At 50.3% G+C, this 62,262-nt stretch overlaps 2 protein-coding genes across 10 annotated transcripts; one reads left to right on the forward strand and one right to left on the reverse strand.

The window, feature by feature from the left end:
• Window positions 1-30,450: 30,450 nt before the first annotated feature.
• Window positions 30,451-42,230, forward strand: NTMT1 (N-terminal Xaa-Pro-Lys N-methyltransferase 1). Of its 7 annotated transcripts, none has more exons than XM_048822581.2 (5): window positions 30,451-30,590; window positions 38,492-38,556; window positions 40,191-40,397; window positions 41,084-41,336; window positions 41,715-42,230. In XM_048822581.2, exons 3-5 carry the CDS (start codon window positions 40,236-40,238, stop codon window positions 41,969-41,971), a joined length of 672 nt encoding a protein of 223 aa, XP_048678538.1. In that variant the 5' UTR covers window positions 30,451-30,590; window positions 38,492-38,556; window positions 40,191-40,235; the 3' UTR covers window positions 41,972-42,230. The 7 variants fall into 7 exon arrangements, with proteins under 7 accessions (XP_048678538.1, XP_048678534.1, XP_048678537.1 ...); XM_048822577.2 differs by having other exon boundaries at window positions 40,197-40,397; XM_048822580.2 differs by lacking the exon at window positions 30,451-30,590 and adding an exon at window positions 33,079-33,191.
• A 2,348-nt stretch (window positions 42,231-44,578) lies between these two features.
• Window positions 44,579-57,336, reverse strand: ASB6 (ankyrin repeat and SOCS box containing 6). 3 transcript variants are annotated; one of them, XM_048822571.2, is made up of 8 exons: window positions 57,249-57,329; window positions 55,310-55,412; window positions 53,327-53,513; window positions 51,812-52,041; window positions 49,862-49,968; window positions 49,341-49,449; window positions 47,900-47,986; window positions 44,579-47,443 (listed from the first exon to the last, which is right to left on the reverse strand). In XM_048822571.2, exons 3-8 carry the CDS (start codon window positions 53,437-53,439, stop codon window positions 46,767-46,769), a joined length of 1,323 nt encoding a protein of 440 aa, XP_048678528.2. In that variant the 5' UTR covers window positions 53,440-53,513; window positions 55,310-55,412; window positions 57,249-57,329; the 3' UTR covers window positions 44,579-46,766. The 3 variants fall into 3 exon arrangements, with proteins under 3 accessions (XP_048678528.2, XP_048678530.1, XP_048678529.2); XM_048822573.2 differs by having other exon boundaries at window positions 51,812-51,993; window positions 57,249-57,326; XM_048822572.2 differs by lacking the exon at window positions 55,310-55,412 and having other exon boundaries at window positions 57,249-57,336.
• Window positions 57,337-62,262: the final 4,926 nt, after the last annotated feature.

Here is a 62,262-nt window from a genome sequence, read left to right on the forward strand (position 1 = left end):
TAAGCACTCAGCTCTGGCAGAGGACGAATGGCAGCTCATTTCCTCCCATTTAAGCTTGGATAGAGACAGATCTTTTAATCTCACCGCTGACCTAATGGGGCTGCCGGGCTTTTTAAAAGCAATCGCCAGTGGGAAGGGTGCCAGCAGAAAACGAGACTCCCCCTCAACCCTTGACAGCTTCTCCGTAGTGTGTTGACAAAGAGAGATGCTGGACATTTGTCTCCACTCTGGGTACTGGAGAGTTCAGAGGTTCAGGCTATAATGTTGGGGGCTCAGCTGTGAGATCTCTCAGGAAAAGGCTTAGATATTTATAGGGGACTGGATTGCATGCAGAGTGCAGCCCGGCATCACATGGCAGGGCCTGAGCTGTAAACAAGCAGGCTGAAGAGCAAACGAATGGGTTAACCCTTTCCTGGATGGTATGCATGTCTTTTTAATCAGGGAGGTGTAGGCAGTGCAGGAGTGTGTGTGTGTGTGTGTGTGTGTGTGTTCTGTCCCTCAATTGCAAATGCCTTATATGCGCAAATGCAAACACCGTATTATAGAGATTGATGGTTGACACCACATGACAAAACCTACAACAAAGGTCAAAGGTAAACTGCCCCTCTCCCTGGGCAGTTGCAGCCCTTCACAGTTGGGGATGAAAGCTGCAAAGTCCAGGGTCAGTGGGTGCTGCCCTAGTTGTGCCAAGGTCTTGCACGTTTAACCCTCAGTGGTGAGTTCCCTGGCTCAGACTCTGATGGCTGTGGGGGTCGAATGTTTGCAAGGCAATTGGAGGAATTTGGAAGGAATATTTGGAAGGGACTGGAGGTGGGAGATTACGGAGCTGAGCCAGAGGGTCTCTTGTTCACTCCAGTGGGCATTGGATCGGTCCCTAATTGGTCCTTTGCAAACGTATGAAATGGGCGAAGAAATCAAAGGAATTGGCACCTGCGCACCTCAGGGCAGAGCTTGGCCAAGGATCTCTGCCCCAAGGAGCTTCCAGGCTAGCTCACTGGGACCCAGTGAAAATGGCAAGGGTAGGAGAAGTGCCTGGAGAGACAAATGAGAAGATGGGGACTGGAAGAGGGATTGGCACGTACTTTGCCAAGAGCATGCCAGTATTGGGATCTGTATTTTTTGTGATATTCTTTGATTCATTGTTCCTGCACGTTTTCCTTGGATTGTCATTTCTTGACATAACTTGCTGTAATTGACCAAACTGTTTGGTGACCCTTGAGAGAAGAATCTGGGAGAAGAACGAAAAGGAGACGATAGTGTCAGAGCACAGCTTTAACATAGCCTTGCAGCCAGATTTACACCTGCTGCAGATCAGTTGGCTCAGACGGCCCCTTAATGAGGCAGAAATCAATGCAAAATTTGGTCTCTATGTTTCAGGAGTTCTCTGCCCTTTTTACTTCTCTGGGGCCTGATCCTGAGTGGCCTCCTCTCCTGCATTTGCTGAGAGTCGAGCGTGCTGAGCTGCAAAGAGTTTTGTCAGATTTTTCAGGAAAGGGAGAAATCCAGCACTCTGGATCGGAGAGCACGAGAGTCAGCTCCTAAAGCACAGAGCATAAGGCAGTGAGAGCGGAGAGTGGGAGAAAGAAGAGTGCATTAGTGTGGGGCGGTTAATCTAGGCTGCAATACAGTTCCATAAACCTGTGGTTTCAAGTAAACTCTGGACAGCTTTGTACAGCACGGCGAGCCTGGACCCTGGGTAGCTGCGGAGTTCTGTCATCTCAAGGATCCAGCATGTCTTCATGTTAATCACCCCCTTTTCCGCTTCTCACCTGCAAATACTAATTTAGACAGCCCTCTCTTTCGAGCCCTGATAAAGAGAGCGGGTGCTAGGACCAAGGGAAGCTTTCAGGACTCATGTTTAAACTTCTCAGCTGAGGCTTTCAGCTGTGTTCCTTCTTGGGAGCCAGGAGACAGCCAGCCTCGATTCCAGTCCAGGTTTTCCTCCTCCTTTCTCCTCTAAAATGCAATCCTGAAAGAGTCCTCTACCTGTCTGACTTGAGTGCACTGCAGACTCCTTCTGCAAACCCTGCTCACCTGGGACAGTGGCAGAGAAATCCCAGGCTGGATTCCGTGCCCAATCTGGAGTGGATTGTGCGTACACCCCTTGCTGGAAACCATGGAAACTGCTTAGCAAACACACTGTAGCCTTGTAAGCCATGTATGAGGGAATAGATGGGGAACTGTCAGAACCGTTAAGCAGCGGACAGGAAAGCAGTTCTCAATTCTCTGTACCAGACAGATTTCCCTTTTAGGAGAGGGCAGGGAGGATTTGGGAGTTGGTGATTTATAGGATATAAAAGGAAGGGATGAGAACACCGCAGAATATAAGAACAAATGAGTGTGTGTTTCTTTCTCTTGCCTGTTACCTGAGATAGGGTGCTCCACTGGGTGAGCACAGGACCAGGAGCCAGGACTCCTGAGTACTAGCCCCCAGTTTTGCCACTGACTTGCTGTGAAGCCAGCAGAGCTACGTTTTCAAACGTGGCTACTCATTTTGAGCGCTCAGGTTTTTGGGGCACTCTGCTTGAGACACCCGGGGCCTAATTTTTAGAAGCTGCCCAGCTGCCCTACCACCAGTTAAAGTCAAGGGGAGCTGAGGTTGCTTTGAAAATCAGTCCCAATGTGCCTCAAGTTGGGCACCTGAAAACAGGGGCATCCAAAATGTAAACGTGTTTGAAAAAGTAAGCCTACCCTTTCTGGGCCTCGGTTTCCCTATCTGAGCTGGCCCCGGAATCCAGAGGATGCAAAAGTAGCTTCAAGTCACCTTCCCTCTCCCTCTTGCCTTCTAACCTAAGTTGCACTTCCTGAAGCACAGCTCAGCATGGGCAGTGAGTGACAGACAAACACGCTGAACAGCCATGATAACCACACACACGCACGCATGCACACAGAGCCAACCATGAAACATCCCCCTCAATGGGTCATGCACCAGACAATGAGAAAACAGACACACATAGACCAAACAATGAGGCATACCAAACAATCCGTTAACACAGACAGACACCAAACAATGAGAGACGCAAAACAATGGGAGAACACACACACTAGACAATGGCAGAACACAGACATACCAAACAATGAGACTCACATAATGCACCGAGCAATCTCAGAACACACCAACACTCCAGACATAAGACAGAGAGAGAGAGAGAGAAAGACACGCACAAACACACAAACCCCTAACGCTGGGAGAACATGCAGGCTAAGCGATGAGAGAGACACACACTGAGGCCATTGTTGTATTTTTATGTGTTCTGTGCGATAGTCTCATGAGTTGCACATCTCATTAATGGGGGACCTGCACATAAGCTGCAATACACTGGCATCCCCCTTGTCTCCTAGTGCACGCGCACACACAAACACACACACACAGGGAAAGACAATGTCATGCTCACTGCTCCCTCTCTCCACGCCCTGGTATTTGCCCCTGGAGGCGGAGAACAGGTTGAACGAGTCTGACTGAACCTGGGAGCCGAAATGCCAGGTGCAGCTACTCCTCCACCCTCCCTCCCCTGGCCTCTGCCTAGCGGAGAACAAGACTGCTGAGGCCGTAGGGGAGGAGGAATAGCCAGCTCTTAGTTATCACCAGGTTACTCCTTGCTCTGGTATGTTACTGCTCCTGCGGGGAGAAGATTCTTCAGGGAAAAGAAGGAATGAAATCACCCAGGGCCCAATACTGTGAGGTGCTGAACCTTCCTCAACCTCCGCTGAACTCGGACACAAGGTGCTCAGTAGCTCCTAGAGTTAGGCCTGTGTCATTGTAATCTCTGAGAGCTGGAGCGCTCTGAGCAATGGATTGTCTCACAGATATGGTGTGTTTAGAAATAGATATGTCCCTAATAACAGGGCATGGTACTTATGGTAGCGTCTTCCAACCAAGGATCTGTAACTGCTCTGCTAACGTTAATTAATGAAGACTTACAACCCCACTGTGTGGCAGAGAAATATTTATGGTGGGGAAACTGAGGCACGTAGCGGCTAAGACTTATGTTTTCTGAGGGGCCCAGCACTCTCAGTTGGGCCCAAATTTTCAGACGAGTTCAACTCCTATTTAGGCACCTGAATAAATTGCCAGATTTTCAGAAGAGCTCAGTACTTTGTGTCCTGGGCTCTGTTGCCAATCTGGCCCAAGGTCACATAGCAAACCATTGACAGAGCTTTCAATAACATCCTAAAGTTCTTGCTCCAACTTCCCTGCTGTAACCACTAGACAACATGGCCTAACTCTAAGATCGCCTCCCCGTAACCCTCTCCGTCGCCACTGTGACCAAACCTGCTCTCTTTGCCGTTAAATTTTTGCGATAATCATTTGGAGGGAAAACATGGCCTGGGTTGTTTTAACTGTGTAAAATTGCCCGTGTAACAATCATTGGCTTGGGTTGGTTCCCCAAATGTTGCATTAAGGAGAAGTTGATCTTTAGCGGTTTGGTTAATATCATGGAATTTTAATGTAGTTAGTTGAGTTCTTTTAATAATGTGAACTTGTTAAGTGCTTTGCATAGTTATACTCCTGAGTAACATTTATCAAACAGAAAGCCCAATTAATCAAATATGGAAGCTTTTATAATTCAGAGTATTTTGTATTCTTTCTCCTCTCTCTCTCTCTCCTATGAACCCTCCTCTGCATTTCTTTCTCCTCCCTCTCTTTCTCTTTCAGTCTCTCCACATTCCTCCACCATTCTGATCTCCCTCACTGTATATCGGCTTTGCGGCATTTAAGTCAATGGAGCAATTCAAGTCAATGGAGCTATGCTAATTTACATCAGCTGAGGGTCTGGTCCATAGTTGTTGGCCTTCCAGAGACCAAATGTGGGACATGCAGGTTGTCAGGTAAAGAGCTAGTGTATTTTCTAAGAGTGATTGGGGAGGAAATGGGTTTATCTCTGTTGGTACTGTGGTCACACCCACAGACCCTAATTTGGGATTCGAGCCCCTTTGCGCTCGGGGCTGGCCATCCACTTCTGGTGGGAAAGTGCCTGGGGCAAAAGCAGAATCCTCACTCCACGTTGACTGTACTGCCCTCCAACAGACATGAGTCAACCATAATAAATGATGGACAGGCTTCAATTTGTGTTTATAGATACTCGGCAGCTGGCGGGGGGCAACTGCATGGACCCACAAGATGGGTTTGCCCGAGGTTTGCGAAGGGGTAGAATGGGAGCTTGCTAAACTTTAGTCTGAAATGGATCCAAGTGGGTCTGTATCCAACATCACTGTGAATTTACTGTGTGACAAGAGGAAATACTTTAATGCTGCACCATCGTGACTGTTAATATGATGCCTTCCCCTTTAAATATCCGTTTCTTTTAAAGAGATGCGATCAAATGTAAGAATTATGGGACCAACCCTGTGAGGAGGTGCATCTCGTTTAAACCACCGAGGGTACTCAACACCACACAGGGAGGGCACACTGTCTTAAAGGTTTGGGCCACTAGAAGTTAATGGTTTTTTTGTAATTGACTGGTGATAGCAGGAGGAGGCCCTATATCTCTGTAGATATATAGATCTATACATACGCACTCACACATATGACTCCTCAGATTATTAAAAGTCAGGGAGAAATACAAAAACTAAAATTTCTTTTTACCATGTCACTCAGCATTTTACCACGAGTCTCATGGTGTATAGTAGGTTTGTTAAAGCCCCAGCTCCTGGAGTCATGTGAATACAGCAGAATCTCAGCTTTCAATTAAAAAAACAACCCCAAACAGTAGGTTTCTAGTCCTTGCGATCATGGAAGAAAGCAAAAACACAAACTGTAAAGCCCTCAAAACCAGAAGGCAAATAAAAAGAACCCAACATTTTACTTTTTCAAATCTCATGATTTTTAAGCCTCCCCTAGCAAAACTATCCAAGGCTAACAACAAATGTCAGCAGACTCTGTGCTGAATACAGAGCACGGCTTCTACACCATCACTGAGCAGGGATTGTCCTTGGCTGGACTTGCCATTAAATCTCACTAAGATGCAAAGGGTTTTACTGTTCTCTCCACAGACAAACAGTGTAACTCTGTGTCAGTCATTGCTGTCAATGGAGCTGTGCCAAATTGCATTAGCTGAGGATCAGTTGCACCCATTGCCACAAAAGTAATGTTCATGGAGACCAGGGAATGAGGAATGATCCCACCGGCTGATTTTGAGGAGCCCCTGATGAGCCTGGTCATGACTGATTAGCAATACAATACAATATTTTGTAAATCAGATGCCCAGTGCATCCCTAGCAGCCATCTAGGAAGAGGAGCAACACTTACACACCTGTCTGGATATTAACCATTACTCTGATAATCCCTGCTCCAGCTATGTTCCCAGGTTGGAGTATGTATGATTGCTGGTTGCCTTTTCCAGAATTTCTAACAAAGCATTGGGACAGATGCTCAGTCAATGGCGCTATGCCAGTTTAAACTAGCTGAGTTACTGACCTGTTTGTTAATATAACAAAATCTTTGAATCTTTAAGTATATTAGGAGCAAGAAGCCTGTGAAAGAATCAGGGGGTCCACTGGATCACCAAAGGAATAAAGAGCAGCAGTTAAGGATGATAAGGACATTGCTGAGATGCTAAATGATTTCTCTGTGTAAACCCTCACTGCTAAGGATGCTGAAGAAGTACTTACCCCGGCCCTGCTCTTTCCTGGTAATAACGGTGAGGTACAATAAAAAAGACAGAGGTGTCAGAAGAAGAATCTGCTGCAGCAAATTGATCATTTAAACTGCAGTAAGTTGCCAGGCTGAGATGGTCCATCCAAGAATTCCCAAGGATCTTAATGATGAAGGAGCTGAGCTGCTAACAGAATACACAGTCTCTCATTTAAAAAGTCACTGTTCCAGAGGGTTGGAGGGTAGCAAATGCTGAACCTGTATTTAAAAAAGGCTCAAGGGTGATCTGGACCAGTAAGCCATATATCTGTCCCTGGCAAATTGGTAATGAAGCAGCAATTAAAAAACGGAACACCTAAAACTGAGCACCTATGTATGATAGTGTCGAACCAGCACCGTTTCTGCAAAGGAAAATTGTGTCTTTCTTATGTCTTAGAATTCTTTGGAAATGTCCATAAAGTAGTGGATAAAGGAGAACTAGCTGAACTAATGTATTTAGACTTCCAAAAGGCCTTCGACAACGTCCTACATAAGAGGCTCCTCAAGAAGTTAACTAGGTCTGGAGTGAGAGTCAAAGTATTCTCATGGAGCAAAACTTTCCTAGGATATAGCAATCAAAAAGTAGGATTAAATGATCAATATTCATAATGGAAAAGGGGTACTGATGGCGTGCCTCGAGGTTCCATATTAGGTTCCATGTTGTTAATATATTGAATTGCAAAGTAGGGTGAGCAGAGAGAGCAAAATTTGCAGATGCGAGGAAGTTATTTAGGTAGGTCAGGACCAGAGAGGAGTGTGAGGAACTTCAGAGAGACCTAAAGAACCTAAGTAAGTGGGCAACACAGTGGCAAAGGAAATTAAAAGTTGATAAATGCAAAGTAATGCACATTGGAGGGAAAATTTTAAACGATTCCTACACCTTAGAGAGTTCTAAATTAACTGAATCAACCCAGGAAAGGGACCTGGGTATTGCTGTAGACAGCTCCATGGAGACCCCTGCTCAACGAGCAGCTGCGGTCAGAAAAGCTAGCATAAGGAAAGGAATGGTGAATAACACATAGACTATTGTAATGCCTCTCTATAAATCAGTGGTGCAGCCTCCTCTGGGAGACTGCATGCTGCACTGGGCACCCCACCACAGAAAGGATGTTGCAGAATTAATGTGGGTTCAGGGAAGGGCTATGAGAATGACTAGAGGCCTGGAAAAGCTCTCCTCTGAAGAGAAATTGAAAAGATTGGGATCAGTACCTTAGAAAGGAGACAAATAAGAGGGGAGATAATCAAAAAATGAATGGTCTAAAGAAGGTAAGTCAGGAGCTTCTGTTCAGCCTGTCTCATAACACCAGAATAAAGGGACATTCAATAAGCACGTAAGAACAGTCATACTGGGTCAGACCAATGTCCATCTAGCCCAGTATCCTGTCTTCTGACAGTGCCAGGTGCTTCAGAAGGAAAGAACAGAACAGCGCAATTATCAAGTGAACCATCATCCCCTGTCATCCAGTCCCAGCTTCTGGCAGTCAGAGGTTTAGGGACACCCAGAGCATGGCATTGCATCTCTGACCATCTTGGCTAATAGCCATTGATGGACCTATCCTCCATGAATTTATCTAATTCTTTTTTGAACTCAGTTATACTTTTTGGCCTTCACCACATTCCTTGGCAACTGTGAGTTGTATGACAAAAAATTTCCTTCTGCTTGTTTTCAGCCTGCTGCCTATTGATTTAATTGGATGGTCCCTGCTTCTTTTGTTATGTGAAGAGGTAAATAACACTTCCATATTCATCTTCTCCACACCAGTCATGATTGTATAGATCTCTATCATATACCCCCTTAGTCATCTCTTTTCTAAGCTGAACAGTGCCAGACTTTTTAATTTCTCCTCATATGGAAGCTGTTCCATACCCCTAATCGTTTTTGTTGCCCTTTTGTATACAGTTTCCAGTTCTAATATATCTTTGTAGAGATGTGGCACCAGAACTGCCCGCAGAATTTGAGGTGTGGGAGTACCATGGATTTATATAGCAGCGTGATATTTTCTGTGTTACTCTCTATCCTTTTCCGAATGGTTCTGAACATTCTGGCAGCTTTTTTGGCTGCTGCTGCACATTCAACAGTTGTTTTTAGAGAACTAGCTGCGATGACCCCAAGATTGCTTTCTTGAGTGGTAACAGCTAATTTAAACCCCATAATTTTGTATGTAGAGTTGGGATTATGTTTCCAATGTGCATTACTTTGCACTTATCAACATATAATTTCAACTGCCATTTTGTTGCTCAGTCACCCAGTTTAGTGAGATCCCTTTGTAGCTCTTCACAGTCAGCTTTGAAATTAAAAGATGGCAAATTCAAAAGCAATACAAGGAAATACTTTTTCACACAACACATAATTAGAGTGTGGAACTCCCTGCTGCAAGAGGTTGCTGAGACCAAGGACTTAAGATTTAAAAAATGTTTGGACATAATTAATGATAACTAATTTTGTGGAAGGAATATTAAACCTTATGTGTCAGAGCTGAAGCCAGTCTCTGACTGTTAGATACCAGGATGAGACCTAACATGAGGAAAGATTATCCCATGCCTGCTACTGCAGGGTTCTCCCACCATCCTTCGAAACATTATCTGGTGCTGGCCACTGTCAGAGACAGGTTACTGAGCTAGATGGACTTTGGATATGATCCTGTCTGGCAATCTGTATGTTCCTCTGTCAGTGGGGCTTTGGGGTTTTTTTGGCAGATTTTGTTCCTGCATGAAGATGATATGGCTCAGAAAGAAAATACCAGATTTATTATTTTGCAAATTTGCTGCAGGCTTTTATTAAATCACAAGTGGCAGAACCATGAGTCAGGTCATGGCTAGGGAGTAGAAATATAACAAAAAGCCAGTGGGTTTTTTCACTTGATGAAGGCCCTTTTTCAGCCAAAATGTCAACACTTTTTGCTGTGCTGCCTATGGTTATGTAAGAGAAAGTTAAGTAATGTCTGCATGAGTCTGAACAAGTTGATCTTTCAAGAGGAGGGGTCTGTGTGCTCAGGAATTCAAATAAAACATACATTTTCAGTTACCTTTTGTTGATGGCAAGGATGGCCTTGCGGTTAAGGGACTGGCTGGGGACTCAAACGCTGGGTTTGGCTCTCCTAAAAGCTTCTTAGGTGAGGTGGGGCAAGCAACTTAGGCTGGGATTTTCCGGAAAGCGTGAGAGAGTTTTAGTGTGAATTGGGCATATTACTACCTTAGTCTCCGAAAATCCAAGCATTCCTCTCTTTGTGCCTAAGTTTCCCATATGCATAATAAGTCTGAGTTGTCTGTTTGGATTGTAAGCTCTGTGGGGCAGGGACTCTTTCTTGCTTTGTTTGTATAGCACCTACCACAATGGAGCCTCTAGGTGCTACTGTGAAAAAAATAACAACAGAGACCAAATTATAAAATCAGTCAATTGTTGTTTATTTAGGTTAACTTGTGTTGGCCTTTCTCTGATTCTTCTAACATTTTTAATAACTGTTGGGATGCAACTGTGATGTTTCCAGCCTTAAAAGTAATTCATTTATTTAGAGGGCTGGATAAGCCTTAAGTGACGGAGCCAGATACCGTTGCTGGCTTTAAACAAGGGCGGAGTGACGTTATGACCATTTGGATATATTCTAGCTAAACAAGCTAAGGTAACGGGCAATCAGCTCTCCCGGTTCAGGGCACAAGCTGATGGCTTACAGCGGTCAGGTGGTAATGCTGTGTCGTGTCGTTCCCCCCTCTCCCCCCAGCATGTGCAGCATTAGAGAATTAGTAGTAGTCCAAGGGAAGAGTGAGTGGCTTCGTTTGAGACATCATGAGATGGGCCATGATGATACTTGACAATCTGATCCATTATGGCAAATCCTGTGTTCCTAGTAAGATGACTGGCAAATATCAAAACATGCAGATAGTTCAGAGGCCTAAGCCTGAGATCGTCATTCGGTGTTTCCCCAGGTCAAACTCCCATTGACTTTGGAGTTTGGCCTGAGTACGTTCTGAGAGACAAATTCCATTCCCATTTCCCAGTGTAACATCTGGAGTAACTCCGATCAGGATGATCATTCTGTATTTGTATTACTGTAGGACCACTGGGCCAGGCACTGTACAAACCAGAAATATACTGGAGCCTCTGAGAGCAGAGTGTATGAGGAAGCCAAACAAGAGAAACCATTCTTTTCCTTTTCATTCCTGGGAACTATTTTTCCTGGCGTAGTGATATGTAGACCATTTCTATTTCAGAGCAGGGACTGTCTTCCTATCTGTCTGTCCAGAACCCAGCACTTTGGGGCCACTGGATGTTACTGCAGTTTAGATATGAAATAATCATCTGCAGACCACCAACATTTTGGATCAAATTATTTTTATTTCTGTTAATATTAATCTACAATATATTGATGGAATTCCAGGTTTGAAAGCACTGCTGAAGACCATCCATCTCCCCACCATCCCATGCTGAAGGCTAACACACTCCCTGTGTCAGGACCTCACAGGTCAATATTTCTACTCATGGGGCCAGATTTTCAAAAGCTCTCAGCTCCCATTTACGCAAAGAAGGGCCAGACTTTCAAAACTGTTCAGCACCCAACGCTCACAAGGCGTGCCATGCTCTTTGGAGAATCTGGCCCCCAGATGTGTGTGCTAGGACCTTGTCAAAATTCCAGCCATATTGAACCATTCCTTTAGGGCCTAACATCATGTTACATTTTAATTAAATGGAATCTTGGCCTCTCGGACTTGGAATGTCTCATTGTCAGATTCCCAGAATCTCTCCTTCCCCTGAAACTGGGAGCGTAACCCCCTGGGGTCGTGCTTTGCTCCTGTCTGCATCTCTTTCAGTGCCTCGTGTCCTCCAGGGCTGGGTCTGCCTCTTCTACCTCTCTGTAACATGCATGTGACTGAGTGTGGGGTGTGGCTCTCTAGGGCCTGACCTGCAGCGGGGATAGGAAATCTACTGCTAACGCTAGATAAAGGCCAGCTTGGGAGCTGAAGGAGCAGGATTCTCGTGCTGTCTCCTCTTTTGGCTGTGATTTATATAACAACGATGTCTATTGCCTGCAGCACATCTGGACATACGGCTGCTGATGCCTTGGGGGTGACCTCCAGTCTCCCACATGGGGGGGTTACAGGGAAAAGAGAGGGATGGGTCAGTGGCTCTCCATATTGCCACAACATTAGGTGAGGCAGCAGCTTCTCCTTTGACTCCCCATCACACTTTGATTTCAAGCAGATTGGTGGAGATCTCCTCCACTTAGATCCCCAAAACATCTCTCCCCCATCCCTTTCACCGCTTGCGTTGTTCTTTTCCCTGTTAAGGTTCATTTCTTTCCAGCGCCCTATCAACACCCTCTCCTTCTTCTTCTGCCTGCAACCTTATCCCCTTCCCACACCGCTCTGCGTCAGACACTGGAAGGAGGTGGGTGTGCTTGGGGTTGAGGAAAGCACAGCTGGGAACCAGAGACCAGAGAGGTGGCTGCAAAGCTCATCCCCAGTTGATGTGCCCAGCACAATAAGCCATTTGGCCTTGTTCCAGTTCTCTGGGTTCAGCTGGTGAGTGGGGGGCGTGGGTGCTTATCCTTTGATGTTTGCCTCATTGTCTCCTTAGCTCCTTTGGAGTGGGGATGAGCAGCCTTTCTCTCCTTTAACATCAAAGGGGTGGTTGCCTTGAGTGAGATCCGGTTGCTGGAAGAGGGAGGTGATGTGATCTGTGAGGGGAGACAAGTTTCAGCAGATTCCCTTTCATCCCGCGATGCTTTGACGTGTCAAATACCTCTGGAGGCCCTGGCAAGTTCAAGCACATTGGCCACTAAGCTTAGCAGTAATAGCCCTATGGTACGTGCTCCGACATTGCCTGCTAGTGACTCTAAGGGTGTCCAGAAAAGCAGAGATGGGGCTATCGTTGTGCAAGTATTTCGGTATGGCACAGTGCTGGCTCTCATGACTGGCCCCTTGCACCATCCCAGAGACAGCGATGGGCCTGCTCAGAATCCTGCATCCAAACATTCCTTGACTCTGCAGGTGGTCAGATCCGTACTTGGCCCTGGACTCTACCTCTACACAGATTGGATCAAAGGCTGGTATCCAGGTAGCCTTGGGCTTTGGGGAGGTTCAGCTCCACCTCCTTACTACATGACTCAGGCGCATCTGGACTCACACCAATCAGCAGCACCTTACGTAACCAGTGACTAAGGCTGAATTCACATTGCCTCCCCTTAGGAGTGCTGTAATGGTCCCCCAATGAAACCTGTTGCAGAGGGATGTCATAGCGGTTCCATTAAAGCAAGAGCACTGAGCCTCATTCCTCACATTCAAAGATGCTCCAGAGACAGAGGCGAGAACGCTGATTCCTACTACTAAGTACAGTCATCACCCCTGGTATTGCACGAAGAAAGCAGAGATCTCATCATCACCCAGTCGGTACTGCCACAGGAACCCCATTGGGAAAGATCAGGCTTGGGAAGGGGTAACAGAACGGTATGGAAGAACCCATGCACCAAATCTGTCTCCAGCCAGGGTGGCACTCCCTCAATTTTCTATGTATCAAATTCACCCCAATTTATCAAAATTAAGGTTTATGGATTTCCTGGCCCAACGGGAGGTGGCTGCTTAGTTGGGGGATTGGATTGATTGGGGGGATGGAGGAGATAGAGAGCCTTCCAGCAGTTAAAATCTAATCCAGGTTTGCTGTGACCAAAATGTCCTGTATCTCTTGATATCTCTTCAGGTGTCCATGAGAACAAGCTGGGGACCTCAGTCCAGTTCTTAGCAGACAGGTCTCTACATAATAAAAGCCACCATAGCAGTTGAGACTGGTAGGCTCATTGCTGGCAGTCACAGCAGAGGCTCTGGGTAGGCTGGATCATAAGGAGTCACCTGCTCACTCTTGCCTAGAAGAAGACCCTTGAGAACACATGCCCTGTGCATTTACAGTAAGCTCAACCTAAGCTGTCTTGGTTTCTGTAGCTGGATGGGAATATTGCCACAGCTTCCAGCTGTTTGTCGTCTGTGTGTGTGTGTGTGTGTGTGTGTTTGGAAGGGGGATTGCTGGATTAAATACAGAAGTGAATAGGGCACATTCTTTTTGGGTAATTTATATGGAGATTAAAATCACTTTATTTTACTCTGCTCCTACATTGTTACTTTGCCACATGCTACAAAGTACTGACCAAGCAAAACTGCATCACAGAAGCTGTTGGGGGTGAGCTCAGGTTTGGGCTGTTGGGGATTGAGGGTGACTGGACATTTCTGCTACAAGTACCATCAGTGAAACAGTTAATAGGGCTGACATTTAATCTGTCATCATTAGGTTTCAGAAGCCACAGCCCAGTTTGACAATGGAGCAGGTCATACCTGTCTCAGAACTATTGCTTCAAGCTGTCTTCAAATTCAGGCAGACGTATTGGTCCATGCTCAGGTCACATTGGAAAGGTTTTCTTTGCAACTAGGAAGGCTGGAAGCTTTTTCTTTTTTCTTTTTTTTTTTTTAATGAAAGATTTGATTCTGGAGTCATAGGGGTGGATTCTGCAGTTAATTTTGTAGTCAGCATATACAGCCCTCTGTAGGTAAGGTAAGGCGTGCAGGTGTCTTCGCTTGCATAGCACTGGTTATGGCACCTGTTTCTGGCAATTCACCTAGAGATATGATGGCTGCCAACTTCCCCACGGTTGTGTGTATGCCGGAAGATTTAGCTGGATGGCAAACGGTGGGATATGTGCGCTGATGGGAATCTGTGTGTAATTCAAGGGGACAGATGAAGAGAAAGAGGTCCCTTGGTTCCAGTTAAGGAATGGAGACCAAGGGAAATATGGAAACATGACTTTATTTTTAATTTTAAAGCATGTTCTGATGAGCTAATAATAATCAAAAGGAAGATCAAGGGGGGAATCTGCAAGATAGATTTACTGTCAGTTCAATTAACACCCCCCCCCAAATCCACAGTAAAGCAGCATTAAGGGTCTAACTTAAAACCATAGAGCCCAAGGAAATTGAGAATTAAGGAGGGCACTCCATCTGTAAGCTCCCCACCCTTCCTGGGGATCCAAGGACTCTCCAGGCCGTGGGGTTCCTACTGACCCAACCAGGACAGTAGGGGTGGAGCAGCAGCTCTCTTAAAGCTCTTTGCATAAAATTTCCTGGTGTTTGATTTTTAAAAATCTTCCACCAAGAATGGAAAAATGCTTTTAAGCATGGATGGGGTGGATCTCACTTCAGTCCGCGGAAAAATCATGGAGCAGGTTCTCAAAGAATCAATCCTGAAGCACTTACATGAGAGGAAAGTGATCAGGAACAGTCAGCATGGATTCACCAAGGGAAGGTCATGCCTGACTAATCTAATCGCCTTCTATGATGAGATTACTGGTTCTGTGGATGAAGGGAAAGCAGTGGATGTATTGTATCTTGACTTTAGCAAAGCTTTTGACACGGTCTCCCACAGTATTCTTGTCAGCAAGTTAAAGAAGTATGGGCTGGATGAATGCACTATAAGGTGGGTAGAAAGTTGGCTAGATTGTCGGGCTCAATGGGTAGTGATCAATGGCTCCATGTCTAGTTGGCAGCCGGTGTCAAGTGGAGTGCCCCAGGGGTCGGTCCTGGGGCCGGTTTTGTTCAATATCTTCATAAATGATCTGGAGGATGGTGTGGATTGCACTTTCAGCAAATTTGCGGATGGTACTAAACTGGGAGGAGTGGTAGATACGCTGGAGGGCAGGGATAGGATACAGAGGGACCTAGACAAATTGGAGGATTGGGCCAAAAGAAATCTGATGAGGTTCAATAAGGATAAGTGCAGGGTCCTGCACTTAGGACGGAAGAACCCAATGCACAGCTACAGACTAGGGACCGAATGGCTAGGCAGCAGTTCTGCGGAAAAGGACCTAGGGGTGACAGTGGATGAGAAGCTGGATATGAGTCAGCAGTGTGCCCTTGTTGCCAAGAAGGCCAATGGCATTTTGGGATGTATAAGTAGGGGCATAGCCAGCAGATCGAGGGTCGTGATCGTCCCCCTCTATTGGACATTGGTGAGGCCTCATCTGGAGTACTGTGTCCAGTTTTGGGCCCCACACTACAAGAAGGATGTGGATAAATTGGAGAGAGTCCAGTGAAGGGCAACAAAAATGATTAGGGGACTGGAACACATGACTTATGAGGAGAGGCTGAGGGAACTGGGATTGTTTAGTCTGCGGAAGAGAAGAATGAGGGGGGATTTGATAGCTGCTTTCAACTACCTGAGAGGTGGTTCCAGAGAGGATGGTTCTAGACTATTCTCAGTGGTAGCGGATGACAGGACAAGGAGTAATGGTCTCAAGTTGCAGTGGGGGAGGTTTAGGCTGGATATTAGGAAAAACTTTTTCACTAGGAGGGTGGTGAAACACTGGAATGCGTTACCTAGGGAGGTGGTGGAATCTCCTTCCTTAGAAGTTTTTAAGGTCAGGCTTGACAAAGCCCTGGCTGGGATGATTTAATTGGGGATGGGTCCTGCTTTTGAGCAGGGGGTTGGACTAGATGACCTCCTGAGGTCCCTTCCAACCCTGATATTCTATGATTCTATGATCTGTCCAACTGCTGGGCAGGCAGAATGAGGCAGAAGCTCTCAGGGTCCGTCTACGCTGCAATAAAAATCCCACCACACCGAGTCACAGAGCATGGACTTGGACTCATGGGGCTCAGGCTGTGGGTCTAAAAACAGCAATGTTGACATTTGGGCACAGACTGCAACCTGGGCTCTTAGATCCCTCCCTGCTCCCAGAGTCTCAGAGCCCAGGCTCCTGACTGACCCCAAATGTCTACACTGCAATTTTATACCCCCTGCAGCCTGAGCCCCACATGCTTGAGTCAGCTGACCCGAGGCAGCCATGGCCATGCCATGGGTCTTTGATTGCAGTGTAGACATGCCCTAATTCAGGGGTAGTCAATAGGCGGACTGTGGGCCCAATCCAGACTGCCAGATGCTTTTGAACAGACTGCGAAATCTTTTTATTTACTTATTATTCTCATTTTTAAATTATTTTCTCTGGAATCTGGACCTTGACTATACCTTGGCCAAGAAATTTGGACTTTGACAGAAAATAATTAACTACCCCCTGCCTAAGTGTTGGTCTGACTCTGTTCCCATTGAAGTCAACGGGAATTTACCCTTAGGGCCAGTCGAAATATTTTTGTCAAAATAATGTTTCTAAGCAAAACGATGTGGGTTTTGGTTTTCTAGCACTGGGAGAGATTTCCTGCACACCGTTTTCACAACGTTTTCCTCCTTTGGCTTTTCGTTGAAAAAATCCAAACAGTGACTTGGGGAAATTTGCGAGGGGGAGAGGGGAGGGAGTGAGTTTTGAAATCTCCTGCAAACTAACTGGCCTTTTTCAGCCAGCTCTTTTTAACATTGACACCAGTGAGACAACAGGTAGGCCAGGGCAGAGCACTTTGGAAAACCCCACCTTTACTCCACAGGATCCGAGCAGCAGAGCATGAAGTGTCCAGCGTATTAAGATAACTGAGTGTTGCCAAGATGCACCATGCCGATTCTGCTCCTGTGACCCACGACACACTCCGTGGCCCTCATGCGTGGCCAATCAGCAACATGAACCATTTCCATGTAATGTGCAACATCTGGTGAGGAGGAGCATGGTGGGAAGCAGGTACTAGGAGTGCCCTCCTCTGGGACTGTGTCTTTCATGTCTAAGGGTGCAGCTGCAAACTGAGTCTAAGTGGTTCGGGGTGGGGTGAGGGGGGGTTCCTCACAACAAAAGAGAGATTGTCTGGGAGGATCAGTGAAGAAATTGCGGCACTCCCACCCAGTGGGGGTGTGGTGTATGGGCTAGATGGTAGCATAGTCCACCAGGCAGACCACGGGACTAGGAGTTAACAGACCTGGATTCTGTTCTTGGCTCTGCCTCTGCCCTTGGGCAAGTCTCTTTTCTACCGATATTTACCCTCCATTGTAAAGTGAGTTGAGAACTATGGAGCCAAATACTATTATTGGACAGTTTTATTCTCTGCTCTGTCACTGACCCACAATATGTACTTGGGCAGACGACCTGCCTGATTACATCCCTGAACTCCAGCTTCCCCGTCAGGTGAAATGCCGTTATTAATATTGACCTACATCATAGGGATGTTGTGACAATTAATTCATGGCTGGCAAATGCTGGGTGCCTGTTAGACCAAAGGCACTGTACAAATGCAAAGCGTTCTCATTATAATAGTGGGAGTCCTGCCTCTGCGTGGGGTTTGGGATCAAGCCCCATAAATAATTTTCTTTGAATGCAGGCCTAACGTGGTCGGTGATGTTAATAATTAATAGCGCTGGGCCGGGGCCTTGAGTGGGATCTAGAGCTGAGGGGCCAGGTCGCGTGTGCTTCATTTCAAGGTATTCCGGGGTTGGTCCCTTTGCATCCGTGTGATCAGTTTGTGATCTTTTTCAATTGGCTTTGAAACCAGGGATCACAGGGGGGAGGTTTTCAAAAGCACAGTTGGGAGCAGTGCCCAGGTCCCACTGCTCTTTGCATCAGTACAAGTCCCCCCCTGTCATTATGAACCATGCTGGCCTGCACTGCCAAAGATGAACAAGGCCCCATCCTCAGCAACTCTGGAAAAGGGAGCTCTAGTAACTTGATGGGAGCTGCACACTTCTCCTCCCCTGAGGAGATACGTGGACCACCCCTGACAACCTTAATCCTGCCTCAATGCAGGAGGCTGGACTACATGACCTCTTAGGTCCCTTCTAGCCCTACCTTTCTATGGGTGCGCTCAGTGAGCCAAAGACCCTGCAGTGCGCCAGGCCCCTGAGCAGGGGTTGGAAGGAACGGGAGATCCTTGGGCTTTCTCATCCCCTTCTCTTGTGCCCCTGGCTTGTAGGCGTCTTTTTCCGTCTCATTTGTTATATCAAGTCCATAATAATGATTCTGCCTTACAGTGCCTCTCATCCCAATATACTTCCCAATTAGCACTTTAAAATTTCCCAGTAGAAAGGGAGCGTCAGTGGAATTCGACCCACAGGGTAGGAAATACCCTGCACAAGTGGAATTTTAAAGGGCCAGGAAGTTATCCACATGCAGCTCCGCTAAAATGCAGCCACCTCTGGGGAGGAGGTCAGCAGCCAGCCGGCGTGGTGGTGAGGTGGTGGAAGGAGCTATTGTTGCTTATGGCAAAGCCTTTCTCTTGCAGACAAAGCACAGGTCCTCAGCATCTAAGGGTCACCCCAAACACGTCCCCCACACAAAATGAAGTCCATGGATTGCATGCCTGAGGATGATGAAGGGACCTTGCTGTGATTGGAACTTGGGTTTACAGTGAATCTGGGTATTTAGTGCACTAAGCCACCCCCTCTAGTTAACATGGTTCTTTGCAATAGTTCACAACATTGCTGGGAGCGGCAGGAGCAGAGAGCAAACCAACTGAGCCAGGCAATAAAGAGAGCTTTGGACTGGGAATTCTGCTGAATGGGGGCTGGGAATCCACCTCCCCCCCCAAAATTCTCACTGAGATCAGGCTGGCATTAGAACATAAATGGGAGACCAGAGTTTCCACCCCATCCCCTTTCTGTCCTCCCCCAGAGGTAGGACAGGAGATCAGACAGGTGAGGGATAGCAGTGCTCAGAGGCCTGGCCTGAACTCCCTGCTCTTCCCGCTCTGTCCAACAAGGTACTGAGTGGGGCAGGCAGGGGGTGCCCAGTGGGTCTTCAGCTGCCCTGGAGCTCTGGCTCTCTGCAGCGTTGCCTGCGAGCTGCCTGTAGCCCAGCCGGCGTTCACATCACATTTTCCCATGAAGCCCTCTGAAAGGAGCTTGGCTCCCGTCCAGCCATTAGAAATGGAAATGCACCGTCTCCCGGAAAGAGCCGGCCAGCCGGGCTTTTATGTCTGTCTCTCCCCACACCATCAGGGGACTCGCTCCAGTGTTCGACAGCAGGTCTTCCAGTGATGCAGAAACCCAGCCCAGTGGGCTCCTCCACCCCATCCTTCTAGCCCATCTGTTCCAGTGGCCACTCCCAGGTCCATCCCATTCAGGAGACCTGGAGTCTGCATTCGTTTCCCCAGTGACTGATTGGCTCGGAGGTAGCCACAACCCCAAGGCTGCCGCTCAGCCTGCAGTCTCCTGAGTCACCCGGCCTAGCAATGGGGCAGCCTCTCCGCCGCCTGGCCAGTGACCAAGCCCTGCCTTGCTTCATGTGCAGATGGTTTCGCTGTCCAGGGGAACGAGGAGGAAGGCTAGAACCAGTCCATGGGTGAGAAGACTGGGGTGGTAGGGTGGGAAAATGTGGGTGTGGAGTGATTTTATACCACTGAGGATTCCTGTCCTTCACCTGTCTCCTCCCACTGTGACAAAGAAAGGTGGAAAGTGACCTGGGATGAGGGAACCTTGTGGTATTCAAGGCTTGGTGAACCTCAAGCTGGTTAGAGTGTCTACTTCTCAGGAGAGGGAGTATTTGTTCTGTGTTTGTGTAATGCCTAGCACAGTGGAGCCCTGAGCCGCGTCTGGGGCTCGTAGGTGCTCCCACAATGCAAATAATTAATCATCTTGCACCTTCCCCACCCTTGTAATTTAAGCTCGAGATGGAGCCGAGCAGCAGGGGGAGACTTGGACTGGGATCCCGACTCCCCTGAGGCTAGGAGTACTCAGTTTACATTCCCATTGAGGCCACTCTAGCGAGAGGCCCGGCATTCGGATCAGGATCCCAACTTCCCCAGGTCTCAGCGGTGGCTGGATCTAGTGCTCTGGGTTTGGTCCTACTGGAAACTCGTTGCTTTTCAAGGGTGGGGGTTCCGTTTTTAGAAAACCTACATTTGTTGTAGGTCAAGGGCAGCGGTGATCCCAGGCAGGAATGACTGGACAAGTTCCCCTGAGTTGGAGTGGGGCAAAGGGGCTGTCTTGTATGAACTATGTAGGGGGAAAGTCTGTTTCCAGTGGACTTAATCTCTGCTCTTCTCCTTGCTCCCCAAATCTCTGTGTCTGTTTTTCCACGTGGCTCACAATCTGCCATTTCTCACCCTGTTATTGACATTGGCACCTTCTCTCTGTCCCCTTCTCCACTCCCTCATTTCTCTCTGTAGCGGAAGGGGAACTCAATGGCGCTGGAGTTTGAGACAGAGCTACCATGTGGGAGTGGATTCGAAATTGGGCAGAACAAATCCTCCTCTCCCTGAAAGTAGTCTAGGGATTGCAGCGGCACCAGGGCATTCTTAGCTCAAGGGAGCCAGGTGGCTTTTGGAGCGGGTAGGCAGCATTCATCCAAACTTGGGTATTCTGCTTACCTCTGTGCACCCCACAGCAGAGCTCAGCAGAAGGCAGCCAGGCAAGGGCAGGCTCCTGGGGGGACAGACCCTGCTGTCCTGTTTGGGTCTTGGGCACAGTCCTTGCACATGCAGCTCAACAAGGAGAGGTTGCCAGTGAGACACCAGCTCCCCCAGCTTCCTCTGCTGGCAGAGGAGCAAGGCAGAGAGGAGGCTGGAGTGTTTGCACAGTGCACCCCCTTGCTGAATGCACCAGAGAGGGGTGCAAAGCACAGTCCCTGGCTAACACATTGGGGAGGGGAGGGAGAATCCTCCCCCCCCCATCCCACCCCCACCAGGGGTCCAAAGCTCAGCAGCTCTCCAGGAGTCAGGCTGCCTTAAGCTTAGGAGCAGGATTCCTGCTTTCCTCTGTGGATTTTGGGCCGGGCTGGCCAGTCCCTTTGACCTCCAGTGCTGCTCTGCAAATGCAGCCTGCAGAGCTGATTGCTATGAGCGTGCTAGTCCTCAGCCCCTCAGCCGCATAAGCCTAACATGGCTCCCTGCCAGAGCCAGCAGCCTCCGGCTGGAGGGAGACAGGCTGGGAGATGTTGCCTCTGGGATCTGGTGGGACTGGCTGCACCCTGACTGACCCGGGCGGGAGATATAAATGGGGGGGGGGGTTAAATCCCCAGCCCTGTCCCTTCATCACCCCGGGCAGGGTGAGCGAAGAGTGCATGGGATAAAGCTACGAAGGAGGGGTGGAGCTGCTGAGATGCAGTGGTGGTGGTGGTGGTGATGGGGGAGACCCAGCTCTCCAGAGTAGCTCCTGTTTGCAGAGTGCTTTGAGATCCTCTGGCCCTGGGGATTTGCTTAGTGCTGTCCTGTAAACGAAGGGATGGGGTGGGGGGGAGCAGACAGGAGAGAGAGAGAGGCTGGGAACTGGACCCATTCTCCCCGCTGCCCTGTGTCCCAAGGTTCATTCGTGACTCAGTTTCCAGCACTGTTGCAACCCTGGCAGGATTCCTCCACACACACACGTTTATTTAACTTTTAAAGCCCCTCCTCTTCCCTTGCAGGGGACGTGGAGGTAGAGGGGACAAGAGAGGGGCTAGCCTGGTATTATCACCGGCAGCACTGGGGATGGGGGAGGCACTTCCCAACCCATTAGCAAGAAGGTGCGAAGTTTAGCCCAGCTTCAGTGTAGGGGGGAAAAACCCAAGGCTCATCAAAGGAAAGCCAACACTGCCCCCATGTGCCAGTGCAGGGGTACTGCAGGAGCCAGCGGCGGCTACCTGCGCTCTGGTGGTTCCGTGGCGGGGGTCGGGGTTCTGCTGGAAGTGTCAGGGGGTCCGTCTGAGGGCCCAGCTGTGCAGCTGCTGTCCGGTGGGAAGAGGCAGACCGGCTAACGGGGCTATGCAGTGGTGCTGGGTAGGGCATTAGCCTGTCACCTCTTGGGAGCTCTGCATTCAAATTCTGCTGCTGGTCGCCCTCCTGTTAGTTGGATGGCCTGGTCTCAGGCCCCGTTTGCCCATGTCACTAAAGCACCAGACAGTTCTCCGGATGCTGGAGGGAGTCCAGGGCCGGCAGCAGCAGCAGGGAATGCTGCAGGTCGTGACTGAGGGGCCTTGGCAAAGCTAATAATCCTCGGTGAAAGGAACGTTGCCGCTGTGACTGGCCTGCAGAGATCCCGCAGAGGAACGGTGTGTCTGGGAGCCCAGGACAGGGGCGGCATGGGGCTGCGGCAGAGCCAGAGCGGGGGGAATTGGCAGAGCTGCAGGGTGGGGGAGTCTAGCTGCTGCTGCGGCTGTGTTAGTCCTTCACTTTGTTATTCCTCTTACCCAGCCCCACCTCGCTGTGTGTCCCTGCGATGTCTGGCCAGGAAGGGCCCTTTGGCTCCATGCACTGCAGGGGTAAATGGGTGCAACTGCACCCACATCAGGGAAAGTCCCCTTTCCATGTCAGTGGGGAACCAGGCTCATTATAGACACTTACTGCTCTGCTGGGGAGAGCTCTGGACTTGGGCACTTTACTGCCCCCCCCCACCCCAACCCACACACACATTTGCAGGCCTAGTTGGAAGACTCACAAGCCCACCCTCTTTGACTCCCCAGTGCCCAGCAGGGGCCGTTCTGGACTCCCCCTGCGGAGAATGTCAGGCCCCGTGCCCCTGAATTCGGGACAGAGCTGGTGGGGGTGGCGTTACCGCATGGGTATTAGTGGTAGGAGTCTAGAGATGCCTGTGACTGATAACACCGGGTGCCAGGCCCATGTGTGCTCGGTGCAGTGCAGTCCAGGCCAGTCCCCTCATCAGCATGCCAAAGGCAGTGGCCACGTCCCTGCTCCCGGTATTCCAAGTGCCGTGCCACCTCCCCTCCTCCCTGTTTGCCTGGTGCGGCAGGGCAGGCCGAGCCCCATGCCCCCGCAGGCTGGGTGCAGCGCTTTCATGTCAGCACCCCTATGACACCATGCACAACAGCCAAATGTCAGCTCCTTGAATACCAGTTGCAGCAGCCATATGCCACCCTCCCTTTCATGAGCAGTAGCCCATGCCAGGCCTCCATATACCAGCCCTAGAATCAAATGACAGCAGCTCTTTTATGATAGATGTGGCAGCTCCATGCCCTCCTCTCGTATGCCAGTTGCAGCAGCTACATGCCAGGCTCCTGAATGCTAGACACAGGGATTGCACAGCAGCACCTCCTTCCTGACAGGTGTGGCAGCAATCCGGCAGTCCTGTTGGTGTGCCAACGTGCAGTTGGCCCCCATGCTGCTTGGACGTACTGATGAGCCCCGGAGAAAGGGCACTAGCCATGGGCAGTCAGTCCAGAAACATGGTAGCCTCAAATCCCCGTAGAGTTTAGATGACACAGTGAATGTTAATGAAACAGCAGCTGACTATATGGTTTATTTGTAAGGCTCAGCCTTTGTAAATGCAGAGGGTGCGCACAGTCCACTCAGATGCACATGTATACACACCCACTCTCTCTCCATGCAAGCGTGTGTGTGTGTGTGCCCACTCACACTTCATCCAGATGCATATATGCATGGACACACACACACACGCCTTCCCGATGCATGGACACACACACACACTCACACACACACTTGATTTATACATTCACCCAGATGTATACCAGGATGTAGAGAGAGTGAGATCCAGGCATGTGCACACACTCTCTCTCTCTCTCTCCTATGCAGACCGAGGTAAAGAGACACATACACACACACACTCTCTCTCTCTCTCTCCTAAGCAGACAGAGGTAAAGACACACACACGCACACTCTCCTAAGCAGACAGAAGTAAAGAGCAGTAGTGGAATCTCTCTGGGTTGTGTTACTCCCCTTGGGTGTGTTTTATCGGTCCCTTGCTAAGCGTCTCACAGCGTCCGTGCCATCCCTCTGGCAAGGGCTGCTCTGCCTGGTGAGCGATTGTTCCTTCCAGTGGGCTGTCTCCAGCCCGGCCCTTTGGTTCCAGGACTGGGTGTTGTGATGTTTCTGTTGCTAGGAAGGTGGTTGTTAGCGGACGGCTGCGGAGTCCTGTCCTGTGCCTGCCAGGCCTCTGAAGAACTTTCCTAGGCTCTGCCCTTCACCCCGCCCCATGCCCCTTGCCCGCACAGCCGCCTGCCACTCAGGTTGCCTGGTAACTGGAGTCAGCAGTGGAGTTGGAGGCTTAGGCATGGTTGTGTTGGGCGGCTGTGCGGAGCCAGTGCTCTGGAACCCTGTGGGGTTTGGTTCCCTCCTGTGTCTGCAGAGAAGGGAAGTTGAAAGATACCAGGGCCCATGTCCCTCGGGGCTCAGCCCCATCCTGTCACAGCAACCGACTTCCGGCTCTGGCAGATGCAAGGCTGTGCTTCCCCACTGGACCTCGGCAGTGCAGGGCCTGCTCCTGCTCCCTCCAAAGTCTGGGGGTATCTTGCCGTTGAGTTTGGTGGTTTTAGCCCAGGGTGTCCTCCCTCTGCCTCATCCCCACAAGAAGAGCTGAAAGGGCTGTTGCTAGGGTTGGAGGGCCTGGTGTCCTGTTTTCAACCAGGAAGTCCGGTTGAAAAGGGGACCTGACGATGTCCAGTCAGGTCTACTGACTGGACACCCAAAGTCCGGTTACTGCGGGTGGGGGAGGAAGGGAGGCACCAGGTCATCACCAGCGCCAGCCCCTACCTGTTTCTGATCACACTCGCATCAGTGTAAACCAAGAATAACTCCACCCTTAAACCCAGGGTAAGATCAGAATCAGGCAGAGCTGCTGTCCCAGGTCTCCATCAGTATCACCCTGCTGCGCTCCCCGTGCTCTGCCAAATCTGGTCTGAAAGACGCACATCCAGGAAGCTTTTCATGCTCCCTAGTGTCACAGTTTCATCCTCTTGTTCTTACACCCCCGAATGGCATCCTAAGCAACCCTCCTCCCCCCACCCCACATGTATGTTTTCACTCTACAGACATTTGTAGGCACTTACCAGACCCCAGGGCAGCCGAGGTTTAGCCAAGCTCTGCATGTTTAATTCTTTGGATCTTTTCTGCACCAGTTTGCCCTGCTCGTCTCTGAAGTTCCTCCAGTTCAGCTGGATCTTAGGTGGCCAGATCTGAGCAGAGCATGCTAAGGGCAACCTTACTCCAGCTCGGTAAAGAGACTAACTCCTCCATGGACCATCAGGAGATACCTTGGTGTTAGCAGCCCAGAATGATGTTGGCTTTGATTGCGTTGCTGCAATACACTGCAAGTTGTTATCTGTATTGTACTGGTGCCTAAGTGCACCAGTCCTGGACCCATTGCACGAGGTGCTGTACCAACATAGAACAAAAAGACAATCCCTGCCCCAGTGAGCTTATAATTAGGCTTGGCAGGGTCAGATTTTGATTGGTAAACGTCTGTAAACGTCGATTTTACCGCATACACACAAACCAACGAAAAAATATATCCATAATGAAACCGAAATTTACAAATAGGAAAAGTAAGAAAAATGCAGCTTGAGAACTTATAGAAGTTTGATTTAAGGATATTTACTTTGTCTATTTTGACATGTGCCGTTGACAATTTGTGTTTTAACAGTTATAGAGCTTCAACTTTGTACAGCTCCGTGTCTACCGTCATGACATAATTATTGTCTGACCCTCCCCTTGTCCGACCCCCATAATTTCCCGCAACTGTGAAAATGTAAAGCGATAAAATCAGAAAAAATGCTTAATTTTGCACAACTGTGAAAATTTAAAACAATTAAAAATGCTTAAAAATAAATGTTGATATCATCTGCCAAAATTATAAAAAAGTAACTATCAAATTCTGCCAAGCCCACTTAAAATCTTACAGTCTTGCAAGAGGTAATAGATGGAGACAGACACCCCGAACGGGGAGCACAGGGAAACACTCGTTGGACATGATGGGCAGTGATTCCAGCATGCCAGCTGCCTTTCTGTTGTCAAGTTTTTTGTAGGTATCCTGGCAAAGGAAAGTTGTAAGGGGGGATTTGCAGGATAAAGAGGTGGCTTTGCTGAAGTTTATAGGGAGCTCCTCCCAAGCGTGAGGGGCAGCTTGGGAGAAATCATGCCGGTGCTTGTTTGACAAGGTAATAAGTGGGTGACAGAGGCTGGTCAGTGGCCGATCAGCAGGAGTCGACATCTTGACAGCGTATGACATTCATACCTAGTTCATTGTCCAGTATGACCCTAATGTTGCTGTCACTGTTACTGCTCTGCAAGGGTCTCCTTTCTATTAAATAGCAGTGACTTTAGCTTCTATTGTCCAGTCTAGCTCTGCCCATATTTCTAACCCCTCTAGCTCCCTTTTTTTTTGTGTGTGTGTTGTGGGAAAGGATAAATAACACTTTTTCCCCACACCAGTTATGATTTTATAGCCCTTGATCATATCACCCCTTAATTGTCTCTTTTCTAAGGTAAACAGCCATAATCTTTTTAGTCTTTCCTTGTATAGAAGCCATTCCATATCCTTGGTCACCTTTGTTACCCTTCTCTGAACCTTTTCCTGTTCCACTATATCCTTTCTGATATGGGACAACCAGGTCTGGACACTGTATTCAAGATGTGGGTGCACCATTGATTTATATAGTGGCATTATGATGTTTTCTGTCTTATTTTCTATCCTAATAGTTTCTAACATACCGTTAACCTTTTTGACTGCTGCTGTGCATTCAGTGGGAAGTTTTCAGAGAACTATACACGGTGACTCCAAGATCTCTTTCTTGGGTGGTAATAGCTAATTTAGAGCCCATCATTATATATGTATAGTTGGGATGATTTTTCCAATGTGCGTTACTTTGCACTTATCTATGTTGAATTTTGTCTGCCATTTTGTTGCCCAGTCCTCACTTTTGAGAGATCCCACTGTAACTCCTCGCAGTCTGCTTTGGACTACCTTGAATAATTTTGTACAGATTGCAAACTTTGCCACTACACTGTTCACCCCCTCTTCCAGATCATTCATGAATATATTAAACAGTGCAGATCGTTGAGGGAGACCCTGCTGTTCTTCTCTCTCCATTGTGAAAACTGATCATTTATTCCTACCTTTGCTTCCTTTCTTTCAACTAGTTACTGATCCATGAGAGGATCTTCCCTCTTATCCCATGGCCACTTAGTTTCCTTAAGAGCCTTTGATGAGGGATCCTGTCAAAGCCTTTCTGAAAGTCCAAGTACACTCTATCAACTGGATCACCCTTATCTACATGCTTGTTGACTCCCTCAAAGAATTCTTATAAACTGGTGAGGCATGATTTCCCTTTACGAAAGCTGTGTGACTCTTCCCCAACAAATTTTGTTTATCTATGGGTGTAATAATTCCTTTCTTTACTATAGTTTCTACCAGTTTGCCCAGTACTGAAGTTAGGCTTATCAACCTGTAGTTGCCAGGATCTTCTCTGGAGCCCTTTTTAAAAACCAGCATTACATTAGTTACCTTGCAGTCATTTGGTACAGAGGCTGATTTCAGTGATAGGTTACATACCACAGTTAAAAGAAAAGGAGTACTTGTAGCACTTGTAGAGACTAACCAATTTATTTGAGCATGAGCTTTCGTGAGCTACAGCTCACTTCATCAGATGTATACCGTGGAAACTGCAGCAGACTTTATATACACACAGAGATCATGAAACAATACCTCCTCCCACCCCACTGTCCTGCTGGTAATAGCTTATCTAAAGTGATCATCAGGTGGGCCATTTCCAGCACAAATCCAGGTTTTCTCACCCTCCACCCCCCCACACAAATTCACTCTCCTGCTGGTGCTAGCCCATCCAAAGTGACAACTCTTTACATAATCTCTTGACAGAGATCTTGTAGGTGTGACAACTCTTTACATAATCTCTTGACAGAGATCTTGTAGGTGTTTGTCTCTGTCTGAGGGGTTGGAGCAAATGCGGTTGTATCGCAGAGCTTGGCTGTAGACGATGGATCGTGTGGTGTGGTCAGGGTGAAAGCTGGAGGCATGCAGGTAGGAATAGCGGTCAGTAGGTTGTCAAGCTGTCAAGCTTTCTTACAACTACAATACCCACCTGCAGAAGTAAAGAAACAGATTGATAGAGCCAGAAGAGTTCCCAGAAGTTACCTACTACAGGACAGGCCTAACAAAGAAAATAACAGAACGCCACTAGCGGTCACCTTCAGCCCCCAACTAAAACCCCTCCAACGCATTATTAAGGATCTACAACCTATCCTAAAGGATGACCCAACACTCTCACAAGTCTTGGGAGACAGGTCAGTCCTTGCCTACAGACAGCCCCGCAACCTGAAGCAAATACTCACCAACAACCACATACCACACAACAGAACCACTAACCCAGGAACCTATCCTTGCAACAAAGCCCGTTGCCAACTGTGCCCACATATCTATTCAGGGGACACCATCACAGGGCCTAATAACATCAGCCACACTATCAGAGGCTCGTTCACCTGCACATCCACCAATGTGATATATGCCATCATGTGCCAGCAATGCCCCTCTGCCATGTACATTGGTCAAACTGGACAGTCTCTACGTAAAAGAATAAATGGACACAAATCAGATGTCAAGAATTATAACATTCATAAACCAGTCGGAGAACACTTCAATCTCTCTGGTCACGCAATCACAGACATGAAGGTCGCTATCTTAAAACAAAAAAACTTCAAATCCAGACTCCAGCGAGAAACTGCTGAATTGGAATTCATTTGCAAATTGGATACTATTAATTTAGGCTTAAATAGAGACTGGGAGTGGCTAAGTCATTATGCAAGGTAGCCTGTTTCCTCTTGTTTTTTCCTACCCCCCCCCCCAGATGTTCTGGTTTAACTTGGATTTAAACTTGGAGAGTGGTCAGTTTAGATGAGCTATTACCAGCAGGAGAGTGAGTTTGTGTGTGTATGGGGGTGGGGGGGGATGTGAGAAAACCTGGATTTATGCAGGAAATAGCCCGACTTGATTATGTAAAGAGTTGTCACTTTGGATGGGCTAGCACCAGCAGGAGAGTGAATTTGTGTGGGGGGGTGGAGGGTGAGAAAACCTGGATTTGTGCTGGAAATGGCCCACCTGATGATCACTTTAGATAAGCTATTACCAGCAGGACAGTGGGGTGGGAGGAGGTATTGTTTCATGATCTCTGTGTGTATATAAAGTCTGCTGCAGTTTCCACGGTATACATCTGATGAAGTGAGCTGTAGCTCACGAAAGCTCATGCTCAAATAAATTGGTTAGTCTCTAAGGTGCTACAAGTACTCCTTTTCTTTTTGCGAATACAGACTAACACGGCTGTTACTCTGATACCACAGTTAGTAGTTCTGCAATTTCATATTTGAGTTCTTTGAGAACACCGAATATACCTGGCATGATTTGTTTGTTGGAAACCCATTTCGTTATCCACTAGATGTGCTTACAGATTTCTTTTCTCTTAATATTTGGTCCCTGAAAGTTTGAAATTAGACTTTAAAAGATGATAATTGCCAGAATCATTCTGTTTTCCTATTTTGAAGGTTGGTACCACATTTGTTTTTCTCCAACACCCTGTTATCTCCTCAGTTCCCTGCTTCAGAGAAAAGTGCAAGAATCCAGAGGTGGGAAGTTATGGATTAACCTGTCCATGAAGGAATTTTCTTCCTAATCCTCTCAGTTAGAGGTGTGAAAATGTGCTTACGTGTTTGTGCAACAATGTGGGGAGTGCAACTGTGTGTGCTTGCGGTAGGGCATGTGAATATGTTTATATGTATTGAACATATGAACAATTTAAAGCATATTTTCTCATTCCTTAGAGATGGGATCTGAGGTTTCGGCCTAACATTTCCCCCACAAGTCTGGCTCTGAATCCAGATTTTATGGCTCGGGTCCGAACTCAGGATCCCAATACCCCTGAACTTTGGAATCCTGGACCATAACTTAGTGGACGTAGCTTTTCCTGAGTTTACTGAGCCCGTGTCTGAGGTGACTGACTCCACCTTGGTATGTTGTGGGTTGTTGCCCTTATTTTGGGGATCGCAAGCTGTGCTTCTTTTATCAGCAGTGGACCCTGCAGGGAATGGCCCTGAGCCTGCTGGTGTTTCCCCACACCACACTCTGGTTTGCACATGGCCACAAGGGCCTTTCTGTTTTGGTGCAAAACAAGCATTTTTTGGAGTGTAGCCTTGCTGATGAAAAAAGAAAATGATGTACTTTTTTTTTTTTTTGGTAAAGACACACCCTATGGAACACTGAGGCTGAAGTGCTACTTTCCTATTGGTTACTGAACCTGCCAGTGATTCCCAGGGAGCAATGAATTCTGGTAACAGAACCCTGTATCCATGGTAACATGTGACTGAAACTTTCCAGCAGAAGGTAATTTCTTTGATTTTTTTTTTTTTTAAATCCTTTGATGTATTTCCCTGGAATGACCCATGGCACAGCCACTCAATGACTGGCAGGGAGGGAGGCTGGTCAGGGCTCAAGCCTGGAACCTGGAAGACGTGAGTTCAATTCCCTGCCCATGTGGGACCTGGGGTGTTGTCTCTTAGGTGCCTAAATCCCAGGCTTAGGCTGCACCGTGATCCACAAAACTGCTGCAGGCACCTGCATTCCTGCCTCTAGACAGGTGCACTGCTGCTTCCTTCTGAGCCTCTGGACACCTGGCTTCAGCCCAAGCTAGGGGACGATAGGGCCCAGGCTGATAGGCGTGCTCAGAGGCTGCCTGCCAGATCGGGTCCCCTTCAAAATCTGAAACCCTTCTCAGTTTCAGCCCAGTGGTTACTGTGCTCGTTTCGGATGTGGGAGGTTCAATTCCTCCCCTCTGCCTGAGGGGGAGAAAGGCTTTGAACAGGGATCTCCCCCCTTTCAGGAAAGCGCTCTAACCACTGAGCTAGGGAATATTCTGATGTGGGGCTCTCTGTCTTTCCCGTTGAAGCTGCTTCACTGGGGATAACGAGTGATTGGAGTAGGCGGACTGGACCCTGCGTCTCCTGCCTCCCGGGGGGCTGCCCTCACCACCAGGCTCGAGTCATTCTCTCTGTCGCTCTCTGGCCCAATGACTGTTCTACCGTGGATAAATACGTACATGGTCATGGAGGAGGGGAGAGCTTTAACCACTGGACACCTCCTGTGTAGAACAAGGCAGGTGCCTAACTCATTCCCATAAGAAACTACTTAGGCTCCTAAACTGCCTGACTCCCGGCAATGGGTTCCCATTCCTGGATCGCTAAGCAGAGATAGGCACCTCCCTGCCACCTCCTCTTGGGAGCCTTCCTCCAGGAGATGGGCAGGGCTTAGTGCACACCCCTCTCGTCAGCATCTCCCCAGAGCTAGTGTAGGCGGCCCCCCACCTAGCGAGGGTGACCAGACATCCCAGTAAAATTGGGACTGTCTCGATTTTTACATCTTTGTCTGATGCACGGTTGGGACGCCATTTGTCCCGATATTGCAGCTTTGGCTGCTCCGGTGTGTTTGTTTTTATTTATTTTTATTTTGCTTCGGCAACTCTGGCCGCTTTTTTTTTTCCTTCCCCCATGTGCCCCGATATTTTCTCCATTAAATCTGGTCATCCTACCATTTAGCAGGCTGGCTTTTGTGGATCGTGTTCTAAGGCCTCCCTCCCCATACATTATACAGGGCACCGAGGTGCTGAACTCGGGCTTTGTGAATCACAGTTCCTGGGATTTTCTGGGCTCCTCAGCATGGCAACACCTCAATCCCTTTGTGAATCCGGGCCTTGGTCTCTCTGCCTCAGTTCCCCAACCGTGCAATGACCCTCCTCTACCTCACAGGGACCGTGTGAGCTGCTCAGATATATGGCCCCTATGACCACAGCAAGTACCTGTGATAGAGTGACGGCTCACCCTGGGTCATCGCTCACCTACCTGGTAGAGAAGCATTAAAACCCCCTCCCTACTAGTCAATATTGAAAAAAACAAACACCCCAAGCAGCTTCACAGAATGGCAACATGTGAAAATGACCAGGTGTGGCATTGTGGGGCTCCATTGGAAATATCAGCCTGGACAGGGAATCCTCCGCCTGTTGACGCCATTACTGAAATGCAGCCACCTCTGGGAATGAAGCTGTCTTTGGTGCTGTCTCCTCTACTTGTCAGTGACCTGGCTCCAGCCCTCCAGCAGGGGCAGGCGCATGCCAGGTGTTAAGCATGTTCTAAGTATACCTGTGGGATCGAGCCCAGCTTGTGAGACAGGTGTTCCCCTGCCTGGTTTGAGAATCCTGCTTCAGGGCTCTGGGGTTTGGCCTGAGTCCGAGCAGCTCAATTACTGTCAATACTCAGTTCTGCAAGTGGAGAAACTTGGCACAGAGCTGTGACATGAGGTGATGTGACTTGCCAGAGGTCACACAGTCAGTGGCAGAGCTAAGGGCAGAAGCCAGCCTGGCCAGGACCATACCCCCTGCTCCAAGATACCTCCCCTCCTAAGAACAGGAAGTTTGCCCTGATGCCCTTCACCCAAATTTTCCCTTCCTCGCCCTCTTTGTTCAGCGATGTGCACGAATTGGCCGCCACTCTCCACCCCATAGGCAGCTGCATTTCAGCAGTGCTGTACAGAGAGAGACCCAGGGGCCAGATGAGCTTTACTAGCTTGGGCAGCGCTAGTAAAGCTCACCGCGCCAATCGAACGGTGGCTTGCCCGGGCCTGGGCTGCAAACCCCCTTAAGGCGGGGGAGTGAGACAGACCCTGCCAGGCAAAGGGACCCACGTTTCCAGGGGCGCTGAGCCCCCGCACCGGCCTCAGTCTGAGCTGGGCGTGCTCTGACAACAGGCCCTAACTCTCCAGCCATCCTCAAGCTGCCTGGGTCCAAGGGTGCTGTTTCCTAAAAGCCCTCCTGCCCTGGTGGCTCTGCCTTGCTCTCCCGAGGGAGGAGGAGGAGGCCGAGGCCAGCAGGGGAGCTCGAACAGCAGCGAAAGGCCAGAGACTCTCTGACTCCCCTGCCTTTCTCCGCTCCCCCTGGTAGGTGGCTCCCTGCTGTAACCTGGAGTAAGTCTCTCGCCCTGGCCCTGGTGGGAGGGATTTTCACTCTGAACTATTTAAGGAAATTACGCTCGAGCGGAGGAGGCGCAGGCAGGCCAGCGTGCAGCCGCTGCTGCAGCGGGGGGGATCCAGGGGGTACATCGCTGCCGCCGGGACGGGAGGAGACCCCCCCGCTCCTCCCCCACGCAGCGCAGCGCTAGGCGCTGCAGACCCGGGGTGAGTCCGCACCGCGGGGCCCGCCCCAGGCCAGTTCCCCCGAGGCCCCGGGCTCGCTGCGTTCCCCCGGCCCGGCTCGGCTCGGCTCGGCCGCGGCCCACGTGGCACGGGAGCTGGGGGAGCGGAGGGGCAGGCCCGCCGGCTCGGATCCCGGGGCTGCTCCAGGGCGGGGTGACCCGGGGGCAGCTCCTCCGCGCCGGGCCTGGAGAGACGAGCCCCGTCCGCTGCAGCAGCCTCCCACCCCCACCCCGGTGCTCCCTGCCTCTCCGCATCAACCAGAACCCCCCCCCCCCCCCCAACCAAGCTCCCGGGCCCGGTTCCCCCGGCTCCCCCATGCACCAGCAGCCCCAGTGCCTCCCAGGCAGCCGGACCTCTGCACGGGCGCCAGCTCCTCCAAGCAGGAGACCCTGGCACGTGGGGAAGGCTTTGGTCCTCGGCTGCTGATGGCAGGGTGATCTTCTCAGGGCCCTGGCCACAGACACCGGCTCGCCTTACACGCAGCAGGTTAAAATCTAGGGAGAGCGAGTTCAGTTCCCCTGGTCAATCTTCCGGATTTGGGGGGAGTCTCCAGGGGTGTGTGTGTGTGTGTGTCAGGAGGCCTGGCTGAGCTTATTTGTAAGGGGAGGTGGGAATCTGGGAACTGCCCACCCCAAAGCTCAAACCGTGGCTTTCCTCCTGGCTCTGTGCATGGTCACTCAGGTCACGCCAGGTGTGTGTGTGCACCCCCATAGTCACGGGGCGTGTGCACACGCAGGCTCGCACATGCGCACACACCCCCCCCTCTTCGTGTGGCTTGCATTATGTGAAATCTCAATGCTTGGAGCTCCTCGGATGAAAGGTGATCTGTAGGTGCAAAGTATTATTTCTTAACCATACTGCCACGCCCTGTTTACCTGGGTTTGTGGCTCGTTCCCCTGTCTTTAGAAATCTCTCTACTGCGTTGCTGAATTGAGCATTTAGGCCACGGCTGTTCCGATACCGAGCTGCGTTATGCCAACGTCGACATGAAACCAGCTCAATGAGTGGCGGTTGCTATATTGGCTGGAGAGCATCTCCTGCGGACGTAGCGCTGTCCTCACGAGCACTTATGCTGGCAAAAATTATATCGCTCAGGATGGTGGGGGTTTTTCCCACCCCCCTAAGCGACAAAGTTTTGCTGACATAAGTGCAGGTGTAGACGTGGCCTTAGAGTCCGTGTTGTGCCCTTCTGCTGAGAAACAGGTGGAGTAGACCAATTCCACTGAGGATTTGCTTTCCCTGAGCCATCTTGCCAGGAGGGTGGGGTGGGGGTAGGCCTGGTCTGTCCTTCCACAGAGCAGGCAGGAGGTTCAGCCTTCTTAGTCCACTGATACCCCAAGATCTGCAGAGAAATTGCCACCCACCTGGGGCCTCCACACTGCTCCCCATTTCTCCCTCTCCCCTGTGGCAGCATGGCTCCCCTGTGCTTGCTGCTGATGCCTGCCTGTGAATGTTTTTGTGAGAAGGGGGCATCACTGCATGGAGGGGGTTGCCGATGGGTTCAGCATTATCTTGCATGGGGCAATCCCTGTGCGCTTGCAGGGGATGGGGTTGGAGGGTAAGCGGGGAAGGATGTTGGAAAGCTGCTGTGAATGGGGACTTACTCCTGGGAGGTTTGGATCCCCACTGTGCCTGGAAATAGAGCAGCATTCCCTCCCATCTCTGGAGGAGTTGTCTTGGCCTCTGGCATTTGCTTCGTGAGCTGAGTTGTGCATCTTCTGGTTGTTACTCTCGTGCCCCAGGGGTCTTTAATGGGCAAGGAGAGGGGGTGTTAAATAAACCTCCTAACCATCTACATAGCCACGTCTTTCTGCTCTGTGTGCTGGAGGGGGGATGAGGGTTGGGCATTGCAGTCATCTTCTGCTCCCTGCATGAGGGTGCCTGAAGGTGCATGTGGGATTTCTGCCTCTGAGGCATGTTCACTTCTGGCTTCCCCAGCTGGGCAGTGCCAGGCTCTCCTGATGAGCAGCCACACCACATGCTGGGGAATGCTGTGTGCGGCTATTCACCGGGGCCAGTTTTCAGACTTGGTGTGTGAATTTAGGCACCTAAATAAAAGCAGCTGGATTCACACTGCTTTAGTAGGGGCTGTGGGTGCCCAGCACCACTGATAGTTAGGCCGTGTATTTAGGGGTCTAAGCATGGACCCAAGTTTGAAAATGTGGGGCCGGATTGAGGAGATAGGGAGGGGGAACCGTCACTGAAAAGGCCCAGTTGTCTGCATCGCTGCAGTGCCCTGAACCTGTTCGTTGTTGTCGCAAGGGACAAAAAGCTTGACTAGCCGTAGCTTTGTCCACAGCTTTGGGGCTGGTGTCTCCAGTGCCGTGTAGTGTTCTGGGGTTGCCTTTCACATGAGGAGGATGTGGTTGGAGCCGGAGTTTATTTCCACCTGCTGGGTCTATCGAAATATGGATCTGTACTTCTCCACCCACGTGGCTCCAGTAATGGGGAGCCCTGTGATGGGCCCTGGGCGTGGGTGGCTGTCGTTACCACTGCACGGGGCGGTACAACATCCTGTGTGCTGTTTACTCTGCAGCTCCCTCTGCTAGTCCAGCTGCCCTCAGGGAGAGTCACTTTTCCCCATGTACTTGTAGTGTAGCCAAGGCCTCTGACTGCAAGTGAAAGAGTGCCTGAGGCCAACCAAGTTACCCTCCAGAAGAGACTGGTTCAAGGGGGTTCAGTGTAATTGCTCCTGTTTGTCTGGCTCCAGCCTGACTCTTACTGTGGTAAGAAGGTAGAACAAATTAGACCTGTCCTGAGAAAGTGCAGTGACTCTTCTGACCGGTGATGGGCGTGGGCACGTAACAAAACAGCATCATGCAAATGCCTCTGGCATGCCAAGTCAGGTGCTTCTTCGGGTGAAGCCCGACTTGGCTGGCCTTTCTGAGAGCTACGTACTGAAACCTTGAACTCTTGGGCCTTGCCTAGGCTGGGATTTTAGCCAGCAGGGTAGCTGCAAGAGTGCAAGCCCCTAGGGCAGACATGGGTCCACTTGGCCAGACCCTGCCCGGACTTACACCCTGTTGTAGGCAGGATTTTGACCAGTAGCAGGGAAGATGTGGTTCCATGTTCTCTGCCCTGGGACTGCTGGCACCGTCTGGGTATACAGGATACTCACTGCTCTCCTGTGCTTGTCTGGTTGGAAACATGGAACTACCCTAGCATGCGAAGAGGCAGCAGATGTATATTTAGCTGACTCTGTCATGCTCCTGCATGCTCATGTGACTAGAGTGCTGGCTGCTGGGGTGGATGCAGAGTGCATTCTTCGGCCTGACAGCTGGAGATGGGGGCCCTGGAGATAGGAGCCAGGCTGCAGGACCCAACCTTTGGCTTTGGGCAGCCAGTTTCATATGACACCAGAGCAGCGTCCCAGGAGGAAGCTGTTGGTTGCTACAGTTGTTCAGTGTCACCTGTGCCCGTGGCACTCTCAGGTGTCCCACATGCTTGTGAAATGTCTGCGTGGATGCCAAGAGGCGGGGACGTCCTTAGGAGGAGGGTTTGTTGTGGGAGCTCACTGGAGACTGGGGCGTCTTTCTTCTTTTGGCAGTCAGACACAGGCCTCCAAACACTGACACTCCCTCTTCCTATCAGCCTGAGCAAGGAGGCACGCAGAGAGGGGCCCCAATCCCTGCAGTGAGTCGGGGGCAGATCTGAGCAGTGGATTCTAAAACCACCCCCCACACACACACACATTCTCCTCTTTTTACAGTTTAACACCAGTATCTCGGAGTTGTGCTTAAGTGTCTTTGTTTCCCTACATACCTGATGTATTTAATTTCACCTGGAGCAGGGTAAGGCCCGAACATACCAAGGGCAAAATGAACTCCCAGTGCTTCCTCTGTGGACCTGGTACCTTCTCCTAGGCCTGGTCCACGGTACAAAGTTTTGCCAGTGTAGTTATGTTGGGAAAAACGATCATGCCCCCTGCCTGACATAGCTGTGCTGGCAAAAGCCGTAGTGTATGTGCGAAGAGTCCCTATGCCAGCAAAAGAACTTTTGTCAGTAAAAGCTGCATCTCCATTAGAGGGCTTTGCTGGCATTAGCTTTTGGTCACTAGCAACCCAAGCTAGATTTGCAGGCGTTACCAGCACAGCCTTTGTAGTATAGACAAGCCCTTAAAGTGCCGATGTCCCACTGGAATATTGCCGCCCCCTCTGGGAAGGGTTGACACAACCGATTCTTTTCCTGTCCGTAAGAACGCAAGAATGGCTGTAAGGGGGCAGGTCATGGGTCCATCTAGCCCAGTGTCCTGTCTTCGTACAGTGGCTAATGCCAGATGCTTCAGAGGGAATGAACAGAACAGGGCAATTATCAAGTGATCCATCCCCTGTCATCCAGTCCCAGCATCTGGCAGTCAGAGGCTTAGGGACACCTGGAGCGTGGGATTGTGTCCCTGTCCGGGGCAGTGAAATCTGCCACAACTCAAGTCCCCAAAGGAGGGTTTAAATTGTGGCATAGAACCCAGTACTCGTTTTTCCCTCCCTGTGATCAGGGAACAAGTGTGAGTATTTTGTTGCATTGCATCGTAAGTGTCTGTGAAGGGAATTTACTGCTGATGAAAGGTGCGGGGCTGACGGCTCTATTCTATAGGTTCTTACGTTGTCCTCAGCCCCATAGTACGTGAGCCCCTTCCAGTTGTGCCGTGAGGGACATAGCTAACATCTGTCATGTGTGACTGCCCTGATGACTGACACCCTCTGAAATCCCCACAACAGGAACAGTGCAGGCAACAAGATCCCAAACCTGAAGGTGCCTCAGCATTGCCATGCAGGAGCCCCCTGCAGGTTAGAGAGATTCCAATTCAGCTGTCTTGCGCTGGAGTCTGTTGCATCCGATGAAGTGAGCTGTAGCCCACGAAAGCTTATGCTCCAATAAATTGGTTAGTCTCTAAGGTGCCACAGGTCCTCCTTTTCTTTCAGTCTCTCTGGTCCATTGAGGCCATGGTTCCTTGCTGAGATGGTAGCTAATCAGTTACACTTGCGGTATTGAATTTGCGTGTGCGCTATAGCCATTGGACTGACACCTAGCCATTTATTTCCACACAGGCCATAGAACGGGGATCTGCTTTTCGTCATTGGCAACCCAAGCTGGATTCAAGCTGGTGATCAAGGTGAGACTGCCCATAACCTGTTACCATCTCCCTGAGCTATTAGTCTCTGGGTACTTTTTATTTTGTTCACTCTCTATTGCTCTTTAAAATCATGCCAGGGTATTGGAAGCTCTTAAGGCTTCCCTTGAAAAGATTTTTATGTTTCGCAGGAAATTTAGTCCATGAAACCATCTGTTTCTTTCGCTGTAAAGGTGTTTGAAGTCCTTGAATTTACTCTTTGGCCACATTAAATCTAGATTTTAATCCTCAGCGCCCTGAATCAAGTCCTCAGTGGTTTGAATTATGAGCTGTCTTTAGGAATTTACAGCTTGTATTCCTGATTATACGTTGACTTTATTATATTGCCAAGCATCCAACTTATGGTCATGACTGAAATTTACAGTCTTTAGGTAGGTGCTTAGAATAACTTTTAGCGACCCTGGATGTAATTGGGGGTGATTGATGGGGTGTCAACCTAAATAAACATGTAATCTATAAAATGGTAACTCTCATAAGGCTTTCAAGCAGGGGTAGGAAGGGAAGGGTGAGTGAAAATGAGTTCAGCCTCCGAAAATGCACATCATGGAGCAAGGTTATGACCGTCTGGTTATGGTGTGACTGCACCTCGGATACTACGTCCAGTTCTGGGCACATCACTGCCAGATGGGTAAAGTGGGTGAAGTCGTCCTCCCTGCTCCTGCCTCTTTATGCTGCATAAAAGGGCCAGATTGGCATTGAAAGGTCCTAAAAGTCTGTATCTGGCTGGGGGGAGACTTGCATCAGTGCAGGCCCAGCAGAAATCAGCTTTAAAGGCCTCCTTGCTCGGACTCCCTCACAAGCCCTGCAGCTGGGCATGGGAGGGGGTGTGTTGGGGGCTGCAGAGGTTCTGTGCCGTGCTGTGGCTCATCGGGCGGCCCTGTGAAGAGCCCAGGATTGGAAGGGTGCAAAAGTGGCTTAAAGCCCCAAGATGTTGCCCAGAATCTCACCCTGTCAATGACAGGGAGTTGAGAAGGGCAGGAAGGGTTGACTTGGAGGAAAGGTTAGCAGAGCTCAGTATGTATAGTCTGGCTGCGAGCTCTTAAAAGGAGGCTGTAATGGATTTGCAAACACTTGTCAAAGCTCCAAGAACAGAGGGCAAATCCATGTATAAATCTGAAGAGAGCAGATGCCAGGAAGGGAGAGAAGTTGTCAGGGCTTGTGGGATGGGAGAAGCTGTTTGCGGGTGGTTGGTCGGAAACCTTCCTTAATGGGGGCGGTGTCCCAGGCATCAACTTCCATTGGGGGGGGGGGTAAATCTTGGCCTGATAGCTGCAAAGGGGAAGACTTCAGCTTGCAAGCCAGTGCAGCACTTGTATACTGAGCTTGCAGGTTGCGCCACTGCCCAAAACTTTGTCAAGTATCCTTAAAGTGAAATTAACCAGGCCCTCCTGCGGCTCCTGCAAGTGAGAACACTATGGACAAGATGGTGGTTAAACTGCTATTTAACCCTGTTCAGAATGGGCCCAGGTGGTCTGAACGCTGGTGGCTTGCAGACAGGGCCTGACAATATGTTGCCCTGCTTGGTCTCCATGATTTGTGCTGCTCTTGGTGCAAAGTGACTTTTTTTTGGTTCTGGCAGGTTGACGTACCTTTGTTTTCTTTTCCTCTCTTTGGAGGAGCAGGGTAAGTCCCTAACCCAGGGGGCAATTCCACTCAGCAGCATGACAAGCGAGGTGGTGGAGGATGAGATGGAATTTTATTCCAAGGCTGAGAAATACTGGAAGGACGTGCCGCCCACGGTGGATGGGATGCTGGGTGGGTACGGCCACATCTCCAGCATTGACATCAACAGCTCCAAAAAATTCCTGCTTAAGTTCCTTCGGGTAGGTGGTCTGGATCTGTCTGGGGAGGGGCGGAGGTGTCCTACAGCTTGTCCTTTAACTGTGAGTGGATGTCTAAACACCTGCTGAGTGGCTCTCTCCCTCCCCACAGCTTTCAAAAGCGCTCTAGAGACCTGACCGCTTCTCTTTCCTTTGGCCCCTTGTGTGTGTTGGCTGTCCAGTGTCACGAGGCTGGTTGTCTATGAACAATCTCCTTCAAAGCCTAGCTGGTCATCCACACCCACTGTTAAAGGGGGATTTGTGAGCAGTCCTGATGTCTGGCTAATCACGCCACATGAAGCCAACCCGACTGGGAAATGATCTCCGTTCAAATCCTATAGCAACCAGGTGTTCATGCAGCCCAAACAAGTCTCACTGTGAATGTAGGGGGCAGGGAACTCCCTTGTTGGTGTCTCAGCTGAGAGGCCACTGATAGACTAACCCATGGAGACTGAGCCCCCCACTCCCTATTGGAGTGGATCTCCTCTCTGCCAGGCAACAGGAGGGCAGCTTGTAGTGCCCCTGACAGTGCTGTTCTTTGGAGAAAGAGGCCCTCAGGCCCCAGCTGGCATTGCCAAGGACCAGTTCCCAGCACCAATTGCCACGTCCCTCTGTTATAGCTTGTGAGCTTTAGGTTCCTCTTGGCAGAGTTATGTCTCTCCAGTCCCTCATTTTCACTTTCACTTCAGGATGGTCCTAACAGGACGGGAACCACCTGTGCCCTGGACTGTGGGGCTGGGATCGGCAGGATCACCAAGAGGCTGCTGTTGCCTCTCTTCAAAGCAGTGGACATGGTGGATGTGACTGAGGACTTCCTGACCAAGGCGAGGACCTACCTGGGAGAAGAGGGCAGGCGAGTGAGGAACTACTTCTGCTGCGGCCTGCAGGACTTCAGCCCCGAGCCCAACTCTTATGACGTCATCTGGATCCAGTGGGTAATAGGTGAGAGAACCCCTCCCTCTGCCATATGGAAAAGGCCCCTTCAGTTCTGCTGTCCCCAGCCTACTTCTGTTCCCTTGTACGGAAGATATGCCCTGGCTGGTGTGGGATTTACCCAAGGAGGGCGGGTAGAACAGCTTGCCTTACTCCATTAGGTGATGCCATGATCTGCAGAACTGACCCACGTACCTGTCTAGGGGTGGATCAACAGAGCACCAGCTGTTCCCCGCACAGATACAGCAGTACTCTCCCCGTCTGTGCTGCTCCATTCCACCCCCGCAGTTGGAGTAGGTCAGGGAATCTTGCTGGTCCAGTGCTCACGGCTGGTCTGTGTTTCTACATGCTCCCTGCTAACGCTCGTGCGCTTCTCCCCCTTGTCAGGACACCTGACTGACGACCACCTGTCTGACTTCCTGAAGAGATGCAAGGTTGGCCTGCGCCCCAATGGCATCGTTGTCATCAAGGACAACATGGCCCAGGAGGGAGTCATCATGGACGATGTGGACAGCAGCGTGTGCCGGGACCTGGACGTGGTGCGGATGATCGTCCGGCGTGCAGGCCTCAACCTCCTGGCTGAAGAAAGGCAAGAGAACTTCCCTGACGAAATCTACCACGTCTATACATTTGCCATGAGATGAACCCGGGCTGGGAGAGGCTGTTTACCAAAAGGTACCACTGTGCCAGCTCAGAGCAAAGGACCAGCCCAGCAGGCCCTTTCTGGGGGGACCAGGAGGACACCTATCGTGCAGTCCAGACACTTCACGGTTAAAATTCGGGGTGGGGTGGGGTGTCCTGAATAACCCTGCTGGGGTTGGCTGGAAAGATCGGGGCGGGTCTTCTGCGTTGCTGCTATTTGTGAGAAAAGACAGCTGCCAAATACACTCTCCTGCTGTTGCACCTCTGTACACGGACTCTGCCTAAACACCCCCACGCCACCCACCCAGGCTGGCTCTATAGAGAGGAAAAGCCTTGATGCTGTGCCAGGTAGGGGTACGAGAGGCAGAGTAAGAACTCCTGCAACTGCCCTGCCTTGGTGTGTGTGCCTGCCGCCAGACAACGCTGCGTGCGCGATGCCTGAATGCCGCTCAGTTCAGGGCGTGCGGAGGAGGCTGACGCACTAGCTCTCCCTGCTGCAGGGGGTAGAACTCACTAGCTCCTGCTCCAGCTCCCTACTTCGCTGTTCCTAACCCTCCTCTCCTCTGGGTGCCTGAACTGGGGTCGGTTCAGCTAGGCGTTTCTTGCTGCCTTCCCGACACCAGTCTGAGGCAGGAGGTTGTAGGTTCCTGGGACGTGAAATCTGTCACAAAGGCAGAGGGGTAGATGTTCGGGCTCTCTCACAGTGATGGAAAAGGGGTGATTTTGTTTGTTTGTCTGTCTGAAGATCTCTGCCATTTCCTTGGGATGGAGCAGATCTTTCCAAGGGGAGGAAGAAAAGAGGCCCTGGGGCTGTCGTGGGGTTTTATATGGCTGCCCATCACCACTGTATCTTCCACGCAAAATCAGTAGCAATAGCAAAATCGTTAGTGTCTTCATGGAATCTCGGGGACTTTTTCAGAGCAAAAACTTTTTCAAGATTTGATCAAATCCATATTTATCTGTGTGGGGGCGGGTGGTGTAGAGGTTGAGAACTTGTGGGGCCAGTGCTCCCTCCCCAGGGGCACAGCAGAGTTGGGTAATACCCAACCTCAGCCGGGGACAGCTTGCCTGCTGTACCTGTTCGACAGTTGTGAGTCAGAAGGGGGGAGTCAGGCTGCCCACGGCTTGCTGGGGATGTGCTCTCCTGTTCCCTCCCTCCCAGTCCAGGAGAAGGGAAATCTCTCACCCTAAAGGATTTTTAAAATAATGTTGCTGTGGCCAACTACGCATTAAGAGAGACTCCAAATAGAGCCCTGGCACCTCGCCCAGAGTGGGAGTTGTGAGCGTAGGCCAGCCCCTCGCCGTGGTGCCGTTGTATCATTTCGGGCAAGGAAGTATCTGCCACTTCCTGAATGAGCATGTTCCGAGCAAGCACCGACACCTGCCACCCGCTGCAGAATAAAGAGCCTGGCCCTGAACTGCTGTGTCCCTCTCGCTCCAGGCAGGCACGCCATGGTACAGGGCGGTTCCAGCATTTCAGAGTGGGAGCCTGCGCCCGGCCTGTCAAACCACCCCCCGCTGTAGCAACTTCCCATCCGTTGCCACTCGTCTCGTGATCGCTGAGCAGCAACCCGAAAGGAAACGCTGACTGGTGGGGTGGGTTTAAGGGCTTGTTTGCACAGTGACTTAGTGCAAATCAGGCTGTGATTCTGGCGCTCGCTAGCTTTCGATCCGCGCCCTGGGCAGCTCACACTTGGCTTCCACCATTTAACAAGGGGCAAGCCTGCAGCGATAGCCCCTTGGACCTGATGCTAAGTCGGCCTGTGTTGTAAAGAGCAACCATGTTACTTAGGCAGGAATTAAGATCCAAAGGGGCACCCTCCCTTATTTCAGAGCCCCTCGTCGGCTAATAAAGAGGGCAGCTAATTTCTAAAGAGGGAGAGAGCAGGCCCGGTGGCTGCCCTGTTTGGGGTAGGGCCGTGTACCAGCAGAGTAACAGTCTTTGGCAGCTGACTTCGCTGCTTGACAGTGTCTTACCACGTGTCATCTAGTACCTTTTTATCCACAACCTTTACTGAGCTGCAAGCAGCAAGTCCCCCGCTGGCTGGGAGGAGGGAAATATCCCTCTCGTGCAAACAGCATGCAGTTAAGTGATTTGATCAAGTGCCCAATGCAGAACTGGGAATAAAATCTTGGCGTCCTGCCTGCAGGGCCAGGCTTTGACAATGCGAAGGCTCTTCTCCTCCCCCCCAGCTCTGGATAACTTAGATGTTTTCATTCTCTCTGCCCTGTAAACAAATAGCTGAGCCTGACTTCTTTCTTTCAGATTCTGGTTGCAGTCTAGTGTGAATCTGGCATCTCTGTACTGCTGTTAGCATCATTTTGGGTTATGCCAGTTTTATACTCGTTTCATCAAGATCAAAACTGAGTCCTACACTTAGGCCCACTGTCAGAGATGCGTGCAGGCAATCGCTGCCTCGTTTGTGTAATCTCACTGAAAATAAGGAATGAGTCCACGGTGCCTGGCCCATCCGTGTTACCCACTTACTGACAGCGGGGTGACTAGTCTCCCACACACTAAAGAGTGCTGCAGTTAAGTCTTCATCTCCCTACGGGACAGGTAGATCCCACCTGCTGAGCCCCTCTGCCCCAAAGGAAACAAACATCCATTTTCTATTACAACAGGTCATGTTTAATGGCTTGATCTCAGCAAGACACTGACACAGTGTTCCATTTTACACCCATTTGTCAATATGATCGTCAGCTGCTTCTGTGAAGTGTTGGGGGTACGGGTGGAGGGGCGAAGACATCGGGTGGATGGATTCTGGCAGGAAAGTGAATTGCATATTCTTGCCCTGCCATGAGTGTTAACAAATGGGTGGAAGTGATGGCCCGGGAGGAACAGCCTCATGTTGTATCCAGCTGAAACGTTAGCCACAATTACTTGAAGGCTTTTCATGCCTAGCTGGTAATTATAGGCAAATCACAGTGGATTTCCTCACTGGAGACTTTGCTTTTTCTCCCAGGGGGTGAGAATGGCTTAGCAGCTGTTTGGCTTTGGCACTTAGAGAAATTAACACACTGGAAGGAAACCTGCCCTGAGTGGATGGTGCTGTGACTCAGCCTTTCATCTCTGCAGCCCCAGGGCTGAGATCACACCTAGGGTTTAGCAGGGCACAAACCAAAGAAAACGAGAGCCCCACCCTTTGTTGCCAGGGCTTCGAGTGCTGCAAAGGTTTCAGAGTAACAGCCGTGTTAGTCTGTATTCACGAAAAGGAGTACTTGTGGCACTTTAGAGACTAACCAATTTATTTGAGCATGAGCTTTCGTGAGCTACAGTATGCATCCGATGAAGTGAGCTGTAGCTCACGGAAGCTTATGCTCAAATAAATTGGTTAGTCTCTAAGGTGCCACAAGTACTCCTTTTCTTTTTGCGAGTGCTGCAAAGTGCTCCTTTGGCCAAGGTGCGTGGCCTCCAGGAGGAGGCACCTCCAGCCCAAGACACACGGGGAGGGTCAGTGGAGCCTCAGCTGGAAACAAGCTTAGAGGCTCCTCTGCTCCTGTAGACTTGGTCACCACACCCAAGGCGCAGAGTGGAGAGCTGCACTAAAACCCCCCGAACTGTAGGAGCCGGGCTGAATGTGCCACTAGACTAAGCCAAAAGGACTGCCTGGCCTGGGAATCCACAACCAGGCCCCCTGTTAGCACTGTTCCTACAGTCTCCTCCTTGCCCCTGAGCACATCCTTTCACAAACCCATCATTTCCGGGTGCCACCCTCCACTTGCAATATCAGCAGCTTGCAAAGCCCTGAGCTAGAGTCAGATGCTGCCCCCAGCCCTGCCGCTTCCCTCTCCTTTGTAAAGGTTTCGCTGAGCCCAAGGCCCCCCCCAGATCACCGGGGCACCAGCCTTCGCCCCCACCGCTTGGCAGATGCCTGGGGAAAAGAGAGGGAACGCCAACCTCTCCCTGCTCTTCGTTTAGTCCCGGCAGGTGGTACAACAAGCGGACAAGCTGTTGCGAGAGGAGCGTGACTATGGCCCTTGAAATCCTGGGTGAAGTTAGTTGCTCCTCTGGCATGTGGCCCAGGCTGCCTAGTGCCACGTCTCCTGCTTTCCAAGCATTGGGAGAGCCGAGCCTGCTCCAGGCTCTGCACAGAGGGGTGTGGCAAAAGGCCATCAATCCCTCAGACAGCACCGCCCGCGCTTGGGCCTGGCCCGAGGGGAAACCGCCCGCATAGCTTATCGAGGAGGCACTCGCTGAACAATTTCTCCAGCAGGTCGTGGTTTCTTCCTGTCCCGGGCTGCACTCCCAGGAGACGGCAGCGTTGGAAGCCGCCATTCGCCTGAGGCACCACTTCAGCCCTTCCTGCACGGTGGGCGGAGAAGGGAGAGGAGGAATGTTTGTTCCTCGGCCTTATTCAAACAAGACGGCACAGTCGCGCAACCTGTGGGGTGCATCGCCTGAATCTCTGCTCCTCAGACTGGGCCCATGATCCCAAATCCAGGCAGGCATTTCTTGTACATCCCTGCAAAGCAGCCTTCTTACCAATGCTCATCGCTCGTAAAGGCACAAAGTCCAGATGACCAGCCCAATCCACTTACCCCTCTGCCCTCCCACCCCAAATCACACTTCATGGGGATTCAGGTAACATGCTATTGAGGGTATCCCTTCCCAGAGAAGCCAGGCCCCGGTATTTGTGGACAGCGTGGTGTGATCAAACAAAGCACTGGCTGGCAGTGGAGGAAGCTGATCTGGACCATAAGGAACCTCTTGCTCTTCCAGGTGGGGAAACCAAGTCACTGGAGTGTTTGGGGGAGGGACTGGAGTGAGGATTCCAGGTCTGCCCCCTGCCTGGCTCAGATGTCCTCCTCACCAGCACTGCCGTGGTCTATGAGGAGATACCACTTTAGCCTGTCGGGAAGCGGAAGGGCCTTGATCTTCACATCCACTGGCCACGGTTTGAGGCGCTGCCGGATATACACCCTGCAGAGATGTTTCAGGGCCTGTGGCGCGTGCTGTAGCTGCTTCAGGGAGTAGAAAAGGGCCTTGATCTTCTCCCCATGGAACCTGCAGCTGGTGGAGCTGATGTCAAAGTTGCTGGGCAGTTTGGGGATCTGCGAGCTGGCCACCATGAGCTCTAGGACCGTTTCTGCTTTTTGCAGGAGGTCAGCGGAGAAGCTGTCGTCTTCCGAGCTGCTGAGGTGGGAGCACAGTCTCTCAAAGACCACGTGAAAGCCCGACCAGCATGAGGGGCCATGGAGGGAGCAGTTGTAGGAGGCCCCCGACTCCAGCAGGAAGCGTAGGAGCAGGAAGTGGAGCTTGAAGCTCTTGAGGCAGATGTGGGTGAGGGACTCACGGGCTGGGCACTCACTGGGGTCAGCGCCGTGGGCCATCAGCAGCTGGGTGACCCGGAAACAGAAGCGGTTGATCATTCGCGCCTCCTCTTTGTCCCCGCCCACCGTCTCGGCAAGCAGGAAGATGACGCAGGTGAAGACAGTGTCGCCATCTTTCGTGGTGGCCTTCACGTCTGCTCCTGAAGCCAGAGACAAAAGGGGGAGCCACAGTCAGACGCCGCAATGGACACCGACTGCCTGGAACGGGGGGCTGACACCGAATGGCAGGTGCAGGTATGTGTCGCACCCCAGCACGTGGTACCTCTCCTCTGAACTGCAGCCCCAAGCCCCTGATCATTGTCACCCACCTCCAGCCCTCTTCTGCCTGCCATTTAGGGAGTAGATGGGGCTTTGATGGAGCGCACAGTAGCGACTGTTTCACCTGGAGAGACAGAATCTCTCTGTACCAACCTGTGTTGCCAGTTAAAACAATCTTCACAGAGGCCGTTATTTGTTTGTATTGTGGTAGCACCTAGGAACCCCTGGCATAGACCATGGTGCTAGGTGCTGTACAAACACAGAACAGACGGGCCCTGCCCAAAAGAACGCTTGGTCTTTACCGGGAAATGAGCCGACAGCTGCTCGGCTGCCCTCACCTCCTTCCAACAGGAGCCGGATGTTTTCAGTGTTGTGGATCTGAACTCCATCGCTGCTGGCCAAGGCATGCAGTAAGGCTGTCTTTCCTGTGGATAAGAGTATAAACCGGGGAGTGGGAGCATTACGTCAGAGTGACTTCTAGGAAGGGTCGCTTTTGGGCCTGTCCCGTCCACGAACCATGACAGTATGGAGGGGACACTCTGCATATAGCTCTGAAAAATAATGAACCCCCTTAATGAGGTATTCAAATCGCACAAGGATGCAGCAGAGGAAGCATACACAGCCTTGGGGATAGGGCTGCCAACTATCTAATCACACAAACTCAAACATCCTGGCCCCGCCCTGCTCACTCCATCCGCTCTCCCCTATCCTCACTCACTTTCATCAGGCAGGGGCCAAGAGGTTCGGAGTATGGGAGGGGGCTCTGGGCTGAGCCTGGGGTAGGGATCCAGGTGCAAGCTCTGGGAGGGGGCTCATGGCTGGGGCAGGGGGTTGGAAGGGGGTGAGGGATGCGGGCTCTGGCCAGGAGGTGCTTACCTCGGGCCACCCCCAGTCAGTGGTGGAGCAGTGCGAAGGCAGGCTTTCTGCCCGTCCTGGCCCCGTGCCGCTTCCGGAAGTGACTGGCACGTCCCTGGGGAGAATGGGAGGGGGTCACTACGTGCTGCCCCCGCCCTCCCCCGGGAGCCACAGAGACATGCCAGCCGCTTCCAGGAGCAGCACGGGGCCAGTGCAGGCAGAGAGCCTGCCTTCGCACTGCTGGACTTCTAGCAGCGTAAAATCTCCCAGTTTGGCTTCAGTGGCCTCCAGGAGATAAAGGCCGATTCCAGGAGATGCCCGGTGAAACTGGGAGGCTTGGCAACCCCACTTGGGGCTACTGCGTGTTTGCACAATACTGCTTTAGAGTCACCAGAGGGAGCACCAGACATTGTGACTCTTCCATTAGCCCCTGAGCATACCAGGGCAACTGCAAGCATGTCACAGCACAGACTGAGTGTGATCTCCCCGACTGGTGTAGGCAGGAATTAAGCGTCCTAGCCAGAAGTGCCAGGTAGTCAGAGCACGGCTACACTGCTAAAGCATGTTCGACTGTGGTTAAATCCCTGCTTGTCCTAGAAATACCAATAGCCCATTTGCCCCTGAACCCTGGTCAGGTTTGAAGGTCTTAACCTGGATCTGAATTTCCATAGGTGGTTCCTGCTTCTAAAATGGGCTAAACACTGGGCAACTCAGAAATCCAGAACCAAATTAACAGCCTAGATAAAAGAACCCAGGTGTCCTGCCTCCCAGTCCCCTGCTCTAACTAGGCCGTGCTGTCTGCCCATTCTCTTTGCTACGCATACCAATGGTTGCTTTCTGTGAGAACCAAGTGCCCCAGGAGTTAGGGTGGGGCAGGGGGCCAGAGGGAAATTCACTCCCTGTATGATGGAAAGGGGCACAGACCATTTTTGTCAGCCGCATTGACATCGGCACCGAGTTCCAGGAGACGCTGCAAACATGGCAGCCGCTCGGGCTCCTCACTGGCAAGATCCAGGGGGCTGCTCTCGTGAATCTGAGGGGAGGAAAGGCAACAGCAACTGGAAAAAGCCCATGATCTTCCGCTTTAGCACTTCGCGGTGGAGGCTGATCATACAGAACAATCCACAGTCAGACAATGGGGTGAAAAGCAGGGCTCGTACGGCCGGAAGGGAAGAGCGTAAGTTAGTCCCTTCAGCATTAGCGCTATGGGGCAAGGCAAGCAAAGGACTGTCTGCAGCCTGTGCAAACTACAAGTCCCAGCATGCAATGCTCCACCGGGACCTGAGCAGCCCAACACATTAAAGATAAAGGGAGATGAGTTAAGCAGGCATCACTCTGGCAGAGCAATTCACAGGCCTAGATCTCCCAGGAGGCGTTATCAGTACCATAAACCTAGGAGAGGTCAGATCCTTTAGCCCTGTGTCTAAGGTGGGTGCTTTCCATACCCGATCTCTCCGGTTAATGTCCGCCCCACGGTGCACAAGCAGCTCCACCATGTCCGGCTGGTTTCGGAGAACAGCGATGTGCAGAGCTGTGTAATAGGTGACAGGATCTAGGGCCAGAACCGAATGACAAATCAGGGAGTTTCAGAACTAAAGACGCCCTCCAAAAATATGAAACGGTCCAAGATAAAGTAGAATAACCCAAAGCAGCTGGGTTCAGAGAGTCCAGCTCCCCAGACGGGGCTAAGAGCGTGGGAAGGGGATGGGATCCTGCTTGGCTTGGAGGAATTACAAGGAGGGCTGGCCTGAAGCAAAGCAATTGACTGCCCAGGCTCTGCTGTTGTGGGGGCCTCGTCTCTAGGACAATGAACAAGCTGGCCCTAAGCCCCCAGCAGCCGGATCAGAAGAGCCAACTCCATCCCAGCCCCTTTCTGGCAGGCTGCAGCCCTGCTTTTGTGACAGTGGGGCAGCCCGCAGTCCCTACATGCTCTGCGACCCACAGGCGGGCCCCAACCGCCTCCCTGACAGCAATGGACGGACAAGAGACTCACCGCTTGTCACTGCTACCCTGCTGCATCTGGGCCTGCAAGGGAAGCAATTCATGGCCCAATACCCCCATCCCCACCCCCTTCCCAACAGCTGGATGCTCCACAGATCACGGAGCCGGCTCCGTTTAAACCCAGACACCCTGCAGGAGCCCGGCCAGGATTCCAGGTGTGATGTCACAAACGCCCAGTCACTGCCAGGGCGGGAGGGTTTCTCTGACACGGGCTGAACAGAAGAGTCAGTGTTGGTTTCTGCAGCTTTTTAAACCCTTCACCCTATTAAACAGGCCCATGCGCTGATGCACAAGGCTAATTCAAGGAGCGTTGCTGAGAGAGGCCGGATGTACAGCCCTGAAGTTCTCTAGCCATCCACAGCCCAGGGATAGCGTTGCCATGGTTAGGGCAAGCTAGTCGGCACAGACCAGCCAGCATGTCTCAATCCTGAGCTGAAGGGGTGGTTTAATCCCGGGGGCTCGCATCCTTGTGCTCGCTGCTGGGACTGGCAACACGGGGGTCTGTTGTGGCCACTAAACTGGCTTGAACCCCACCTTGCTCTATTCAACAAGCAGCCAGCAGTCGGTAACAGCTTTTCGTTGCTGTTGGTGGATTTGAACCGTGAACCTAAAGGCGAGGGGCACAGGGATTGCCAGACAAACCACTGCACTAGCCCGTCGCCTGCCCCACGAGTTGACACCACTTGGATTTTACCATCAGACTCTGGCCTAATATGTTCCTGTTTCCCTGGAACCAAGCTGGTGCTTGCGCCCTGGGAAGCCAGCACATTCCGACTTATGATTTAAACCTAAAGGCACTCACCAGCTTCCTGCGATGCCCAGAACATAAGCATAATGCATTTCCAAGTTGGCTCAGAGAAAAGCACCAAGGAACGGTGGAAGAGACCAGGCCCAGTGCCAGCAATTGCATTTTCATTAACGTTAATTAAAAAAAAGGCAACACAGCATCCTCTCCCTGGCTTGAGTTCAGAGAAAAGAAAAAAAATCAATCCATTGTGAGGGATAGGGGCATGGAAGGTCTTAGGAGACAGATTGCAAAGGACCAATTTTATTACCCACTGAAGGGGGTTTGGAGGGGAAAGTGGAATATCCTGTGATCCTACCCAGCTCACTGATCTTCCCCCTGATGGAAGGGGGTTGGGCGTTGGCTTCTTCCAAAACCCATAACACATCGAACACTGCTCCACGCATTAGACAGGTTAACTTGGGAATGACCAACCCAATGAGGAAGGGGCAGGGCTTGGGACCTCAATTCAGATCCAGGACACCTCGTCGTGGCTCCAATCCACCGGCCAGCCCACAAATGGACCTTCCCTCCCTCTCTGCCGCCTGCAAAGCCTGTTTGCATCAGGAACAGGGGTGCGCTTAGAACACATCATCTCCCCCAGATTTACCTTCAAAGATAAGATTGGCCCCATTCTGCAGGAGGATTTCAGCTGCATTCACCAGCCCAAGTTCAGCTACCTTCAGCAAGGAGTAGCTCACTCCTTCTTGGTAGAATGCGGAGTGGGTCTCTCTCTCCAACAGCTTGTTGAGGACCAAGAATTTGCTGCTGTCTTCAGCTAGGCAGCTGGGGCTTGAGACACAGAAAAATGGCCCATTGTTACAGCTCCATGCATTTCTCCTGGAATGTGCATTGGAAAAGGAAATGAGGGAGGCCTAAAATTGACAATGATATTATCTGCACGTAGGGCCTGATCCATGCTGATTGAAATCAACGGAAAGACGCCCACCAGTGTTTGGATCAGGCGCTGAGACAGCACCTTTCCTCAGAGGATCTCCAAGTATGTTGCTAGGGTAGGAAAGTCTCAACTCCACTTTGCAGAGGAGAAAAAAATAATAATCGAGGCACAGAGAGCATGAGGGACTTGCCTATAACCACATGGCACATCTGAGGGCGTGCTAGGAACAGGGCCCCGCACACCAACCTCTCAGACCTGCACTGAGCAGGCTAGATGACTCTCCCTTCTCACCAGGGTTGCAAGGAGCACAGCTGCGATCGAGGTGCCCAAGATATTTTGACTTTAGATGGGATTTAGGCACTTGACTCTGTTGGGCTCTTTCACAAAGCCCAGCCCAATAACCATCTCTGCAGGTGTCTTGCCCTCCTTCGTTCCAGTCTTGTGTTGTGGGAGCCAGCCGCACCTCGGTGCATTGCACCCTGCTTTCGCTGCTGCTCTCGTTTTAGGGTCTGACTGCCGTGGGATGTTTTGTTGTGCTCAGAATTAAGTGTCAGCTGCCTGAGAGAACTCCACTTAGTTCCTATCGCAAGAGTTTGCTCCAGGACAACAGACTCTAACAGGGAAGGGCTCTCTAAAGGGTTAAACAGCTCCTTTCTGCAGGTTTTGGGGAATACCGTAATCTGCCTTTTAACCCCTGTGTAAACAGTTGGCTCCACTATTAAAGGGCTCCCCAAATCTTCTTGGCACCCACATCCATCCAACGTTAGCATCCAGCTTTCCTACAGCAAAGGCCTCTGATTGTACAGTCAGTGATTCAAGGATAGCACACCAGTTAGCCCACTGGTGGAGACTTAGGACACCTGGGGTCTTGTCCCAGCTCTGCCACTGGACCTGCCAGGTGACCTTGGGCAAGTCATTTTACCTCCCTGCTTCCTCGTCCACTTCTTGTATGTTGTCTATTTAGACTGTAAACTCACTGGGGCAGGGACCACCTTTTACAACATGCCTATACAACAGTGGGACCCTGATTTCAGGTATGACCTCCACATGCTACTGTAATAACAATAACTTAAGAGTGTTAATTAGATACCACACAGCTATTCAGAGGAACTTCTGTGGAGAGAAGCTTAGAGTAACCCACAACCACTTATTTAATCCTTCATTCAGTTACTTAAAAAATAAACTAAGTCACAGAGTAAAGGCCACCAGAGTTTTGAAATTTGTTACCTCTCTAGAGTTTCCTGCTTCTCAGGATCCTGTATCCCCAGACATCCCAAGATCTCATCTACCAATGGCTGATACTCAAAAATGATCCTGCGGAAGCCATGCAAGAAAGGCATTGTGCTCTTCTATTCAAAGATCATCCAGAATATCCTTTTGGCTCAAGCACAAGAGATGGATTCTTCTTTTCTCCCTGAAATCAGACGGACGTTCAAACAGGGATCAGTTACAGGTTTCTGGAAGGAGACCATCAGATACAGTGCTGGGCAAAAAATGAGGATTTGGTGACACCAAAACATTTAGCAAATTTGTGTTGGTTTCATCCGATTGTTTTGGGTTGGAAAAAAAACATTAAACAATTCTGGAAAAAATCAAAACTTTCATTTCAATGTTTTTAAAATGTTTTGATTTTTCAGTTTGAAACAACTTTGTGTTTCAAAATGTCCTTTGATTTTATTCAAAACAATGTTTCAGTTTTATCGAAACAAAATGATCTGTTTGACCTGAAACAAATTTATTTTACTTTTCAATTTGCTGAAAATGTTTCCAGTTTGACCCAACACAATTTAAAAAAAACAAACTGCCAGTGAACTGAAAAATCTTTTATTCACACAAAACTAGCGAGAAGGTCTCACTAAGGGGAGACTAGGAGAAATAAGGGGAGCTGAGGGTTAACCATGACCATCTAACATGGTTTTAAACACGAGTTGTCCTGTCTGCGCTAGGACCACAGCCCTGTTTAAAATTCAAATTAGTTAAAACACATTGACTAATATTTTTCCTAGTTTAGATGTGGCCTAATTTTAATCAATAGGATAGTTAGAAACAATGATCAGGGAGTCTTGGTTCTGTTTCTTAAGAAGGATTCTCAACACCCGCTATAAACAGAAACACTCCATAGGTGTTTTAAAAAACCATTAACTACACTGAACTTAAAAGATCATAATGGTGCAAACAATACACTTTTTGCTGTGTTACTAGTAACACATGAGGTGCTCTGATGTCATAGTGACGAGCAGGATTTTAGAACCTAAACAGAGTAAGATTATTAAAAATGAAAGGATTGTAAGGATCTTATTTCAGTCATCACTATTTAGTTCCTTTGTTTACTTTTTGCATTTCTCCCAGTGTAGACAATGGGAATCAACACAGTCACCTCTACTGTTGTTTAGTCAATTTCACTTTCAGGTTCTCTGTGTGGCAGAGTGGGAATCTCTGCAGAGAAATATCTAGTTGTTTAGAAGCACCTGTTTTCACTGGATTTTTTCCCTTTTAATTTGTACAAGCCATGCTGGTCTTAGATTTTTAGAAAAGCTGGAGGGCTTCCCCCACGCCTTACACATTTTAAAAATTTGGGCCCCTATCTAGGTCGTGCCCCTTTAAATTCAAAATTTTTTTTAATTAAAAAACATTCCCTGAGTTGTTTCATGCGTTAATACAGAAGAACCAAATCATTAAAGCAGCTAGTCCATTTTCACTGTCCAAATACAAAATGTAAAAATAACCAAAACCATAGACAGAAGTAAATTAGATTTTTTTTCAGTTTCAATCATTTTAAGTGTCAGTAGTAACCAGAGGAAGGAACTTCTCGCTCAGGTTCTTCGCAATATGATTTTAGCCTGACAGTGCGTTGCTTTCAGCAAAGATTTAATTTCTGACTCTTCTACTGCTATGGCCCTGACCCTACTAAGACCTAGGCATGTGCTTAACTTTAAGCATTGCAAGTAATTCCATTGACTATTCACAGTGCATAAAGCACAGACAAAAATCTTCGGAGTATTGGGGTGTAATACTGTAAGTTCTTTAGGACAGGGGCTATCTTTTGTGTGTGTGTCTGTTCAAGGCCTGGCACATTGGGGCCCTGATCCTGACTGGAGCCTCTGATTGCCACCACAATAAAAATAATAAATGAATACCACCACCTGCGGGAATAACAAAACATCAAGATACCCCAAGGTTACCGCAGCAGTCACACGGTGCTTAATTCACCTGAAGCAAATGATGAACTTGTAAGAGCGGAATCAAGCAGTTAACACCTCCCTCCACTTGAAACAGGACCAGGCACAGCCAAAGGCTAAGGGCACGCAGCTGGCTGGGAAATTTCACAAATATACTATAAACAAGCAACGCTGTTTACATGGATGCACGCACACATATGTATGTTTCCCAACCAGCTCAACCCAATCATGAGTCCTCACACAGTGGGTCCCAGGGTACGGGCCAGGTGACTCAGTGACCACTTGCCATTGGTAGGGGCATGCACTTCTTTCTGGAGGCAGGGTGGCTCTCTGTGGGATCTCTCACTGCAAGAAGCAGCTTGCCTTTATTAAGTGGTCAGGGCTACCAGCAGCACCTTCCACAGTGGCAGCTACCAGGCATTGCAATAGGGGATGTGACCATCACACCACAAAGCCAGTCATGCCCCTGCCAAGTACCAGACATTGCAGTCAGCAACAGCATGCACCTGTCTACCATTGCACACTGCTGCACCCACACACGCCCGCCATTGCACACTGCTGCACCCACACATGCTATGTGCGCACACACACGCCCGCCATTGCACACTGCTGCACCCGCACATGCTATGTGCACACCCACACGCCTGCCATTGCACACGGCTGCACCCGCACATGCTATATGCACACCCACACGCCCGCCATTGCACGCTGCTGCACCCGCACATGCTATGTGCACACCCACACGCCCGCCATTGCACACGGCTGCACCCACACATGCTATGTGCGCACACACACGCCCACCATTGCACACTGCTGCACCCACACATGCTATGTGCACACCCACACGCCCGCCATTGCACACTGCTGCACCCACACACGCCCGCCATTGCACACGGCTGCACCCAGACATGCTATGCGCGCACACACGCCCACCATTGCACACTGCTGCACCCACACATGCTATGCGCGCGCACACGCCCACCATTGCACACTGCTGCACCCACACATGCTATGCGCGCACACACGCCCACCATTGCACACTGCTGCACCCACACATGCTATGCGCGCACACACGCCCGCCATTGCACACTGCTGCACCCACACATGCCATGTGCGCACACACACGCCCACCATTGCACACGGCTGCACCCACACATGCTATGTGCACACACACGCCCGCCATTGCACACTGCTGTGCACACACCAGCCTGCCATTGTACGGTGCCGCACCCACACACGCCCGCCATTGCACGCTGCTGCACCCACACATGCTATGTGCACACCCACACGCCCGCCATTGCACACTGCTGCACCCACACATGCTATGTGCACACCCACACGCCCGCCATTGCACACTGCTGCACCCACACACGCCCGCCATTGCACACAGCTGCACCCAGACATGCTATGCGCGCACACACGCCCACCATTGCACACTGCTGCACCCACACATGCTATGCGCGCACACACGCCCACCATTGCACACTGCTGCACCCACACATGCTATGCGCGCACACACGCCCGCCATTGCACACTGCTGCACCCACACATGCTATGCGCGCACACACGCCCGCCATTGCACACTGCTGCACCCACACATGCCATGTGCGCACACACACGCCCGCCATTGCACACTGCTGTGCACACACCAGCCTGCCATTGTACGGTGCCGCACCCACACACGCCCGCCATTGCACGCTGCTGCACACACACGTGTATGCCATTGCACGCTGCTGCACACACACGTGTATGCCATTGCACGCTGCTGCACCAGAGAGGGCCAAGAGTCCTGCCTAAACCCGAAGTAGGGCCTGAGAACCGCCGCCCGCTCCTCCGGGGGGGGGGCAGGCAGGGCTAAGTTCCCTTCCCCAGCGCCACTTCCCCCTTAGTGCCCGGGGCCGGGCAGTCAGCCTCCCCCGCCCCGTGCTGGGTTGCCCGCGCCAGCCTGGGCCCGGGGCACGCGCTCCTACCTGCCCGGGGACCCTCCTGGCGGGCGGCGCACGGGAAACGGAAACCGCCTCCGCAGACTGCAGCTCACCGTCCCTCTAGCGGCCGAAGGCGGGTGCTGCAGGACGGCTGGCTCAGCAGAGGGCAGCCGCCTACAGGGAAAGGGGAGCCAGGCAATCTCTGCACGTTGCAACCTGGGCTGGCCGCAGGGCACGTGCTTTGCAGGGGCTCCTTCTCCCCTGACGGCACCCTCCCCCCACTGTAGCTCGGGGGCTGGGTATGTCACCCCCCCACCCCCAGCCCCAAAGCCTGAAGGCCATCAGCGATGGCAATGGTCCAGGCTTGCGTCCTGCACTGTCAGGCAGGCTAAATGCCCGTCCTCAAACTTGGTCCGGCTCGGGGTTCACGCGAAAGGTTTGCAAATGTAGCCAAAACCCTTTGGGCCAAAATTCAGCGCCCCCCCGCCAAGCGTGGCACACAGTGCAAGCGTGCACCTTAAGTCTGTGCACGGCTAACCCATGCGGACAACTTGCCCATCTGCTGTTAACCAGCGTTTAAAGTACCTAACAGGGCCAGCTCGGCTTGCCACGGGCTAGTGCGCAAAAAAAGAAATTACGTGGGTGTGTGAGCTTCAGGGCCAGGTATTGCATTTTTAAAAGTACTTTTTTTACCTTTTGGGATCACAGCTCCAGACAAATGGAACACACACTCTGTCCCATTAACAGCGCCAGCCTAACTGATTGCTCAGCTTTTGTTGTACGTGATGGCCCTTACTGGCCCATTACTGTATCATGGCCCTAGAGGATGCAAGGTGTTCTATATTTCAGTAACAAAAGGCACATGAAGTTTCATACGCTGTGATACAAATGTTTGATTATTTTTGGACCATCGCTGGCCTGGTCCCATCAATAGAACACTGTGGGGTGCTCTACCTTAGCAAGAAGCTTTGTCTTGCATAGTTCATGTCCTGGTCCTTTGTTTCCTTGGAATGCAGGTCCACCTGGCGTGACTGATATTTTTGACACGTATCTAAGGGAGCCCTTGCCAATGGAAAAAAACCTGAAATGGTGACTGTTTGGTATTGTTTGCTGGCCTTTGAAAAAAGCCCATCCAAAGTGTCCTGTATCATATTGGTCGTCTATGCTTCTGAACCCTTCCCTGGGGCCTGTCCCTTGACACGGTGGGAAGGCTTATGTGGCCCAATGACCCCCATGAGCTGTAATTTATGGAACTTAACAACATAGAGGACATGCCAGCAGCAACCCAGGCTAGGTAGCAATGTTCCCTCTAATTTTTGACGGGCCGTGTGCACAAAAAATGTCTTCTGTGCAAATGTTTGTGCGTGCGGTATTTCACCATGTGCGTGGGGTGTAGGATCACGCGCACAGCTTAGAGGGAACAGTGCTAGGCAGAGATGGTAGCACCTTTTCGTGCCCTAAGCATCGTCTGATGGTGCAGGAAGGTTTTGGATTCAGAGGCCTCTGAACAACACAGGGGGTTGTCTGTATGCCTGCTTGGCTCCTTGGGCGAGTCATGAAGCAAGGTTTGTTTTTTTGTGAGATGCTCCTGGAGAGCAAACACTTTAAATAAACACATACTTCACATAAGCTATGTGCCACTTAGAAACTTTGGTGATAGCTGCCTTAGAAATACCCAAGATACCAAGATAAATAAGATAAGAAAACTACTTAAGTTATTGCAACTGCAACAACCATAAACCAAACTAAGGTACTGCTTATTTAGTTTTTACAGCTCACTCAGTTGGACAGTGAAAATAGGCAGGTCATTTTCTTTTTTGTTATGGTCAATAGCTCTTTTGGGTTCTCCAAGGCTAGGACAATATCACCACTTGGATTTACAAAACCCAAAGGATTAGTCACGTTTTAAAAATGGCAGGTTTCAGATTAACAGCCATGTTAGTCTGTATTCGCAAAAAGAAAAGGAGTACTTGTGGCACCTTAGAGACTAACCAATTTATTTGAGGGCAAATAAATTGGTTAGTCTCTAAGGTGCCACAAGTACTCCTTTTCATTTTAAAAATGGTTTTCAGTGATTTGTTTTTTCATGTGTAACCATTTCTGCTGCTATGAGGTTTTGCAAAACCCCTTTTATTTGACACAGAGAGAAACCTGGTCTAAGCAAAAGAGGGTGAGCCCAGCAGTCCAGCATTCTAATCCCATCTTTGACACGGGCTCCGTCTGTCACAGAACAAATCTTATCGGGTGAAATTCTGGCCCCACTGATGTCAATGGGCATTTTGCCATTGACATCAATGGGGCCAAAATTTCACTCTTAGGCTCTCAGCCTTGCTCTCCCCACTTGTAAGTAGGGGAAAGCGCTTGTAATTACATCATGCCCCTTATAGCTCCCACCAAGTGACCCTCACAGAAGCTGCAGCATCCCATTCGGTCCTCGAAGACTGGTGCAGTCTCTTGGGACCTGAGGCAAGGGTGGGCTAAGAAGGGTTAGCTTTTAATCAGTAACCTTTGATTTCACCAGTCCATTAGTCACACTGCTTTAGTCAGAGAGATAATCTGTCTACCAAAAATCAAACTTCACAGCTAGGCAAAGTAAGAAAAAAGCTGCTTGACAACTTCTTATTAGCATTTGAGTTAAGGATTTTTTTCACTTTGTACATTTTGCTGTGATGCTCACAATTTGTGTGCACAATGGTTTAACTTTTTGAATCGCAGCGCGTTTACTGTCATTAACTAATTACTGTCTGACCCTCGTTGTCTGATCCCCGTCCCCATCATTTCATGCAAGCGTGGAAATTTAAACAGCTAAACATAGACAAAAATGCTTAAAATACACATCAATATGATTGATTGAAATTATACCCAACAAACTGGCTTCTGCCACGTCTCGATATAAAGCATCGTGCACTCTGCTCTGGGGACACTGAAACCAGAGTTACGGATCTGCTTTTTCACAGGGGCTCCAGGCTAGCCCTTTGCCCATGTTAATCCTGTCACCCTCTGCCTTGTATCAGAGTCAGAAGTACAGTACATGTGGCATGGCACATGCAGTCCTAGGGGAGAAACAGAGCAAAGATTCAGAGGCAGAGCTGGGCACTTCCCCCGCCCCAAATAGGGCAGATTCAGTGACATTTTGCAAATTTGTGTCATTTCCACTGAATTGTTTTAGTCAAAACCAAACAAACAAACAAAAAACCCAACCCGAATAGCCTCCCCCCTGCAACATTCCAACGATCAAAACCTTTAGATTTTCCAATTGAAAATGACTTTTTGTTTCAAAAAACCCTTTAATTTTACATTTAAAAAAAATAAGATGTTTTATGATGCTCAAAACTCAACCGGAAATATTTTGTTTCAACTGAGACAATTTTTTTCGACTTTTCAATTCACCAAAAAAATTTTTTAAAAGTTGTTTTCCATTCAGTCCAAAACCTTTTCGTGCCCCCTCCCCCGCCCCCCAAATGGCCAGCAAACCGAAGAGTCCATTAGTCACACTGCTTTAGTCAGAGGGATAATGTAGGTCCTTCCAGGGCCCACATCATTGTAGGGCCTGAGCCCCATATGCCAGACACTGATGAAGCAAAAGATTTTTAACAGGGGCAAGGCCAATGGCTAGTCACCACGACCAGGGGGCTCTTCCTCTCTGCACTGGTGCTGGCCCAATTTTGAAACTGAGGCAGCGGGACTTACCTTTGATAACTGCCACTCCGCAGGTCACAATGTCAGGCTCCTGTCTTTAGAAATTCATCTGCCTATTAACCTTTCTGTTAATAAAAAATGACTTGTTTACTACCCAGCTCCATCAGCTGCTAGTTAATACCCCGCTTCTCAGAGCTTCGGCCTGCTTTATGAGTATTCCGCTCCTCCCTCACCCACCCCGTTGTTTTTTCGCCATGGACATTGTATCATCCTGCTGGTCTCTTGATGCATGGTGCAGTTTGGTTTGCAGGCTGGCTTTCCCAGGGCTGTATTACTGCTGGGGGGGGGGGGGGCCTGTGTTTCTTAGGGCCATGATCACAGTGGGGGGCTGGGGGAGTAGTGATGGGGGTCCTTCGTATTTTCTGAGCTATGGCCATACTCGTGAAGGGATGGAGGCACCCAGGGCCCTGCGATTCCTCGGGGCCATGAATCTGACCTGCAGCTGGAAAAAGCCGTGTCTGGTTCCCAGATCTGTACGTGGCCCATGCCCACTGTGGAGGGGGTGTGATCAGAAGCGTGTCTGAGTGGGGAATGAAGAGTGAATTTTTGGCCGCAAGCATCTCAGCTCTGAGGAGACAGCGTGCTGCGTGCTGAAGCCATCTCTGCAGGGAGCGGAAGGAGGGAGGCCGAGAGTTGGAGAGGAGCAGGGTTGCATGGAGAGTCTGTGAAGACAATCCTGGGGTAGGGAGCAGCCTTTCCTGCAGTGTATGGCAGGAACAAATTCTCTACCTTCCATAGCCAAGGATTTTCTCCAGCGCCCTTCACTGTACTGTGTAAACACGATAGGATCCAAGACAGAGTCATTGCTTAGAGGGGTGAAGCCTGGGCTTCCTAGCTCTAAGAACTTGATCGTCCTCTCTTGTAGACAAGGAATGAAGCCACAAAAATCCAGGGATTTACACTAGTGCAAGTGAGAGGAGACTCCGGCCTTTAAGTTTTAGTAAAGCCCCCAAGTCAGCTGTGAAGCTGAGACTTTCCCAGCTCCTTCTACCCCTGTATTCTGGCCAGCTGTTAGATGTTTGCCATGATCTCCTTGTAGGCCATGCAAAACCAAAGGCAAAGGGAACTCCGGCCAGGTGCCACTCACATGCAGCCAGCACGTCCCAGCCTTTCCGAGTGTCTGCCTTTCCGCTCGTGATCCAGGAGCATGACAGCACTTTGAAACATTTCCTTGAGCCTCGGTTGGGAAGTGCTGAGGGCATCACAGCTGGGTGTTTGCTAGCCCCCTAGGGAGAAAATGAACCCTGACAACTACCCCACCTTGATGGGTAGGTCAGAACCCTGCGTTCAGAAGGCTGTGAGGCCAAGCCAGTAAGCCACAGGCTGGCTTCCGCTTTGTCACCAATTAATTAGCAGTTTG

Source organism: Caretta caretta, chromosome 16, assembly GCF_965140235.1.
Source record: "Caretta caretta isolate rCarCar2 chromosome 16, rCarCar1.hap1, whole genome shotgun sequence".
In the NCBI taxonomy this organism is placed as follows: domain Eukaryota; kingdom Metazoa; phylum Chordata; order Testudines; family Cheloniidae; genus Caretta; species Caretta caretta.

What these genes read in the sequence shown, in the direction of transcription:
- NTMT1 (XM_048822581.2), top strand. Translation starts at nt 40,236, where the DNA reads ATGACAAGCGAGGTGGTGGAGGATGAGATGGAATTTTATTCCAAGGCT. An exon ending in TCCTGCTTAAGTTCCTTCGG is followed by an intron (nt 40,398 to 41,083) that starts GTAGGTGGTCTG and finishes CTTTCACTTCAG; the next exon opens with GATGGTCCTAACAGGACGGG. An exon ending in CTGGATCCAGTGGGTAATAG is followed by an intron (nt 41,337 to 41,714) that starts GTGAGAGAACCC and finishes CCCCCTTGTCAG; the next exon opens with GACACCTGACTGACGACCAC.
- ASB6 (XM_048822572.2), bottom strand. Translation starts at nt 53,439, where the DNA reads ATGCCTTTCTTGCATGGCTTCCGCAGGATCATTTTTGAGTATCAGCCA. An exon ending in AAGCAGGAAACTCTAGAGAG is followed by an intron (nt 52,042 to 53,326) that starts GTAACAAATTTC and finishes TGCACATTCCAG; the next exon opens with GAGAAATGCATGGAGCTGTA. An exon ending in CAATGCGGCTGACAAAAATG is followed by an intron (nt 47,987 to 49,340) that starts GTCTGTGCCCCT and finishes TCTTATCCACAG; the next exon opens with GAAAGACAGCCTTACTGCAT.